We start from the raw sequence: 72,089 nt of genomic DNA, 5'->3' as shown, positions 1-72,089 counted from the left end.
TAACGTAGGCCCAAAGAGTCACTAGATAGAGGTAACAGAGGATGCCAGGAGCTAGCCATAGGAGTCACAGTGGTACTATCATGTTAAAAATGAGTTTTAAGTCGTATTGAACGGTAAAACCGTTGTCGTTCTTGTTCTAGTTGATAAACTTTAAGAAATATAAAAAACAAAAAAAACTTTGCAAGTCTTCAGTAGGTGATACCTTTTTTAATGGCTAACTCATAATGATGACAGAATATGACGTTTCGAAGCTTTCCTCTGAGCTTCTTCTTCAGATATAACTAAAAAACACTCTGTAGAGGCTGCATATTTATAACTGGACACAGGGCTAGAATTACCTGTCCAGTTATAAATATGCAGCCTCTACAGAGTGTTTTTTAGTTATATCTGAAGAAGAAGCTCAGAGGAAAGCTTCGAAACGTCATATTCTGTCATCATTATGAGTTAGCCATTAAAAAAGGTATCACCTACTGAAGACTTGCAAAGTTTTTTTTGTTTTTTATATTTTATAACCACTGGCTAACACGGTACCAAAACAAACATTTTCCTTTTACCAAACTTTAAGAAGTGATACAGGACATAAAGATAAACCTTTTTGTAACACAAGAAGTTCAGCTGGAGAAAGATTCATAGAAGAAATGTTAATCTTCAGGCTTTCCTGATCTTGTTTGTATTCTCGAGCCTTGGTGACCACCTATGGCCCCTCTTCTAGTGGGTCTTTTCTGTTGAGGACTTATCTGGTATCGGGGAACCAACAGCCGGTCCCCGCTGTGCTACCGCCTTCGACAGCATATCTTCAAGCCAAGCAACACCATGCAAGGCGTCTGCCATCTTGGGTGTGGGTTCCTCTCACCATGCTTCCCTATGGTAGACGGTGAGCCCACCTACATGTCCCCATATCTCCTTAGCTCCACTGCCCATTTAGGAAAGAACAAGGTTCCCAAGTTCAGATATTGCCTGCATATACATATACCATGCAGTCCCTAGCCCCCTCCCTATTCACTTCAGGGCTAACCTAGGACATTTCTGTTTTTTTCAGCGCCCTGAATAAAATAATCGTACGTCAATAACAAAAAAAATAAAAGCGTACGCCTTTGTCTTCCATTGAAATCAATGGGAGTCAGATTCTGGTTGGAATTTGCAGCTGATTTTGAGGCAGAATCCGCCTCTCCCTGCTTGTCCCTACTCCTACACATTGTGTTATATGGACGCACAGCTATGGAGCTGTCATTTGCTTCTTCCTGACATTCCCCGCAGCTGCAGTAATGACCGCCATCCACGTGAAAGCCAGATGTTTCTCTCCTGATTCCAGATATCCATGACAACTCTTGGGTGGATCTAAAACAAAGCAGTTGCTTTAGTGCAAGGAATTTTCTCAATTACTCAAGAATTCTCCCTTTTATAGGCTGCAGTTACAGTCACTACTTATCACGGTGTCAATGGTGGCGAAACGTTCAATTGAGCAATCCTGATATTGGGCGATGATCACTCATTTTGTTTATGGTTGACAAGAGGACGTCCAGGATTCCAGGATTCGGAGCGTCTGTAGAAGATTCGTACAAGGTAAGGAGTTTTTTGTAGAAAACTAAAAGTTCAAATTTTTTGCAAATATAGATATTTAAAAATTTTGCAGAGTTTTAAATACCACCTTAGTGATGGCGGTCTGGCGGAACTTTTGACAATAAATATGACCATGAGTGCAGGAACTTTCTATGGTCTGAGATTTGTCAGCCATGGTGTCCTTCTTGTGACCAGGATCTTCTCATACATGTAGTGCCCCTGCCTGAAAACCTGTCCACTATTGGAAAATCATGGCTGGGTTTCTGACAAATACCAGACCATAGAAGGTTCTTACATTCATGGTCATATCAACAGATCAAGACAACAGAGAAAATCTTTACAATTCTGCAAATTTTTCTTCATTTCTATATTGCTAGATATCTCTGTATCTTTCACACCTGCCCAGGTGGTTTGTTTGGTTGGTTCTATAGAATAGGATCAGTATGGTGGATAGGAGAAGACCAAATTGTGGGCAACTTGGTACTATATATTTTTGAGAGTGCCCTGTAATTCAGAATAGTTGGAATTCTATTCAAAATGTAACCCTGCCACCAAAACTGAGAGCTCTGGGGATAGATATAGATAATTTTCCTAAGAATTTTCAGAATCTACTGTCATATATTTCTCTCAACTCTTTCAGCTCTTGCTCAAAACTGGAAACCTGTAGCACCTATAAATTCCAATATCATAACATGAGGGAACAACAATTTCCACTATGAGTATGTTTGCTTGCCACCATACATTCATGGGAAAAGGGGAATGCTGGCAAACTTCACTTTAGCTTGTTAACCAGTTCTGGACTATATACTCAATGAGCGCTGCCTACACAGCGATAGGAGCCTTCATGATGTGGCTCCTCTTTGACCCGGCAGTGATGTCATCCACTGGGGACCAGAGATGGTAAGAGTTACTGGGTCCTAGGGGACCCAAATCAGCTCTGCAGGTCTAACCAGGCAACAGCATTCCTCCTTTAAACTGGGGCTGGCCACTGTGGAGCATATTATACTGTGTAGGGACCACTGTGGAACCTAATATATTGTGTAGGGACCATTGTGGAACATATAAAGCTGTGTGGGGGTCAGTGTGGAGCATATTATACTGTGTGGGGGCCACTGTGGAACCTAATATATTGTGTAGACACCATTGTGGAATATATAATACTGTGTGGGGGCCACTGTGGAGCATATTATACTATGTAGGGACCACTGTGGAACCTAATATATTGTGTAGGGACCATTGTGGAATATATAATACTGTGTGGGGGCCACTGTGGAGCATAGTATACTATGTAGGGACCACTGTGGAACCTATTATATTGTGTAGGGACCATTGTGGAACATATAATACTGTGTGGGGGCCACTGTGGAGCATATTCACTATTCACATCACACACCCCATAACCATCACTATCAAGAATACGCTGTAGGGAGGGGGCCCCGGACAAAGTTTGCACCAGGATCCACAAGAATTTGGTAACACCACTATAGTGCAGTATACATAATATAGTAGTTACCAGTTCTGTGCAGTATAGACATACAGTAGTGACCATCACACATATATGGCTTCAATAACTCAACCTAGTAGAATTTTTTCAGCAATTTTAGAGCTCAGGTTTATGTGCTTTACATCTGAGACACAGAAAAACATCAGGGAATCTCTTTTTGTTTAGGTGTCTTCACTCCTCCAGCAGATGGCAGTATTGTCTCCTACACAAACCTTACGATAAATCTAATAGTCATTGTTCACATCTGCTGAACAATCCCATGTGCATGTGAGGCCCTCCTCCTAACTAAGCTTAATAAAGTATATCACTTATAGGGGATGGCCAAGGTAAGCACTGACCTGAGAAACACAGACACAGACGCAGCTTTTTTTGTTGCAGATTTTGCTGCGATTTTTGAGCCAAAGCCAGGGATGGATTGAGTAGAAAGTAGAAGTGTAAGAACTTCCTATATATTTCCCATTCCTTTTGTAGCCATTCATTGCTTTGGCTCAAAAAAACCACAGCAAAATCTGCAATAAAAAAAGCTGTGGTTCTGCAACGTAGGGCCTTAGCCTTAAAGGGATTTTCCAGACAAATGATATTGTTGACCTATCCTCATAACACGTCATCAATATCAGATTGTCAGGGGTCTGACACTCGGGACCCCTACTGATCAGCTGTTCTCACCAGCAATACAGGAAACAGAGCAGGAAGTCAGATTGTGTCCATTCACTGACAGCAAACATAAACTGTGAAAAAATGGCAACAACAATTTAAACAAGGGATATTAGAAAATAGCAGACCTTTTATTATATGATGAATAAAGTCGCATCGCAGTGACTTTGAGCCACAATTCAGTTTTTTTTTCTCCAGTGTGTGACTGGGATTTGTTTATATTTCATCCACTACTATTGTACTTCATAATGGGTTAGTTGGAGACAGTTTCGCTGTGGCTAACCCTATGTGAGTACTCTGTGTGCCCAGCCTTAAAGGGACAAGCATATGAGACTATTTTGCACATGCACAAAATACATAAAAGTGTAAATTCTACCTCGAACCCTAAACTATTAAGAGAACGAGGTTTGTCAGCTGACAGAGTTTCCATGGAATTAAAGGAGTTGTCCATTTTCTACCAATTGTATTGTTTGCATAATGAAAAATTCTACAATTTTCCGATATATTTCTGTATCAATTCCTACCGGTTTTCTAGATCTCTGCTTGGTATCATTCAACCTGCTTACTACCAGTGGATAAAAAAATCAGTCCATGGTCATGTGATGTACAGAGGATGGTCATGTGATATACAGTCCATGGTCATGTGATATACAGTCCATGGTCATATGATGTACAGTCCATGGTCATGTGATATATAGTCCATGGTCATGCGATGTACAGTGGATGGTCATGTGATATACAGTCCATGGTCATGTGATGTACAGTGGATAGTCATGTGATATATAGTCCATGGTCATGCGATGTACAGTGGATGGTCATGTGATATACAGTCCATGGTCATGTGATGTACAGTGGATGGTCATGTGATATATAGTCCATGGTCATGCGATGTACAGTGGATGGTCATGTGATATATAGTCCATGGTCATATGATGTACAGTTATTGGTCATGTGATATACAGTCCATGGTCATGTGATGGACACACAGCTTGTTACCAGGCAGGTGACTGATTACTGTGCTGTGACTGTAACAAGCCGTGCACCTGTGTCCATCACATGACAATGGGCTGTTTATCACATGACCATCCACTGTAAATCACATGACCATGGACTGATTTTTATCCAGTGAAAGTAAGTATGAATGACAGCAAGCAGAGATCTAGAACACTGTGAGGAATTGATACAGAAAGTATATTGGAAAATTGTACAACTATTCATTATAAAAACCATAACATTTGTTTGCTGCACCTGGACAACCCCTTTAAGTGGAGAGGTGCTTGGATTTGCAGTTTATGGGAATTAGAGAAAGAGCTAATCACTGTCCGAAAGGGAGATCTGCAGCTTTAAGGCATTTATGGCATATATCCCTTTAAGCCTGATCCTCTGATTGTTTCCTTTAATTCTAGGATAGAACTCTGTGTAGTTACATTGTTTCAACTTAGAGGAAGTGTTACAGGTGGATATGCTAAGGACGCCCTTAAAGGCAGTGCACACGATATCAGAGTACCAGGGGTTAAGCTCCCAGGTTAGCACAAGGAGTCCTGTCATTGGTGGATCATTGTAGCTGACAGCAGCGTCTTCTCACCCTCCCTGCAATGCAGCGACATCCCTCACTGCAGCTCAGAGCTCCTACAGGAGAGCTCCAGGGAATTACAGCCCGGGAAGACCCTCCACATCACTATGGGGGCAGCACTGTCCCAAAGAAAGAAGGGTCAGCCTGAGGCACCCAAAGAGCCCAAACCTAGCAGTAGGTAAGTAAGAGCCTCTACTATATTCTCCATCCTAGCCTGGCTGCTCCCTGCTATATGCAGAGTCATGGACTTCTAGAAAAGTGACTACAAGCAGATTACGGAATAGTCTCTGCAAACTTATTATATCTTAGGTTCTATATTATCAGTCCTTTACATACAACTTATTGGCATTGGTTCCTGTGACGGAGGAGCTTAAAGTCTAAGTACCCCAGCACTGGACCTACAGGCTGAAGACACCCTGGTGGGATTGACTTTAATATACTGGGTAATAATGTTATCCCCTATAAGCGTACCATCCAATAACCACAATCTGACTTCTTATAAAAGTGTGATCGGTCAGATCTTCAGGGATAATACAGAGAACCAAACTTGGATCACTAAAGAGCCCTAGCTAAGGTGGGTTTTATAGAACCATAAGGGGCGGTTCATGTTAGTCAGTGCAGGGGGGCAAATACGTGCAGATTCATTATATATATAGACTAATTCTTTGGTCATCATGAGAACTCTTGGAGTAACGGTGGAGATTCGTGGTTGATCCTATATAAAAACTCTGATGTTGGGATATGTCAGTACTTTGAACCAAATGACAAACGCAGCTCTGCTACATTTGTATATGCTTTATTCTGCACAGCTTGCAAACTTAAAGTACAATAGTGGATCTTAAAAAAGATCTTTCACCAATTCTTGTAATACAGAGGGTCCCTATCTTATCAGATTCAGGACACCCCTGGAAAATAAAGTTTACTCCGAGCACCCCAGCTAAATAATTTTACCAAAACACAACAAATGGAAGGTTTTTTTTTAGTGCAGTTTGTGAATTTATTGCTTGAACATAAATTTGTTTGAGACTGTCCACATGTCTAATGAGGATGGGTGTTTATTCCGCAAATCTTCACCAGGCATTACTAGCAGATGCTTGAGTGATAGATCCTGCTCCACCGCTATCCTAAGGATGCCGATGTAGTTAAAAGAATGTGCAGCTCCTCCAGGTTGTCACAGCACCCCTAGGGGGGTCTTCATGGCACCCTGGTTGGTAATCGCTGTTTTAATAGTTGCCACTCCCCTGATTCCGGCTTCATTGGAATTTCATCTTTAACCCCGACTCTCCTTAAGCAACATTTCTGTTCATTTTGCTACACAAAATGCTAATTAGGCTCTCTAGTGTCATGTGGGCAGTCTCCAACTGGAGTAAACCAACAGGAACCACCCACTTGACAGTAGGGAGTCTTTTAAGCATATTGCATACCTCCCAACCGTCCCAATTTCCGCGAGACATTCACGATTTTGGTGACGTGTCCCACGGTCCCGATTGGAGGGAGGTATGTCCCGATTTCAACTCAGATCTGCGTCTGGAGGACGCAGATCTGAGTTGAATACATACGCGACTAAAGCAAGGAGCTGTCACAGTTCAGCTCCTTGCTTTGCTGCTGCACTCCGGCTAGTGGCTGTGTAGATGTGATGTGATGACGTCACATCGCACCTACAACTGTGTTAGCGAGACTGCGGAGAGAGCGGCGGGGGTGCGAGGAAAAGGTGAGTGTAAGTGGTTTTTGTGTGTAGACATTGAGGTGGAACATGAAACTGGGAGCAGATGAAGGAGGGGGCAGCATGACACTGGGGGCAGATGAAGGAGGGGACGGCATGACACTGGGGGCAGAGATGGGGGGACATGACACTGGGGGAAGAGATGGGGGGACATGAATCTGGGGGCAGAGATGGAGGGACATGAATCTGGGGGCAGAGATGGAGGGGGGACATGAATCTGGGGGCAGAGATGGGGGGACATGAATCTGGGGGCAGAGATGGGGGGACATGAATCTGGGGGCAGAGATGGGGGGACATGAATCTGGGGGCAGAGATGTGGGGACATGAATCTGGGGGCAGAGATGGAGGGACATGAATCTGGGGGGCAGAGATGGAGAGGACATGAATCTGGGGGCAGAGATGGGGGGACATGAATCTGGGGGCAGAGATGGGGGGACATGAATCTGGGGGCAGAGATGTGGGGACATGAATCTGGGGGCAGAGATGGGGGGACATGAATCTGGGGGCAGAGATGTGGGGACATGAATCTGGGGGCAGAGATGGAGGGACATGAATCTGGGGGGCAGAGATGGAGAGGACATGAATCTGGGGGCAGAGATGGGGGGACATGAATCTGGGGGCAGAGATGGGGGGACATGAATCTGGGGGCAGAGATGGGGGGACATGAATCTGGGGGCAGAGATGTGGGGACATGAATCTGGGGGCAGAGATGGAGGGACATGAATCTGGGGGGCAGAGATGGAGAGGACATGAATCTGGGGGAAGAGATGGAGGGGACATGAATCTGGGGGCAGAGATGGGGGGACATGAATCTGGGGCAGAGATGGAGGGGACATGAATCTGGGGGCAGAGATGGGGGACATGAAACTGGGCAGAGATGGGGGACATGAATCTGGGACAGAGATGGAGGGGACATGAAACTGGGGGCAGAGATGGAGGGGGGACATGAAACTGGGGGCAGATGAAGGGTGTATATGAAACTGGGCGAAAGATAGAGGGAGGCATATAATTTATGGGTAACTGTAGGAGGATTATACTGTGTGGGGGCACATGGAAAATGAACAAGAATGGGCGGAGTCACATAAAAGTGGGTGGAGCTAAATTTGCCGCAGCACGCTACGCGCGCCACACATTTTGTCCCTCTTTCAGTTCTTCAAAAGTTGGGAGGTATGGTATTAGGTGCTAAAACTAATTGCACTGATTGCTCAGGAATGGGGGGGGGGGGGCAGATTGGAAACTCCAACTGTGCAGGAATGATGGGAAGCGGCCACTATGAAATCATACTGGGAGTTGGTGAAGATGGTGAAATATCCTCTATAAAAGAGTTAATCCAGAAACCCACTAATTCTGAGTTAGTGTGAGAGCCCAGTTTATGAACCCAGCCCCACATATAACATCCAACGAGAGGCTAACCTGTCACTTTAGAGCTTCCTTTTATGATGGGAGGGTGTGTGAATATTGGTCATCTGACCCCACACACTTTTCTACTTACATATAAAGATGGCGGTCACTTTTTGGAGTAGGGAAGGAATTTGACACTGAGCTGAAGTGGCTACTTTCTGTTACACGTTATATATAGGGGTTATTTTGGGATCTGTGTAATTGTAGCTGCCCTTGAGGTCGGACAATGGCGCATTATAATCTGCAGTGAGGAACTAGCATAGTAATCTAATAAATATACAATCCCGTCTCTGATCACAGTCCGTCGTGGTGCCCTGTTCCCCTTAGGCGAGCGCCTCCATCATTGTACCATCATAAGCTGCGCTCCGGACTCCGACCTTTGAAATCCTCAATCTGGAAAAAGAAGAGAGGTTGCCTTTGTGTTTATTCATTCCTTTTTGGATCTTGGTGACAAAGAGAATGGGATAAGAGTGACAACATCATGGTGGCTTAAGCCACAGACTGAAGGCCTGCCGCTATCACTTATACGCAATCGCTAATTTAGGATGCATTCACACATGGCAGAACTGATGAAGGTTTTCAGTTCAGAATCGGCAATTAACACTACAATGCATGGATGGGGTAAAAATTACATCTACATGTAACAGAAAAATTTTGCAGTATGTGGACTCCAGAAGGAATTCTGGGAAAGTAATATGCAAATAAATTGATGGAATATCAGCTCTAGCGCCACCATTTAGAAGGTACTTCCCTATAGATCAATGTCTGGTTTTCTAAGAAACCTAACAACATTATCTGGGATTAAAGCCAAACCAGAACATCTCTGGAAGACTGTACACATCGTAAGAGAGTCTGCAAACATACAGTCTCCCGAAGGACTATTAGTACTTCTTCTGACCCAGGTCTTAGACGTCTTACCCAACCCAACCAGCACCCTGTTTCACACTGATAATAACCCCGAAACACCCGTCTACAGATGGGTCTTTTTAGAAGAGATGTTCTAGTTTGGCTTCCATCCAAGACAATATCACTAGGCTTCTCAGGTATTTATCTATAGGGAGCTACCTTCCCAAAGGTGGCGCTATAGCAAGTTTTCTTTCTTCTATCAAGGAGAACTTATTTGCATATTCCTTTCTCAGAATTCCTAGTAGAGTATACATGGTCTCTAAGACTACATACTAAGGAAACCTAGTACCCTTTCTGATTATGAGTCCGGTCCATTAGCCCTGATCTGAAGCGGTTATCTAGTTTAAAGGAGTTTTCCAATAATTATAAGTTATTCCCCATCTACAGGATATCTAACTGGTAGGAGTCAGGCAGTGGGATCCACACCCATCCCATGAATAGGGGTCCCATGTACCCTATATGAATGGAGCATGGGTAGATATGCTCACTGCCGTTCCATTCAATTCTATGGGATTGCTGGAGTTAGCTGAACATAATACATGTCGTCTTTTCAACTGTCCAAAACAGTTGCTCTTGGGGAGATCTTGCTGATGTGAATCTCTACTTATCCAGTACTTTCCAATGTATAGGAGAAGCAAAGGGAAAATGCAGTGCGACATGGAACCACCTACAGAACCAGATGGACTCTCATTTTATAAGCCTAATGGAAAGAATATTATTAGTTGTTGTTGATATCTACTTTACAGAGTCAACCATCTTCTGTACGCAGACTCATCCCACCCAAGCAAGAGCTACAAGTCACAGTCATGAACCACCTACAGTATCTGGTGAACTTTTTCCTCAATGTGTCATAGTAGATGAAGTTGGATGAAGACACAGTCCATTAAGTCCAACCTATAACCCTACATGGCTGATTCAGAGGAAGGCAAAAAAAAAAAACAAACCATGAGGCTCATGTCAATTGCCCCATTTCAGGGGAAAAAAAATTCCTTCCCAACTCCAATCTGACAGTCAGTATAAAAACCCTGGATCAACGTGTCCTTTACAAAATCTAGAATCCATAACCTATAATATTGTTCTCTTCGAGAAAGGCATCCAGGCCCTCTTTGAACTTGTACAATGAATCCGCCATCACCACTTTCAGGGGTAGAGGACATCCCCTTTTCACTGTCACCGGCCTAGGTGTAGAGGACGTCCCCTTGTCACTGTCACCGGCCTAGGTGTAGAGGATGTCCCCTTGTCACTGTCACCGGCCTAGGTGTAGAGGACGTCCCCTTGTCACTGTCACCGGCCTAGGTGTAGAGGATGTCCCCTTGTCACTGTCACCGGCCTAGGTGTAGAGGACGTCCCCTTGTCACTGTCACCGGCCTAGGTGTAGAGGACGTCCCCTTGTCACTGTCACCGGCCTAGGTGTAGAGGATGTCCCCTTGTCACTGTCACCGGCCTAGGTGTAGAGGACGTCCCCTTGTCACTGTCACCGGCCTAGGTGTAGAGGATGTCCCCTTGTCACTGTCACTGGCCTAGGTGTAGTGGATGTCCCCTTGTCACTGTCACCGGCCTAGGTGTAGAGGATGTCCCCTTGTCACTGTCACTGGCCTAGGTGTAGAGGATGTCCCCTTGTCACTGTCACTGGCCTAGGTGTAGTGGATGTCCCCTTGTCACTGTCACCGGCCTAGGTGTAGAGGTTGTCCCCTTGTCACTGGCCTAGGTGTAGAGGACGTCCCCTTGTCACTGTCACTGGCCTAGGTGTAGAGGATGTCCCCTTGTCACTGTCACCGGCCTAGGTGTAGAGGACGTCCCCTTGTCACTGTCACTGGCCTAGGTGTAGAGGACGTCTCCTTGTCACTGTCACCGGCCTAGGTGTAGAGGATGTCCCCTTGTCACTGTCACTGGCCTAGGTGTAGTGGATGTCCCCTTGTCACTGTCACCGGCCTAGGTGTAGAGGTTGTCCCCTTGTCACTGGCCTAGGTGTAGAGGATGTCCCCTTGTCACTGTCACCGGCCTAGGTGTAGAGGACGTCCCCTTGTCACTGTCACTGGCCTAGGTGTAGAGGACGTCTCCTTGTCACTGTCACCGGCCTAGGTGTAGAGGACGTCCCCTTGTCACTGTCACCGGTCTAGGTGTAGAGGATGTCCCTTTGTCACTGTCACCGGCCTAGGTGTAGAGGATGTCCCCTTGTCACTGTCACCGGCCTAGGTGTAGAGGATGTCCCCTTGTCACTGTCACTGGCCTAGGTGTAGTGGATGTCCCCTTGTCACTGTCACCGGCCTAGGTGTAGAGGACGTCTCCTTGTCACTGTCACCGGCCTAGGTGTAGAGGACGTCCCCTTGTCACTGTCACTGGCCTAGGTGTAGAGGACGTCTCCTTGTCACTGTCACCGGCCTAGGTGTACAGGACGTCCCCTTGTCACTGTCACTGGCCTAGGTGTAGAGGATGTCCCCTTGTCACTGTCACCGGCCTAGGTGTAGAGATGTCCCCTTGTCACTGTCACCGGCCTAGGTGTAGAGGATGTCCCCTTGTCACTGTCACCGGCCTAGGTGTAGAGGATGTCCCCTTGTCACTGTCACCGGCCTAGGTGTAGAGGACGTCCCCTTGTCACTGTCACCGGCCTAGGTGTAGAGGATGTCCCCTTGTCACTGTCACTGGCCTAGGTGTAGTGGATGTCCCCTTGTCACTGTCACCGGCCTAGGTGTAGAGGATGTCCCCTTGTCACTGTCACTGGCCTAGGTGTAGAGGATGTCCCCTTGTCACTGTCACTGGCCTAGGTGTAGTGGATGTCCCATTGTCACTGTCACCGGCCTAGGTGTAGAGGTTGTCCCCTTGTCACTGGCCTAGGTGTAGAGGACGTCCCCTTGTCACTGTCACTGGCCTAGGTGTAGAGGATGTCCCCTTGTCACTGTCACTGGCCTAGGTGTAGAGGATGTCCCCTTGTCACTGTCACCGGCCTAGGTGTAGAGGACGTCCCCTTGTCACTGTCACTGGCCTAGGTGTAGAGGACGTCTCCTTGTCACTGTCACCGGCCTAGGTGTAGAGGACGTCCCCTTGTCACTGTCACTGGCCTAGGTGTAGTGGATGTCCCCTTGTCACTGTCACCGGCCTAGGTGTAGAGGTTGTCCCCTTGTCACTGGCCTAGGTGTAGAGGATGTCCCCTTGTCACTGTCACCGGCCTAGGTGTAGAGGACGTCCCCTTGTCACTGTCACTGGCCTAGGTGTAGAGGACGTCCCCTTGTCACTGTCACCGGTCTAGGTGTAGAGGACGTCCCTTTGTCACTGTCACCGGCCTAGGTGTAGAGGATGTCCCATTGTCACTGTCACCGGCCTAGGTGTAGAGGATGTCCCCTTGTCACTGTCACCGGACTAGGTGTAGAGGATGTCCCCTTGTCACTGTCACTGGCCTAGGTGTAGAGGATGTCCCCTTGTCACTGTCACCGGCCTAGGTGTAGAGGACGTCTCCTTGTCACTGTCACCGGCCTAGGTGTAGAGGACGTCCCCTTGTCACTGTCACTGGCCTAGGTGTAGAGGACGTCTCCTTGTCACTGTCACCGGCCTAGGTGTAGAGGATGTCCCCTTGTCACTGTCACCGGCCTAGGTGTAGAGGTTGTCCCCTTGTCACTGTCACCGGCCTAGGTGTGAAGGATGTCCCCTTGTCACTTTCACCGGCCTAGGTGTAGAGGACGTCCCCTTGTCACTGTCACTGGCCTAGGTGTAGAGGACGTCCCCTTGTCACTGTCACCGATCTAGGTGTAGAGGACGTCCCTTTGTCACTGTCACCGGCCTAGGTGTAGAGGATGTCCCATTGTCACTGTCACCGGTCTAGGTGTAGAGGACGTCCCTTTGTCACTGTCACCGGCCTAGGTGTAGAGGATGTCCCATTGTCACTGTCACCGGCCTAGGTGTAGAGGATGTCCCCTTGTCACTGTCACCGGACTAGGTGTAGAGGATGTCCCCTTGTCACTGTCACTGGCCTAGGTGTAGTGGATGTCCCCTTGTCACTGTCACCGGCCTAGGTGTAGAGGACGTCTCCTTGTCACTGTCACCGGCCTAGGTGTAGAGGACGTCCCCTTGTCACTGTCACTGGCCTAGGTGTAGAGGACGTCTCCTTGTCACTGTCACCGGCCTAGGTGTAGAGGACGTCCCCTTGTCACTGTCACCGGCCTAGGTGTAGAGATGTCCCCTTGTCACTGTCACCGGCCTAGGTGTAAAGGATGTCCCCTTGTCACTGTCACCGGCCTAGGTGTAGAGGATGTCCCCTTGTCACTGTCACCGGCCTAGGTGTAGAGGATGTCCCCTTGTCACTGTCACTGGCCTAGGTGTAGTGGATGTCCCCTTGTCACTGTCACCGGCCTAGGTGTAGAGGTTGTCCCCTTGTCACTGGCCTAGGTGTAGAGGACGTCCCCTTGTCACTGTCACCGGCCTAGGTGTAGAGGACGTCCCCTTGTCACTGTCACCGGCCTAGGTGTAGAGGACGTCCCCTTGTCACTGTCACTGGCCTAGGTGTAGAGGACGTCTCCTTGTCACTGTCACCGGCCTAGGTGTAGAGGACGTCCCCTTGTCACTGTCACCGGCCTAGGTGTAGAGGATGTCCCCTTGTCACTGTCACCGGTCTAGGTGTAGAGGACGTCCCTTTGTCACTGTCACCGGCCTAGGTGTAGAGGATGTCCCATTGTCACTGTCACCGGCCTAGGTGTAGAGGATGTCCCCTTGTCACTGTCACCGGCCTAGGTGTAGAGGATGTCCCCTTGTCACTGTCACTGGCCTAGGTGTAGTGGATGTCCCCTTGTCACTGTCACTGGCCTAGGTGTAGAGGATGTCCCCTTGTCACTGTCACTGGCCTAGGTGTAGAGGATGTCCCCTTGTCACTGTCACTGGCCTAGGTGTAGAGGACGTCCCCTTGTCACTGTCACTGGCCTAGGTGTAGAGGACGTCCCCTTGTCACTGTCACCGGCCTAGGTGTAGAGATGTCCCCTTGTCACTGTCACCGGCCTAGGTGTAGAGGATGTCCCCTTGTCACTGTCACTGGCCTAGGTGTAGAGGACGTCCCCTTGTCACTGTCACTGGCCTAGGTGTAGAGGACGTCCCCTTGTCACTGTCACCGGTCTAGGTGTAGAGGACGTCACTTTGTCACTGTCACCGGCCTAGGTGTAGAGGATGTCCCATTGTCACTGTCACCGGCCTAGGTGTAGAGGATGTCCCCTTGTCACTGTCACTGGCCTAGGTGTAGAGGTTGTCCCCTTGTCACTGGCCTAGGTGTAGAGGATGTCCCCTTGTCACTGTCACCGGACTAGGTGTAGAGGATGTCCCCTTGTCACTGTCACTGGCCTAGGTGTAGTGGATGTCCCCTTGTCACTGTCACCGGCCTAGGTGTAGAGGACGTCTCCTTGTCACTGTCACCGGCCTAGGTGTAGAGGACGTCCCCTTGTCACTGTCACTGGCCTAGGTGTAGAGGACGTCCCCTTGTCACTGTCACCGGCCTAGGTGTAGAGATGTCCCCTTGTCACTGTCACCGGCCTAGGTGTAGAGGATGTCCCCTTGTCACTGTCACTGGCCTAGGTGTAGTGGATGTCCCCTTGTCACTGTCACCGGCCTAGGTGTAGAGGTTGTCCCCTTGTCACTGGCCTAGGTGTAGAGGATGTCCCCTTGTCACTGTCATTGGCCTAGGTGTAGAGGACGTCCCCTTGTCACTGTCACCGGCCTAGGTGTAGAGGACGTCCCCTTGTCACTGTCACCGGCCTAGGAGTAAAAAGATCTTTAGAAAGTTCTATGTATTGTCCCTTCATGTATTTGTATGCTGTTATTAGATCTCCCCGGAGACATCTTTTCTCTAAACTGAATAACCCCAAGTTTATTGTGTCATATCATTCATTGTAAGCTTCACAGTTACGCAGAATAAATCTCCTTCTTGATGTTTTCAAATGTATGAAGAAGATTTCTGACAACAAGAGTAATGGTGAGGTGGAGAATTGTGTCTTGAGATATTTCAAGTCTGCATGGACATAACCATTCTTTTTACCAAAACTGATCCAACCTCCCGAACTTCTTATACCTGAAATAAAACATGTTACAACTTCATGTGGCTTCTATGGGGTTGGCCACAGCTTTCATTTAACATGTACCGAACCACAAAATCCACCAAAACCTTCCATTCCCATCTCCACAGTTCAGTGGTTCGCCCAATAGCCAAGTGGCTGCGGCAGCGGCAGGTGAGGCCATCTTGTAACCTGTGTGGAATCCTCTGCCATGCTGTGACGTCTGATAAAAAAAAAAAAAGAGACCAGGGCCCAGCAAGGCCAAAATACAGTAAGAAACAAGGTAAAAAAAAACAGAGATAACATCCCAACATTCAGCCAAGGCGCAGGGTGGATGGGATGTTTTTGTCACGGTCCAGACATGAACTGCAGTCTAAAGGGTCAGGTCTGTTTCTTTGGCCTAGATAGAACATTTAGAGGCCCTTAGGATTGTATAAAGTCGTCATAATGAAAGTATTCTCGTCTATGCGGTCAATGGCGTCATCTAATTTGCTGGGGTCTTCAGAATGCTGGAAAACCAACATTATGGTAGTGCCATAAGAACTTGTGCGAGATCCTGATCCTGCAATAGCATTTTCCTCTCTCCCCGAATTAACCTCCACTGGTCAGACGATAATTTGTAATTACTGGACTACCCCTTTAAGATACAGAACCACTCTTATCACATCCGCACCTTCACAGTAGCTCAAGACTAGTCTCAAGATATCCAGTCTCTGAAGGGTTCAGACACTCAACCGAGCAAACACTTCAATGTTAGAACATTCTTACTGACAATGACAGGCTGGAAACCATTCATGTCCATTTGACATAGATACAGGGCTTGTTACAGTATATTAGCCTAACATTATACACATAGACACACTGCATGGTATAGTGTAACAGAGACATCCACCATTAACACATTATATCACCAAACAGCACCAAATCCATTTATAAATGAATGCAGGTTTCCGTCCGTGTAGTAATGGTGGAGCTCTACAACACCATACCGCCTATCATACCTACCAGCTCTCTCCAAGTAACCAGGAGATTTCCACAAAAAGTTGAGACCTTTCAGACTGTGTGCACGTGCCGGGTCTGTTGTAGAACGACACGGACGGCACATGGATGATATCCAGATGTAGCCAGTGCCTCCACGTCCCCATTCATTTTCACCAGTGAACCCAGGCTGCAAAATGGACAGGAATAGGACCTGTCCTGAGTTTTGTCCTGGGCTCACGAGTACACGGGGGTGTATGGGGCCATAGAAACAATGGACCAGTGGGCTACCCATGAAAACACAGCTAGTGCACTGACAATGTACACATAATAAAGAGGATGGGGTCCAGCAGAAGACCAATCCATTGGGTACTGACAGCACACTGGATCACCTGCTGCCCGGGTTACACCTATTTTCAGACTGTACTGGTGTTATGACCTGTGTGTACAATGATAATGCAGCTAAAGTGGGTATGGGCTTCTCTGGTAGATCCAAGTTCATACTTGCCTACTATGAGAGGTTACATTAGGTCAGCTTCATGAAGCAATCTGTTAAGTGATGTGCAAAGTTTTGTTATACTCCTTGTCCTGCCCTTTCATGTAGGGCATGTTCCAGACAGAACCCCTAAACAAATACAGACTCCAATAGACTGCCTTAAATAATACAACCCCCCCCCCCAAAAAAAAAAAAACAAAACAAAAAACAAATACATATCCCAGATAAGACCCTTTTAACTATTACAGACTTCAGATCACTGCCTTAACTAAAATAGACCCCAAACCAAACCCACTAAATTAATACAGATCCCCTAAACTAATACGAACCATGGACCAATCCCACTAAACTAATACAGACCCAACACAAGACCCCCTAAACTAATACAGACCCTGGGCCTCATGTGCTAAACTAATACAGACTTTGGTCCAAACCCACTAAACTAATGCAGACCCTGCACCAGATCACCTAAACTAATTCAGACCCTGCACCAGATCACCTAAACTAATTCAGACCCTGCACCAGATCACCTAAACTAATACAGACCCTGGCCCAAACCCACTAAACTAATACAGATCCTGGTCCAATCTGACTAAACTAAATACAGATCCTGGCCCAAACCCACTAAACTAATACAGATCCTGGCCCAAACCCACTAAACTAATACAGATCCTGGACCAAACCCACTAAACTAATAGAGATGGGCCCTGGACCAATCCTGCTAAAGTAATGCAGACCCTGGATCAATCCCATTAAACTAATAATACAGACCCTGGACCAATCCAACTAAACTAATGCAGAACCTGGACCAATCCAACTAAACTAATACAGACCCTGGACCAATCCAACTAAACTAATACAGACCCTGGACCAATCCAACTAAACTAATAATACAGACCCTGGCCCAATCTGACTAAACTAATAATACAGACCCTGGACCAATTCTGCTAAACTAATACAAATCCTGCACCAATCCCACTAAACTAATGCAGACCCTGGATCAATCCCACTAAACTAAAAATATAGACCCTGGACCAATCCAACTAAACTAATGCAGACCCTGGACCAATCCTGCTAAACTAATACAGACCCTGCACCAATCCCACTAAACTAAAAATACAGACCCTGGCCCAATCCAACTAAACTAATACAGACCCTGGACCAATCCTGCTAAACTAATACAGACCCTGCACCAATCCCACTAAACTAATACAGACTCTGGACCAATCCTGTTAATCTAATGCAGACTATGGACCAATCCCACTAAACTAAACTAATACAGACCTTGGACTAAACCCACTAAACTAATATAGCCCTCAGAGCAGACTCAACAGATACAAAGTTTTCCTCATCCCTGCAGCTTGCCGTCTACTTCACTCCCTGACACTGTCACAATGTCCTGATAAAGTGGGGAGAACTGTTGGAAGAAGGATAAATCCTAGGATCGGACATGTCTATTATTTCCTGTATAGTAAAGGGTTACAGTACACACTGGTGTTTGCAAAGCAGCTGCTGTGACTTTCCATGTGTCACCGCACCCAGCAGGATGTGCACCTGTCCCCGCACCTTGTGTGCTCTTATATTGACAGTTGCTGACAGTCCCAGTGTGCAGGGTGTGGTCCCTCTCCTGGTGAGGTGTTCCCACACATTCACTTAATACAGGATATAGATATATAATAGGTATGGGCTATCTGATAATCCACAAACATGTCCAGCAAGTCCTGAACCTCTCATACACACAGATCTGACAGAGTGAGTGAATGGCTGTATTCTCTATGTGAATAATGGGGATCACAGACTGTGTAACTGTAGAAGAAGGCAGGAGACTTTCATGGTGCTATAGCCTGATCATGCTCAATACATTATTGGCATGGACTGGACATGTTAGGAAGCTATCAGTGCCCTTAATGCGACCTGATGGAGACTATGATACAGAAACAAACAGAAACTGGTGGAGAGAAAAGTCCGACATGGAGGTGGACACTCAATGGACCCCATTATAGTCTATGGGATCACGGGTGTCTGCGGGTAACTGCTGTTTAAGTGGTCCAACTCTCTGATATTTGGTATTTTGATATGATATGATATTTGATTGATATGATTTGATTTGATATGATATTTGGTATTTTGCCCCTTTTTGTCTACCTACACAATGCCCAAATGCAATGCAAGACTAGCCTTAGGGGGTTGTAGGGTTTCCCCATCATCCAGTTTATAAGGACATTTGGGAGGAGCATTGTAAGCTGCTATCTGACCATCCGCACCACTAGGAGTATTCGTGAGATCTGAGCTATGTTTATTGTGTAGCAGACTTTCACTCAGTCACGTGGCCGTGCTCCATGTAGGTGACATCATCCATTTGGTAATGTTGACTCAAAACATGACTTATAGCCTGTGACCATATGGAGGCGAGACACAGCTCATTGCTGCAAAAGCGTCTACTTACTTACACAACATTGTGCTGTTCTGCAGTGTCCCTCCCCCCCCCCCCCCACCACCACCACCACCACTCCAAAAAAATGTTCACAAGTACATGGAGGAGAAGGCAAGAGAAGGAGAGCTACATTTTCAGCAAGATTCTCTTTTCCTAAGGGTGTCGAATGTGACGAGGGATTTCTACATTCTACAAAGCACAACCGCTTTCCTGGGCTGATGTAGTGCTAAAGTGGCGCCAAGCTTTTAGGCAAGAATATAGGCACTGTAATATAGTGGACAAGGCTTCATGACTAGCCCGAGGGGTCTAAAGGGGGGCACCATAGGTGGCCTAGCATCAGCAGCCTTGTTATCTGTATAGCGGTATTATTTAGACATTACATATCATTCTAATTACGGTAGATTATTATATGTATGGAGTTGTAGTATTATTTGTGCAAAGTGTGGTGGTATTATTTGAGTACTATATGGTGGTATTATTGAAGTACAGTATGGTGGTATTATTTCAGGACTATTTGGTGGTTTTATTTGAGCAATATTTTGTGATATCATTGAAGTACTGTATGGTGGTTTTATTTGAGCACTATTTGTTAATATTATTGAAGTACTGTATGGTGGTATTATTTAATATATGGTGGTATTATTTGAGCACTTATTGGTGTTTTATTTGAAGGTTGTATAGTAGTACTATATGAGTACTGTATAGTGATATTATTTAGTCATTATATATCACACTTATTAGATTATTTTATGCATGGAGTTGTGGTATTATTTGAGCACTATATGGTGATATTATTGAAGTACAGTATGGTGGGATTATTTCAGTACTATTTGGTGGTTTTGTTTGAGCACTATTTTGCGATATCATTGAAGTACAGTATGGTGGTATTATTTTTGTACTATATAGTGGTTTTATTTGAGCACTATTTGGTAATATTGAAGTATTGTATGGTGGTATTATTTGAGTACTCTGGTTTTATTTGAGCACTATATTGTAATATTATTGAAATACTGTATGGTGGTATTATTTCAGTACTATTTGGTGGTTTTATTTGAGCACTATTTGGTGATATTATTGAAGTACTGTATGGTGGTATTATTTGAGCACTATATAGTGTTTTATTTGACCGCTTTAAGGTAGTACTTTTTGAGCACTGTATACTGATATTGTTTGAGCCCTGTATGGTAGGATTGACTGTGCACAGTACTGATATTTAGACAATATACAGAATATTTTTTGCAGGGTTTGGCGATGGCAGCATTGTACAGTATTGTTATTTAGGCGACTGAATGGAAGTGTTATTAGTCCAATGTACGGCGCTATTATTTAGGAACCATATAATGCTTCCAATTAGGTCCTGTGTAGTCTGGTTATTTACACTCTGAATGGTTGCACTACAGTATATAGGAGTGCCAACGCAGGGCACCATCCAACACAAGGTTGGCCTTATAATGGCAAATGGCAGAGAGGTCAGTGCCTGAGGGTGCTGCAGCTGTAATGTAGATGCAAGGCTCAGTACTGGCCCCCTCCCCCCCACTCACATATAGTCAGTATATAACTAATATATATTATCCTTATTCCCCACCTTGAAAGCAATATAGGAAGGCAATGACCATAAACGCCAAAGTAATCATGGCATAATGGCGGCTTCTAGCACATGGCAGGGACACCGCCATCATCTAGCTGTAGCATTATGTGATGCAATTCTCCTGCAGCTCTGTAATAGTTAAATTGGTAAAATGATACAAGAAATACCCAATGCTGGGAAATGTGACTAATGCGAGAGGAATAAATGGCCCTTTATGGTATACTGGCCGGGTGCCATTTGTCATCAGAGTGGAATATGGATTATCCGAGGTCAATGGTAATGCCACTCCTGACCACTAGATGGTGTATAAGACAATGTGATTTCTATCTGCGATGACTTCCTTAGTACTGTATATGGATAACATGGTCGGGCTTTACATTGGACTTGTTTCATTTCCTAGACTCATAATTGTAGTATATAGCATACATCAATAGGAGTATATAGGAGAAATGGAGCGTGTGTGAATGGTTTCCACATCAATTAGTTTTCGGAGGGAATTACGTATAACATTGGCTTGCCCGGGTATGAAGCCTTCAAAAAAACCAAATCGACAGATCTTGTTCCAAGTCCCCAAAACTTTCACCAATCCCCACCAGGCCTCACTCATGGTTATAGACATGGGTAAATGTTGGGGTCCACATTTCCTAAAGGAGCAAAGCATTTCCCCAAATCTACTATATATTGCAGTTTGGGGGTTAATTGTAGTATTCCTATAATATCCCTGGTGGTTCCTGCTTCACCGGCCGTGTGATGTCACGTTCATTGGTCACATGGCCTGATCGCAGCTCAGTCCCATTCAAATGAATGGGCTGAACTGCAATACCAAGCACAGCCACTACAAATGTATGGCGCTGTGCTTGGTTAGTACTGAAGAGGCTGAATCAAATCAAATCAAATAGGCTTTATTGGCACATCCGAATGGATATTTGGCATTGCCAAAGCTAGTAAAGTGTGTGTGTGTGTGTGGGGAGTTGGAGTCGAGGGGGAGAGTATGGGGGTGGGTGGGGGTGTGTGGTTGATTTGGAATATAACAGTCCATGGAGTCTCATCTTCCTCTTAGTTGATGACCGCTATATGGGGAGGTGGGGTGGGGCTGTATCACTCATGACGTGGCAGTGCTCTGTGAGCAGTTATTACACGTATCCCGACGAAATAATCTCCAATGAACATTATTTTGTGCTTACTGCCATTCTCTTCCAGTTTTGTCTACACCACTCTACGTCCCCCCCCCCCCCCCTTGCCAGCAGCCCCCTATCTGCCTCAGCAGGTCCCGAGAAGAGTCTAATCTTGTTATAGATTTCAGTTAATGGGAATGTTGACGAATGACCAAGAGACAGCTGGAGGGGCAGTAAGGGAGCGGACAAGGATGGCCAGGGCTCTGGATGACACATTCGGCAGCAGGGCAGCTGTTGTTGGTTCTTCAAGTGGAATTTCTCATCTATTTAACATTCGGTCTTGGGTTTCCATAACTTCACAATGTTCAAGAGGGACATTAATACATTATTACTCAGGATAGATGATGTCATGTCAATGGAGTCAATAGGATTCCAGCAAGGTTTGGGGTACGCCTGACCCAACAAGCTTGGGAATATACCTATATCGAAAATGGTGGCCAACTCTTCAACTAATGAGAAGTTTGTTGGGTAGACTCAATGAAGTGTCCATTGACATGTCATGCTCTTGACTCTTAGGCTAAGGTCCCACGGGACATCCCGCAGCAAAAAAAGCGCTGTGGCAGCAACGCATCGTGGTTCTTCCCGCAGCGCTTTCCAGTTTGCAGAGTTTTCCTCCACGGACTTTGATTCAATCATACCTATGGGGAAGCTGCCGATGTTTCCATAGGTATAATTGACATGCTGTGATTTCCAAAAACGTGGTGCGTTTTGGAAATCGTGTCATGTCCACACTACGGGTTTTACCACAAAGTGGGCATGGGATTTGCTAGAATCCCATCCACTTTTCCCTGACTGTAAAAAGCCGTCATTTTTCCTGCGGCATTTCCTCCGCGGACAAGTCACAATGTATACGTCCTGTGGGGCCCCGGCCTTACGTTGGCTTCCTCTACACTCCTTTTTTACTACCTTTAGAACGTCAGATTGTTAGAATTAATAGATGACAGTATTGGTGGATTTGGCTTTGGCGGTATTGGTGACATAGTGCTGAGGTGGCGGCTCTGAGATCACTATGTCTTTCCTTCAAACACTTTGGCCATGGATTGGTCTTGACTAGAGATGAGCGAGTACTGTTCGGATCAGCCGATCCGAACAGCACGCTCGCATAGAAATGAATGGACGTAGCCGGCACGCGGGGGGTTAAGCGGCCGGCCGCCGTCAAAGCGGAAGTACCAGGTGCATCCATTCATTTCTATGGAGCGTGCTGTTCGGATCGGCTGATCCGAACAGTACTTGCTCATCTCTAGTCTTGACGTCAGGGACTGGAGTTTCAGTAGCAGGATATAGGGGTCACAATTGTAACAAACTCTGCATCATATACTTTCCCCTTGTTGTCTCTTGCTGAGCTATCACTGTTTTTGTGAACATGCAAGTGAGCTATTTGGAGCAATGAGGGTATTGCCCAGTGGCTTACGTGCCACCATAGCGGCTGCCACAGGGCCCGCAACCTTAGGGAGCCCAGTGGACCCTTGCTGCTTTTTTTTATATATATATGATATTAGTTGCTAGATTAACCCCTTCCACTTCCCCTTCTGCCCTCCAGGGAGCCCTGGGCATCCCACATCATGTTGCTGGGACACCCTGGAGAAAAGAAGGGAAATCGGACAGCAGACGGCTTGCGAGCGGTTGGCTTTAAAAAGCATTCATTTGAGTGGGTTTTCAAAGGTGACCGCCCATGAGCGTTTTCAGCCTCTCCACCTGGTATCCGTTTTTTTTCCGTGGACACAAAGTGTCCTCATCACAAAATGTGGCATGGGCTCGTCAGACATATCATCATTTACACAAGTTTTTTGATGTGATTCCTGAAATCCAGGGGTGTAACTTTAGGGGGGTTGCAGTGGTAGCAGTCACTACAGGGCCCTAGAACCCGGGGGGCCCTCCTCCTAAATGCCACAAGGTTAGGTAGGCAAATTCTACACATTGGCCCGCAATGACTATTGTGGTTACGAGTAGACACTAACGAAAACGTGGCGAATCTTTGGTGCATTGTTTGGGCTGCAGTTTTTGACTTGCTAGATATTTGGGTGCGGCTTCTCAGATAAAGGTCTGTGGCTTAAAATAAAGTAAAATTTTTTGTAATAAAATCCTGATTCAAAGAAAATAAGCAAGCAAAAAGTGGTATAAACGCAGGATAAACATAAAAAAAACAGTTACCCCTCATGGACTACCGAACGCACTGGCAAGCGGTGTGCAGTGAAAGCACACGGACCCCATAGACCAGGGGTAGGGAACGTACGGCTCTCCAGCTGTTGCAAAACTACAACTCCCAGCATGCATACTTACTCTGCTCTTCTTGGAACTCCCATGGAGGTGAATGGAGCATGCTGGGAGTTGTAGTTTCACAGCAGCTGGAGAGCCGAAGGTTCCCTACCCCTGCCATAGACTATAATGAGGTCCAAGTGCTTTTCGCGCACTGCCCGCACAAGTCATGTGGACATGAAAGTAGATCACCAAGTACTTTTCTGTCTGCATGTTCTGTGCGGACACCATGCGGAGAGCACACAGACCCCATTATAGTCAATGGGGTCCATGTGATTTCACTGCGCACCACTTGGCAATGCGTTCGGTATTCATGTTCGCCCGGGGGGGGGGGGGGGGGGTTGCTTTCCATGCAGACTCCCCGAATGGATTATCAAACACAGATGTGAACGAGGGGTTACTCGCCACTCTGACGTGACTCCCTGTTGTCTTCAGCACTTCTGTCTGATGTCACATGATGTTGCGACACTGAGGCCCAATCAGTGGTGCCTGATGTCAGTCAGAAGTGCTATGAAGACAGCAGGGAGTTGCGCTGGAGAGGGGAGTAACTGTTTAAATTTCCTCCCCTCCCCTGTCCCTCCACTTATTATATTCTGGAGTCCACCAGCACTCGCTCTATGTTCGGGGTTTTAGTCCCTGATTCCGCTACCAGGCATACCCCAGAGACTATAATAGGGTAACCACTTTTTAAGCGGATTGGGTTTCGATTTTTCAGCAACTCAAATACAAAAACCCAAACACAGATGTGACCCTAAAGTAACAAGTGCACAATATTTAACAAGGAGGTGCCTACATCCAAAACAAAAAGAGGCGCTTCTGCAAAAAATATGGCAGATTATAAATAACTCCCATTGTCACTAGCAGATTATTTGGGGACGATCATTGTATGGGGTCCACCTGAGGATCCTCTGCTACTCTGGTGGGCCAGACTGACTCCTAGAGCGTAGTCCAAAAGCCAAGTGATTGCTGGAGGGCGGATTTGGGATTTGGGCCCACTCCGTAGCCTTCCCTCTAAGAACAATGAGACTTTTCCAGCCTGTGCTCCCTGGCGCTTCACATTCCCAGGATTCTCAATATTTCTCATTGTGTTGCAAATCAAAAAGAAAGGAAATAACAAAGACTCCTCCAAAGAAAAAAACACAAAAGCACACAATGTATCCTCGCGCCCATCTGACCAGGGAGCCACAGCTGGGCGACTTCCCCTGCCTGTGCCCAGGAGCTGTGTGGGCAGGAAGCGCAGTCTGAACAGCTGCAACATACACTTTACTTTGCAGGTTTCCCATCACTTTTTTTTTGTTCTTCTAATTCCCCTACAATTTGGGACTGAACCATTCCACTCTAAGGGGAGGGGTGGATGCAATTCTGTCCTGGATTTCTGTAATCTGCTATTTCGGCTCAGTGCTGGCTTCCCCCTGGTTATTAGTACATACCGCAGAGGGGGTGGATGTGGTGCAGCGATTTTATTTTTATATAGATTCTTGTATACAGAGTGACTGATACAATGTAGCAGTATATAGAGCAGGCAGGAATGAAACCTGTTGAGTGGTTACAGTTGCAATAACAGGGTAATAAATAACCAGATGGCACCGATATAGGGTAAGAGTGGCACATGCATTGGTTATAGGATTGCCAGGCAGATGCACTATAGATGGGATGTTGCATTTGCAGATCTGTGCGGGTTTTGATCCTCCCTGCGATGTGCAGTAGTACAGTCTGTTAGGGGGGAGGGATAGCACAGACATGCCAGACAGCTGATTCCCAGCTACACAGGCAGAACAGGGGAGAGGCATCCTCCTTGTAGGATCACAGGGGCGAAGGTCCTCATAGGGCAGGATTTGGGATATCTAGCATGAACACCCAGCAGTGAGCGGTGCTGCCAGGACACGGGTATATTGGGTTACTGTTGAGTCTGGACCGGCTGCAGGATGGCATTCAGTCCTTGGCAGATGTTATCACCAGTCCAATGGGCAAAATGGACCTGGTCAGCGGTGAGAGGTTCTGGAGGGGAGACGGCGGACGATGAGGAGGAACAGGATTCCGGGTGAGTAGATGAAGACATAGATGATGGCGAAATTGATGGTTCTCATGATGAGTTAGATGGCACATTCATCTCTGCTATGTCTGTGTATGCTGCATGGCACAGCGGTACTCAGTAACGTGCCAGCCTCTTGTCCTGGTACATTGTAAATAGCATCAGAGGACTATGATGTCATATTATATACCACTTACTGTTTACATAGTGCCCTCATACCATGCTATACAGTTCTACCTGTGTATGAATGGGTTAACACCATCCATCGAGGTTATCCTAGATAATCTGGCTTCGTTATTTGCAAAATCTTGGACATTTGATCTCCACTAAAACTTGCCTGCGTGTCCATTTGTTTCCATAAATGGGATATTAAAGGAGTTTAATGGTTTAGTCCTCCAGAGAGCTGCCTAACACTGGGGGTGCTGCTGCTGCATGGGTGTCCCCGTGATCATGGCTGCTATAGTGGTACCGGCTAGGATACCTATTGGTTTTATGGCTACCTGTGGTCCTCGAAACCTGGGACCTGTACCGTACACTGGAGGGGAAAACCAGGTCAGGGAACCCTCCTCTGTTAGGTTAGCATGTCTTAAAGGGGTTGTAATAATTGACTAGTCTATATTAATGCTGCAGAATGTCCATGGCATAAGGTGTCTATATTGGGTCATGTGATTCCATGGACGGGGTCCATATAACTGACCTGCACCCAGGGTTGTATTTGCAACCCATCCCAGGGACTGAATGAATATGTATTTATATCAGTAGGTTCCTGAGTTTGCTCTGGTCTGCTAACAGGACAGACTACGGCCCTTACATTGCCACGAGGTAGGACATCGATTAGTTTCAATAAAACCAATGGTCGCCCACTCATTTAAATGGATACGACCTTTCCCCTGCCAGGACTTGGGAGGCTGCATGTAGCTTTCCTTGGCGGTAATTCCCAGGTAGTGTTGTTCTATGTTTGAATAAAACATGGCTGCGTCCTTCTCACCTGTCCATGAGCATAACATGACGTTCCAATGCAAAATCTGTACCAAGCCTCCATGATAATAATGGTCTCCTCATATCGGGAAGAGACATCTTATGGGCTCCAAAGTTATATAGTTACTGCATTAATTAAAAGGATGAGTATTGATGACCTAGCCTTATAATAAGTCATTGATACCAGATTGTTCGGGGTCTTACACCTAGATCCCCCGCTGATCAGCAATGTATTGGATGTAGCACAGCACCATACACTGTTTAGTGGCTAGAGAAGGTACTGCAAGCTTGGCAGCTTTCAAGTGAATGTGACTATGTATTCAAGTAATTGCGACTAAGCTTGCAGTCTCATTTATGGCCATTACATAGTGTGTGGCGCTGTGCTAGTTTTGGTATACCATAACTGATCAACAGGGGTGCTGGCATTTGGATCACCACCAGTCTGATTCTGTTGATCTAACCTAAGGTTGTCAATATCATAGTCTTGGAATATCTCTTTAATTTCTGTCCTGGCTGGTATATATATATATATATATATATATATATATATATATATATATATATATATATATATATATATTATAATCTGTAGATACAGAGATGAGAGTGGCTGCAATGTATTTGCGAGCCAAAGCCGTGCCGCTGATCTCCATTATTATTCTCACAATGTCCCCATCACCGCTACATAGAGAGAGAGAATTTGCAGCTCTTGCAGAAAGGCCGAGACGTACTGAAGAAAATAGGAAGGAAATGTCACTAACCACCAACGGCTCCGGTGTAAAACCTTAAAGCTGTAGAGCTGCTTTACTGTAAATGCCGTCATGGAGGATCGCCCCGATGTGCCTATCATTTGCAGATTGTCATCAGATCATTCAATAGGTCCCTTCTTAGTGTTAAATAAAGTTAATTGAATTGAGCACTTTTCACACTTATCACAAGGATCGCTGCTGTTAAGATTGTGACCTCCTACGATCATCATGATCACTGACTTGGAATTTATTTATAGAAATCCAGAATATTCCTATACGTTGTACGTTCCTGTAGAAGGTCCATGATATGTCCCTGTTATATTGTGGCATGCTTCATTAGATGGTGTAGCATAGGCCAATTCTACAGGAGAAAATGTTGATCTAATACAGTGTCATACTAGACACAATATGGTCCCCCACACAGTACAATTTGCTCCACAGTGGTCCCCACACAGTATAATATGCTTCACAGATGGGTGCCCACATGGAGGGCTCTGAGTGCTACAGGTTTGCCACCACCGTCCTAGGACATGCAATGACTATATGATCCATGTGGTTCTGCTCATTTATGATTCCGTTCGATCCTGAGAGTGAATGGGCTACATCACTGATTTGCCCTTCACAGTCTTTTTCTGCAAAGTGGCGCCCCCCACTGTACAGGGAGTTGCAGCACAGTCAGGGAGGCAGGAGCGGCATGATTCAGTGCTGCAGCTCCTTGTTCTCTGGCATGATAGGGTTTCAGATTTCGGACTCTTACTTTTCATAAAGTGATGCCGTGTCCTACAAATGATAAGAACCATTAAAGGGGTTTTCCAGGTTTAATAATTGACCTACCTTTAGGTCATATGAAACTTGGAACCCCTGCCGATCAGCTCTTTGAAGAAGTCACAGCATTCGGGTGAGGGCAGCAGCCTCTTCACTACCTATCAAGCACATCACTGTACATGTGCTTTGTGACTGTGTTTGGTATCGCAGCTCAGCCCATTCTCTTGAGTGGGACTGAGCTGCATACAAGTAGACGTGGTGTTTAGAGAGTGGCACTGCCAATTTAAGCACCTGATCTGTTGGGGTCCAGGTGTTGGACCCTCCTGATGACCTATCCTAAGGATAAATTAATAAACCCCTTTAAGCAGGATGGGAGTATAGGTGTCAATAATAGGATCTGGTGATCCATATTTCCCAATTCCATATCTAGCACAAGACTCTGCCATATAAACAGGGAATCTTGTCTAAAGGCCGTCATACTACAAAAAGGTTGTGTAGCCTTGAATTGATCTCTTGCTAAAATGGCATCATGTTCGGCCATGGCCGGGTGTGGGCGTACACACGAAGGGCTTCTTTCCACTGTCATATTTGTGGTCCGCATTCCCTCCATATGTGATTTTTCTGCCAAGATCTGTTCTTGTTTTTGGCAAAATGTATAGAGAACGGAAACTGACCACAAATATGTGTATAGGAGAGCTCCTGCCCGTAAAGTAACATGGAGGAGGAACTGCGCCCCTCCCTACTGCCTCAACCTGGGGTCCCCGCTAAGTGCTCATGGGGTGCATAAGGCCCCCAATTGGGCACAACTGGCATTAACTCTATATTAGATCAGCGAAACGTTATGTAACTAAAAGATTCTCCTCCTGCAACCGCAACTTTATAAAATACAATCCCTATATGGCAGAAAACTGCCTGGGGACAAAGTTGGACATGCAGGACTTTGTCATTTAGACTCCGAGTCGGATGGACGCCCAGCACAGATGTGAGCGTAGCCTCAGAAAACGCTGACGTCCGCATGGGTTTGCGGCCACTAGAACGTTCCCATTCACGGACAGCAAACAGATGTATTGAAAATGGCGGCGAATTGATGCACAAAGTTTATTAGCAAGTGCAGTATTTCTCTTTCCATGATGGTAATGGAGACTGCCGGCACTTGTGCTTCCATGTCGGTGCCCCGGGGCGTGCGGGGTCATTAGTTGTGTAGTCACCTGCTGACAATAGTGCGAGGTCAGGTCAGACAACAGCTGCCATACCAGAGCCATGGATGGCTTCATATATCCTGCTAATCCACATCGCTTTAATACATGATACCTCGGGGTCTCCTCCGTAATGTGATGCACGATGTGCAGACCGTGGGTTATGGTGTATCGTGCTCTATTACTAGGACCATATGGTTCTCAAATAACTGCCAGGACCTGAGGGCACAAGGGAAATAATTCCATGCCGGAACGTATATTCATCTCTGTGCAAGCCAGGTGTCAAGGCTAACAATCGGGCTGCCATTACAGGACCCATGTGACCTAACTTTATCTGGTACCTGCATGTCCTGTCCCTAGTTATGCAGTATCACATGTGAAAAATCCTGTCCTTGTCATATAGAACTCTAGAAAAGCTGGGTGACGACCTATGTGGGAATAGTACTAGCGGTTACACAACCTATGTGGGAATAGTACTAGCGGCTACACACTAGTACACATTCTTATGAAGCAGGTACAGTTCTCACGTGCGTTGTTACCCAACTTTCCTATGCACTGAATGGAAAATTAACCAATAAATGTGATCAATGAATAACTATTCATCCCTATACAGTGTGCCTCACGCCCTGAAAAAGATCCACTTGACATACTCTCATCTTTCCATTCGGTCCTCTTGGAAAGCTAGGTGGCACCCCTGTGTGAGCTGTAAAGACAGTGTTATTATTTGATACCCAACTTTCCCAGAGACAGATATGAGTAAGAAAAGTTGAATTTTAACCACTTGACAGAAGAGGATGACTTAAGGACTTCCATATACTGGTTCTATTATATTCTCAGCTGCTTTTGGGGACACATCTCAGACAGCTTCTTAGACAAAAGATGTTTATCTTATAAGGAACAATGCCAAGAATCTAACAGAACTGGTTTCCTGTCTTCCGCAGCTCAGATTCGGAGGGAAACTTTGACACGCCTGAAGCCGAAACTCCAATCCCATCACCTGTCAAAGAGCAAACTCGAGGTAATCGGCCATACGGATGTCATTCTGATACACGGCCTCAATGTGCAGGTTCTCTGTCCTAAATCTGGATTGTCTTCTTGGTCCTTGTGAATGCCGCTTTTACTCATTCATCTGAATGGCCACCATGTAGTACCCCATCTCACCTGCAGTGGCTACTGCAGAGAAAATACCAGACTGGCTGAGTATCTTAAAGGGGTTGTCTTATTAGATACACTTTCAAAATGTGGGCCCCTGGGTGATAAACTCCTGACACAGGGTCCCCAGAGTAGACAACCAATATGGACAAGGGTTAATTGGAATAGGAATTGGGGTGATCAGCTGATCAGGACTCTGATTTTAGACGGACTCTATGCCGGATGGGCTCTGGTGCACGTGTGAATGTAGTCCTATATGGACAGAGGGGTCTTTCAGCCCCAGATGTGAATGTGCCCCTATAGTTGTGCCTCTGGCGGCCCTTACTATATGATAAAGGCTTCTCTTAGTATATTCTTGCAGAGCATCTCTATACAGTGGCACCCACGTATCCGCCCCCGCTGTACGCATCAAAGCCTGTGAGTTCCCATGTTCATGCTCCATTCCCTGTATCATGTGACTGATCGGCTCATCTCCAGCATATAAAGGCTTTCACGCATCCTGACACATTATTTTCCTTGCTTTATGATTCAGATTTACAGTATGTGGGGGATGACTCAAAGGAAGGAGGAATCTAAATATATTCACCGTCCTGCACAATGGCCTCCGCCTAACACTCATGTCCTTATATCTCTTGCTAGTACTCCATATATACTCCACTATATCTGCTATTAGTACTCCATATATACTCCACTATATCTGCTATTAGTACTCCATATATACTCTACTATATCTCCTATTAGCACTCCATATATACTCTACTATATCTGCTATTAGTACTCCATATATACTCCACTATATCTGCTATTAGTACTCCATATATACTCCACTATATCTGCTATTAGTACTCCATATATACTCCACTATATCTGCTATTAGCACTCCATATATACTCTACTATATCTGCTATTAGTACTCCATATATACTCCACTATATCTGCTATTAGTACTCCATATATACTCCACTATATCTGCTATTAGCACTCCATATATACTCTACTATATCTCCTATTAGCACTCCATATATACTCTACTATATCTGCTGTTAGTACTCCATATATACTCCACTATATCTGTTATTAGTACTCCATATATACTCCACTATATCTCCTCCTATTATTCCATATCTCTCTCCCTCTATTTCTAGTACTCCATATATACTCCACTATATCTTCTATTAATACTCCATATATACTCCCCTATATCTGCTTCTAGTGGGCCATATAATCTCTCCATATACTTTTTCCAAGTACTCCATGTATCCCCCTATATATCCTCCTATTACTCCATAGATCCTCTCCCTATATATCCTCCTAGTACTCCGTATAACCTCCCCCTATATCTCCTTCTCATACTCTATATGTCTTTTCTATATAGTCTATGTCTATATCTAGTCTTATTACTCCATATATCCTCCCCTTCATATCTCTTCTTATTACTCTATATTTCCTCCTATTACTCAATATAACCCCTCCATATAGCTCTTCTTATTACTACATATATTGCCCTCCCTATATCTCATCCTATTACTCTATATATCCCCCTATTACTCTATATATCCCCTATATCTCATCTTATTACTCTCTACAGCCTCTCTTTATATGCCTTCCTGCTACTCTATATATCCCCCTATATTTCCTCCTACTCCAACATGTAACCCCTCTCTATATCTGCTCTTACTACATATATCCCCCTCCCTATATCTCATCATATTACTCCATATATCCCGCCTATATCTCATCCTATTATTCTATATATCCCCCCTATATATCTTCCTATCACTCTATATACCCCTCCTATAGATCCTTCTGTTACTCTCTATATCCTCTCTCTATCCCTCCTCCTATTACCCCACTACAGGTATAGCACCACCATCATCGGGTTCCTGTGCGGTTCTGGCCTCGGTTCCTTTATGATGGGGCCTATGTCTTGTTTACATTGAGTATTCGCTTTGTCCTCAGACTACATACCAGCCGGCACTGGAAACAAATGTCAGGAACATTCTCCACTGGAGGATTCCTGGCATTTTTCTATGGCGGCCTCACAAGGCATCCGACTATTTAACCCTTCAGAGGTCAGCTATGTGTGATATCTCTATAGACCTGGCGCCTGCACCGCCGTATGACCTGTACGGAGCTGTAGTCACTGACAATAAGGGCTTCATGCAAAGTCCTTGTAGCCCATAGGCCAGTGATGAGGATGATCAGTTTTGATGTTCTAAATTGTTGATATTATATGATCAATGGGCATTATTTGAGGGGTTTATACAGATTATTGGGATAAAATGTCCACTGTGTTCTAGAAACAGCGCCACGCCTGCCCACAGGTTATGTCTGATATTGCTTCTATTCACTTTAGTAAAGTTGGGTTGTGTCTGGTATTTCACCCCAACGTCATTGAAATGAACAGAACCTAACTGCAATACCAGACACAACCTGTAGAGAGGTGTGGTGCTGTTTCCAGAAGTTGTCATGTTTTCCTAATAATGTACATTTTCCTTTCTACTTATGTTCTAATATGTAAAAATAACATCATAAAATATAATCCATGGTGGGATCTGTCCTATACACAAAGTAACTGGTTAGCAGTTTTTCATTAAAGCTTCTTTAAATAAAAAAAATAAGTGAAAATCTATACAAAAAATACACAGAATTAGGTGAGGGATAAAGAAGTCTCTTTCTGTCTGGCACTATTCACACTACTGCCATTAATGGGTGGAGAAACTCTTGAGTGTTTTGTTTTTCTGCAGCACCCCCACAGGAAAAATTAGGCATTACACAGTTCACATTTAAAGGGATCCTATCATTCAATCACAATTTTTTCTGATTAACACGTCAGAGTAGCCTTAAGAAAGGCTATTCTTCTCCTACCTTTCGTTGTCTTGTCCGCACCGTGTTGTCTTCTACAGCAAGCCGACTGTGCATGCCCGCTGGCCACAAGAAAATGGCCACTTACAATACTGTGCAAGCAGCCATTTTTCTTGTGGCTGCGGGCATGCACAGTCGGCTTTGCCCTAGGCCCGAGGCCTAGAAGTTAGAAGCCACCGCCGGAAGAAGACGCGGTGAAGGCCTCGTTCCAGAAGAAGATGGAGGCGGTGCTGGAGAGTTCTCTGGCAGCATTTGGGACGCCCCAGTGCTGCGAAAGAACTCTTTTACATACCGACAAAAAAAACGGATTTTCAAACGAACGGCAGCGCAGAGAAGACGATGAAAGGTAGGAGAGGAATAGCCTTTCTTAAGGCTATTCCGACGTGTTAATGAGAAAAAATTGTGATTGAATGATAGGATCCCTTTAAAGGGGTTATCTGAGTGTAGGTTCTGCAGCACTGTCCCATTGAATTCTATGCGGTAGGGCTGCAGTACCTACACTTGGCGCTAATACACCTTTAAGTTATTGTGCCTGTGAAAGACCCAATGTGTAGTCATTTTCACTGTGACTAATAGAGATCCTAAACAGGGATGCCCCCTCCCCCATTATGTTACAATAGGTTAGATGAAAATTAGCTTTCTAGACCAGGTGCTTCCTTTAAAGGCAATGCATCACCAGACATGAACAAGTTTTTATGTTAAACCTATGCTTTTAAGATATTTTTTTTTTTTATTTATTTAATTTTGCATGTTAGAAGCTATAGTTTAAAAAACTGCAATTTTAACTCTGGCCACAAAGCCTAATAATAGACAGTTGACAAGACACACATCATCACAATAGATCTATAGATAACACCACTGACCCATCACTACATCCACTACTGACAATTGATGATGTCACAGTTTATCTTCTTCCCCTCCCCCTACAGAGCATATCTAGAAAACTCTCCCATAGACCTCAGTGAGTCAGCTCCAGACTATTGCTGCATATGGCCATGAGACTGCTGTAAAGCAGATCACTAAGTGCTGTTAACAGAGCAGAGGAGAAGCCCAGGAAAGATGGCTGCTTCCATGGAAAGATGGCCACCAGGGTGAAAAATTATTCTAATTTCTATTACCAAAATGGATTCCTCTGTTCTTTGTCAAAGTGACAACGATGTCAAAAAGTTTTATATGGGTGTTAAAAAAAAAAAAAAAAGCCAAAAAACCAATTTCCATGGGCCGTGACTATTACATTACGTGTGACTGTAGGACAGGAGACCATTTCATAAAGGAAGTACAAACAATGTACGTAGTGTCTTAATAAAGAAAGACATAGGAGGGGAAATCCTTACTGAGGGCGACAAAGCCGTTACTGCAAACCACAGCTTTCTCCACCGCCCACCACCGAGGCGTCTCAGGAGAACTGCAGCAGAACTGCAGGAACTTTTCTATAAAGAGATGATGAGAAGACTTGGCTCTGGTGGCATGTTTGGTGGAGCTTGTCTTTTAGGAGTCACAACTTCATGTCAATGTCCGGGTTTATACAAATATGGCTGCTTTCCTATGAATATGGCACCATAGTGGTCCATTGTCTGTGTTAGTATTGCAGCTCAGCTCCTTAGAAGTGAGTGGGACTGAGATGTAATGTGGTAATGTTCTGGGTAATATGTATTCATGTTGCCCGCCTCACCATACACATATTCGTGTACTCATATTGCCCGCCTCACCATACACATACTCGTGTACTCATGTTGCCCGCCTCACATACATATACTCATGTACCCATGTTGCCCGCCTCACCATACACATACTCATGTACTCATGTTGCCCGCCTCACCATACACATATTCGTGTACTCATGTTGCCCGCCTCACATACATATACTCATGTACCCATGTTGCCCGCCTCACCATACACATACTCATGTACTCATGTTGCCCGCCTCACCATACACATATTCGTGTACTCATGTTGCCCGCCTCACCATACACATATTCGTGTACTCATGTTGCCCGCCTCACATACATATACTCATGTACCCATGTTGCCCGCCTCACCATACACATACTCATGTACTCATGTTGCCCGCCTCACCATACACATATTCGTGTACTCATGTTGCCCGCCTCACCATACACATACTCATGTACTCATGTTGCCCGCCTCACCATACACATATTCGTGTACTCATGTTGCCCGCCTCACATACATATACTCATGTACCCATGTTGCCCGCCTCACCATACACATACTCATGTACTCATGTTGCCTGCCTCACCATACACATATTTGTGTACTCATGTTGCCCGCCTCACCATACACATATTCGTGTACTCATGTTGCCCGCCTCACCATACACTTACTCGTGTACTCATGTTGCCCGCCTCACCATACACATATTCGTGTACTCATGTTGCCCGCCTCACCATACACATATTCGTGTACTCATGTTGCCCGCCTCACCATACACATACTCGTATACTCATGTTGCCCGCCTCACCATACACTTAATCGTATACTCATGTTGCCCGCCTCACCATACACTTAATCGTGTACTCATGTTGCCCGCCTCACCATACACTTAATCGTGTACTCATGTTGCCCGCCTCACCATACACTTAATCGTGTACTCATGTTGCCCGCCTCACCATACACTTAATCGTGTACTCATGTTGCCCGCCTCACCATACACTTAATCGTGTACTCATGTTGCCCGCCTCACCATACACTTACTCGTGTACTCATGTTGCCCGCCTCACCATACACATACTTGTGTACTCATGTTGCCCGCCTCACCATACACATACTTGTGTACTCATGTTGCCTGCCTCACCATACACATGCTCGTGTGCTCTTCTGTTTTCAATGTGGAGTGGGGGGTAATCTACTATCGTGTACCTCCAGCGGGAGCACCTTGTATTCTATAAAAACAAGAAGATTGCATATTGAAATTCAACATGTCCAATGCTCCTTTCCCCCCACATCCTCTGTTGGGGCACACTCGGTGGGTGGAGCTGATTTTAAATGGGTACTACATCTTACCAGTACATCCCCTGCATCGGATAAGGTTTATTACTAGTATACAGTTTGGTCCCCTGGGGCCCATTTATTACTAGTGTGTAGGGCATCTGGGGAGGACGGAACTTTCTTTCCTTTGTCTTCCCGACTGGCACCCTGACTCACATGACTGACTATCCTCTGCTCAATGGGCCTATAGACCAAAAAGAGTGAAGACTGTGATATCACTAAGAGTTGTAGTGGCTGCAGAGGAGACCAAGGAATCAGAGATTCGGCCTCCCCCGCTGCCCTCCACACAGATATCCAGTATCAGCAAATTTTATTGATAACTTCTCCATTGTATAGGTTATAGATGTCTAGTGAGAACAGCTGATCGGTGGGGGTCTTAAAGATAGGCCATCAATATATAAACCCCTTTTAATGTGTATGGCCACTTTTACCCCTTGGCATGATAAATGTGTACATGGCGCCCTTTCTTCACAGCCAAGCCAACGGTACTTACGAAAAGTGGGGATTGGCAGGGTCAAAGCTATAGAGAAGGTAGAGCTGTAGTATCACTTTCTGGTGTCCAAGGTGGCCCAGTAACCCCTCACTGCCCACTACCAAACAGACCCCAGTTATATAAAGGACACCTGGGGGCCGGGTAGAGATTTTGCGCTGGGGTTTAGTTTGGTGGATCCTTCAGGATTAAAGCTTTTTACGACGTCTTTCACATCTAATTGCTGTTCTTACGGCTTTTACATATAACAATCCCACTTTTTGGCTTGAGATGAAAGCCCTGTATTAGTAATGTAATTACCACTAATACTCCCCCGGAGTCCTGCAGGCAGGCGGCTTGTGTTGTGTGTTTGGAAGGAGAAGTTATTTTAATATTTTACAGATATGGGCAAAGATCTCCATAGTAAACATGAGTTATGATGCAAGTCTCTCTTCTTACCCCTGTTTTTTTTAGGATGATTACCTTTCTCATATGTTTTAGTATGGGATAATGTACTGATACCTGGGATGATTGATCCCTCGGGGTCTGCACAACATCTGTTCCCTTGGCACAATACCTAGATGGATTCATATTTATTTTTGGAAACCAGTGGTTTTACTTCTTGCGACCATATGAATACTATTTCTCTGGAATATCCTGCCTGCTGTTTTGATCTTTGAGTCTGGGCATGCAATGAATACCTTACAGGGGAAAGTCAAAGAAGCGGGTTCTCACGTACGGGTTTTTGCCAAACTGTGTGCAAGCAGATCTTAGATCATTCTGTAACTTCCATAGACTTCAATGGAGAGAGCCATGCGCAGTTCTCCATGCAGACTGCTATGAGATAGGCAACCCCTACTACTTAAAGAGGACCTTTCATGTCCTTGGGCACCGCTAGAAAGCCGACAGTGCACTGAATTCAGCACTCTGTCGGTTTTCCCGTTATGTGCCCTGGGCTGGAGATATGGGTGCCATTACCAATCTCTCCCCACTGTCAGAAAAGTGTTCCTGACAGTCAAGCTGGGCAGTGTGGAACGCCCCCCCCTGACTGTACTCATCTATAGACTAGTACCGGGGGGCGCTCTTCACAGCTCAGCGTCAGCATCTGACAGTACAGGGCTATGGATGAGTATTGTCAGGGGGGTGTTCCTCACAGACCAGCTAGACTGTCATGAACACTCTTCTGACAGTGGGGAGAGATCGGTAACGACACAGATATCTCCAGCCCCAGGACACATAATGGGAAAGCCGACACAGAATTTTTTCTTTAAGGGGTTTTCCACTGGGTAAAAATCTGCCACAAAAGTCTGAGTGGGTTAATAAATAATTGAGACAATACTGCCCTCACTGATTTATTTTATGCAACCTAACTCCCCCTTCCCAGCTGGTCCCCGGTCCCTTATCTATTGCCACTTCCTGCTCCTTCTGGACACTTAGGAAATGACCACTCAGCCAATCACTGGATGAGTCAGGACACAGGTCATTTCCTATGTGTCAAGAGGGAACAAGAAGAGACCAGCAGGGAATCTGTAAAACATTAGAACAGGAACAGAAGGGATGAAGTGAGGTGAGTATCTTTATTATTCAGCTCCTTCTGATCCCTATGTAAAGACATTTACCTGCTGGGCAACCCCTTAAAGATCATAAACCCCCATTAAATGGAAGATTAGAATTGATTTTCTCCAGGGGATGTCCATGTTGGGCCTCCAAAATTTCACCGATGATGATCTGGTCACCTGTTTCCCTGCTTCGAGAAACCCTACTGATCAGTTATAATCTTTGATGGAACATATCAGGAAATGTTCAGTTCCCCTACAACGCCACCACAGGGGAATGAAGCATGAATGTCATGGATGGATGGATGTACCTGGTCCTCCAGAACAGGAGATGTTTCTTGTAGACGTTCTGCTTTGACCTATTAGACAAGGTCTCTGAATTAGAGAATCACCATATGTGGCGGTTTACGTGAAAAGGGCCCAGATCGTCGATACTAATTATAGAGAAAATAGTCCAAAACATATTTGGGTAAAAAAATCACAATTTTGTTTTATGCAAAAATTTTATTTAAAAATATGTCAATTGTGCTTTCAATAAAAATTTTTTTGCTGTTTCGGACAATGTTACACCATAACCGTTACAATGATACCAAGAACTCCATATCGACAATGTGGGCCCTTTTCACATAAACAGCCACATATAGTCATTTAGAATGTCCAACCATGAATGGAAGCCTAAGACTTATGACCACGGTTTTGTTTTGTTTTTTCATCTAGCTTTTTGAATGTTTTTAAAAACTTTTTTTTCCTATTTTACAGATTTGACAGAAACAAAGAATGATGTCACCAATCTCCTATCTGAATTATCTCTTAATGAAAACAACAATGTATCAAGAAATGGAACCTCAGAACTAGACCTTGAGACCAAGGTGGACAGAGTTACAAGTGGACCTGATGCTAGCAATGATGGTTCTACCAACAAGACACCGAGTGATACAGTCCAAGAACCTATTCCCGCGAATAGTATGGTCCAGTCACCAGAAGATCCATCTATAGTTAAATGTCTTTTTCCATTGAATGACAACGATACTCCGCCAAAAATGGTAGATGGAGAAGACGATGTGATCAATAACAACAATGGCCTACAGACAGAAGATGGTTTAGCATTGGATTCTTCTGGGCAAGACGTTGACCACAACTCCTCGATGGAATCATCTAAAGATGTCAAAAAAGATTCCCCAAGAAAAGTTCGTAAATCTGTCAGTAAACTTCCATCAAAGATACCGAAAGAGAATTTGCAGAAGACAACAGCCAAGAAGGGAGATACCACTACCAACCCCGAGGATGTCCCTCTTTCTAAATCTTCCTATAATTTTGACCCCAACCAATGGGATGACCCCAACTTCAACCCATTTGGTGGAAAATCTGCCTTACCTCCTTCCCCAACTGTCACAAGGGCACCAACTGGATTCAACAAAAACTTCGATGATGACACCTTGGATCATCATAAACCATGCAAGACACTGTCCAGCTCTGAAACGGACCTGTCTGAGGAACCCAAACCAAGGAAAGGAACTGGAAGCGCCCGATCATCTCCGAAGATGGGAAGATCACGTCTGATCACGTATGTTTTAGAATACCTGTATACCTTTTTTCTTTCATGATCAAATTAGAGTTATTGTACTAAATTGAGCGACTAAAAGTATGTTTGTGTAACCTTGGGCCACTCCTTGGAGACCACAGGTCCACTGTTACATATGGAGATCATCTCTTATTTCTAGCTTTGTTCAGTGGAATATTTTAGGGTTGTCACTTGGCAATTTCATGAAGAATTCACATAAAGGTGTTTCTTGTGGTCTTTGTTAATTGAGGATAGGCTATCAATTGAAGATCAGTGGGGGGTTGACAGCAGGGACCCACACAGATCAGCCACTTAAAGCGGCCACGGCACTCCCTAAGCTCTGCTTCCGCTTCACAGGCCATGTCATACCACGTTCAGCGACCACATGACCTCTTCGCAGCTCAGTCCCATTGAAATGATGGGGCTAAGTTGCGATACCAAGTATAGCTGCTATACAATGTACCCCGCTGTGCTTGGTTTTCTATGAAGAGGCTGCAGCACTCAATCGAATGCTGCAGTCTCTTCAGGGAGCTGATCGGTGGTGGTCCTGGGTGTCTGGCCCCCAACATTGATAGGTCATCAATTAATAAGCCTGGAAAACACCTTTTAATGTGTTATGAATTCGTTTGGTACAAAAATCTCACAACGTTGTACAAAATTGGGTTAATGGGGTTGTAATGGATTAGAAAAACATGGCTGCTTTCTTTTTAAAACAACCCCGCACCTGAATATGGGAGTTGCCTGATATTACAACTTAGCCCTATTCTACGCTGAGCTGCAGTACCGCATGCCACCTGTGGACTGGTTTGGCGCTGTTTCTAGAAGAAACCCCCCTTTAATGGTCTACATTGTAGGACTATTTCAGTTCCATAGTCCTAGTCCCTGTATGGGTTTATACAGAATCATTTGTATCCCTCATGGATTTTCCACTTTTGCTCCTTCCTGTTACTTCATATAACCTCTCTATAACACCATGTGGCTTTATAACTCCTCCTACTCCTTGTAAATTCTTCCTTTGCTCTCCATGTCTTCTCCTACTAAAATTTTTTCCTCCCTGTAACTTAAAATGTCGGTCAATAGTCAGCCATGTTGAAGGTTGAGGATTTATGGTAAGGAATGTAAATTTGGTCTACCGGCATCATGTTATAGAGCAGGGCGAGCTGAGAAGATTCAGCTCTTTCTATGCTTAGGAGTCCAGTGGGTGGTCCTGCTCGCTAGTCTGCATGGGAAAGACTGCCAGTCATTGGGTAGGACCACCGGACTCCTAAGACTGGTCCCCAATAGAGAAAACCAACTCTCAGCCAGTTCCATGAAGTTCAATGGCCAACAGAAAAGTTTATTTGGGTCAAGTAGGGGATCGGCCAAAGCTTTATTAAAACATATGAAGGTTTTTGTTCTTAAAATACATGGTGGACATGTTCTTGTTCTACCAGGTGACATGTTTGCTTCTATTCCATGCCATTTGAAAGGGAATAATGTCCTGCCATATGCCAGCAGTGACACCTACATAAAGGAACGACATTGTACCACAAGACCCGAAAAAACCAGTTACGTCCATGGGCCTTCCATGCACAACACCAAATAGGTGGATGGGTTGCTCGGTCCTTGGCCATCAGCGTAACCAGAGAAGATAATCCCACTCACTCCACAAAGCATATTGTTGGTTAAGACCAAACTACTGGCGGCCTAAGCCAATGAGAGGGCATGTTGGGAGGACAAAAGAAGTTTCACGTGAAGGACCATGGTGGCCACCAGTCATGGCAACCTTGAATTGCACCATCTCATCCCACAAAACTATGTATCTCCTCTGTTCCTCCTTCTCTATACCAGATGTCGGTAGATTGGACAGGTTCCTGCAGAAAGCTAAGGGCAGTGAATGGATAGGTTGATGTCCTCTTCCATTTTGTGTATTTTCTAGGGGTGCATTTTAGGGTCTTCCGTTTATGGATCCCATTGCTCAACAAACCATGTAACTGTGTCCACTATGACTACATCTACTAATAATATCACCCGCCATATCTAAGACACCAAGCCAGTGATTATATTTAGTGGGTCGCCCTTCTTCAGTCTCCACTGGCTCAACTGTCCTCTCCTTTCTTTTCTTCCTTTGCCTCAGGACTTCTGAGCAAGTGAAATTTCTCTGTTTTCTGTTGTAAGTATTCTCTGTATGTTATCATGAGATTGGAGTATTTTATAGATTAATATGCTAAGCATGTTCCGTGTAGACATGGACCAGAAAAGAGCCGTATCGGTGGCACAGGAGAAGGTAATCCGGTGCCAGAGGAGTATGGTTGGAAGAGGTTGTATGAAGTAGCAGAGAGGAATTAAAGGGGTCGTGCCATTAGAGAGACACATTGCCTATCCAAAAGGTTAGGGGCTGATTCACATCGCTGGTGATCTGGAGTTCCCCAGCAATCAGGAGAAGGGGGGACCCTGAAACCTTCCTGTGAATGAAGCACCACCCCTTTAAGAGTCATGTTATACAAATTAAAGGAGTCTCCCAGGCTTGTTAATCGATGACCTTTGCTTAGGATAGGTCATCCACTGAAGATCAGTAAGGGTTTAGAAGAGTGCTGTGACCTCTTCACACCAAACCAAGTGTAGCGCTATCCATTTTATAGCCACTTTTTTTGGCTCTATTCACTTGAATGGGACTGAGCTGTCAGGCCATGTGACTGATGAATATGACATTACATGGCCTGTGGTGAAGAAGTAAAGTAGCGCTTAAGACAGCTGATCGGCAGGGGTCCTGGGTGTTGGACCACCACCGATTTTCAATTGATGGTCTAGTCTAAAGGATAGGTTATCAATTAACAAAGTCTGGATAGACTCCTTTGTTAGGTGGATTTATATGGAGGTTTGTGTCCTCATAGGAGGAGAGACGGGATCCTATGATATAGTATTAGCAAGCTGTTCTATGGGTTAATACAGTGTACTCTGTAGGCAGCATGTTATGAAACAGGAGGAGCCGTAGGAAAAGATTCAGTATAACTTCTAGTATATTGATCTTAATCCCTGCTCATTCTGGGTTTAAGAGTCCAGGGGGCGGTCCTACTGAGTGATTCATAGTCATTTTTGTATGTACGTTCCTACAGGGATGACTGCCACTCACTGAGTAGGCCCGCCCACTGGACTCCTAAGCTCATTCTTATAGAATATAGCTGTCAGTTACTGCGTAGCCCCACCCACTGGACTCCTAAGCTCATTCTTATAGGGATAGCTGTCAGTTACTGAATAGTTCCACCCACTGGACTCCTAAGCTTATTTTTATAGGGCAGGGGTGCTCACACTTTTTCAGCATGTGAGCTACTTTATTAGCTGACCAGTGCAAAAGATCTACTACCCACTTTGTGGGCGGGACCGGGGCGGGCTTGTCTGTGGGCGGGGCCGGGATGTGCGAGGGGCCGGGTGGATCGTGACAGCAGGAGACAGCAGTGTTCTGTGGCCGCCCAGGGATCCCTGATGTCTATTTGTTCACAGCGCAGGTTGAGAGTTATCTCTGGACACTGGCAGGCTGGGGCTGCGGTAGCCCCGCCTGCCAGTGTCCGGAGATGACTCTCAGTCTGCACTGTGAACAAGCAGACACCGGGGATCCCTGCATCCCGCGATCGACCAGTAGATCGCGATCGACATATTGGGCACCCCTGTTATAGGGATAGCTGTCAGTTACTGAGTAGCCCCACCCACTGGACTCCTAAGCTCATTCTTATAGGGATAGCGGTCAGTCACTGAGTAGCCCCACCCACTGGACTCCTAAGCTCATTCTCATAGGGATAGCTGTCAGTCACTTGGTAGCCCCGCCCATTGGACTCCTAAGCTCATTCTTATAGGGATAGCTGTCAGTCACTTGGTAGCCCCACCCACTGGACTCCTAAGCCCAACAGATCTTCAAATAAATAAATGACAAGTTGCGCTGAATCTTTTCCCACAATCCCATATATCAATCTGCTCGGCTCCTCCTGCCCTATAACATACTGCTTCCAGATTGTATTGTATTGTCATTGTGTCACGTTCCCTATAAAGAAAGCGTTATAGGGAGAAGATACAAAGCTGTATAGAGTAATAGGAGGATTTCTATAGGACTGTATGTAGTGGTTATATAGGAAGGGATGTGTAATAATGGGAAACTATATAGGGCCAGGTAAATTTCCCCGTATTCACATGGAGGGCTGCCATTACTTTATAGTGTATAGCGGCCATCTTCTCCGGCTCTAGGAGATCGCTTTTCAGCGCCGTTTTGGGTTATGGTCGGAGAGGCTTCGCCGCCTCTTACTTGCAATATGTTACAGAAATTCAAGAAACTGAAATCCTCCTCCATATGGCACAAAATTATGTTTCTCAATCATCATGGAAACCGAGCTTCTGACTGTATCGATGGTTACGGATTCCTCTTCTGAAACGTGTTTTATACGCCATCTGCTGATTGTTATATACTGTAGATACCTATAGGACATGGCAGTATGGCTACCTATATCTGCAGCCTTCTATAGCTTTACTAAACCAAACGCAGGTCAGCGTAGACGTTCATGGCGATCGCGGTCGCGTCCGCGTCTATGGCTCCATTCACATTGAATAATTTGTCTGAATTCTAATTTACCAGGTCGTCCCCTCGGTGACTATATAGTCATTACAGGGAACAAGATGACTGCCACTTCCTTTTTATTGCTCAAGAAGCCGCTCCGAGCGTGCCAAGCAGTTCCCCTTGCCAGCCCCATAAACCGCGCCAGCCCTTCCTCCTGGCAGGCAGCACAAATACGGAAGTAGAGGACATATTAGCATGCTGACCAGGCGGTATTATATGGCAGGCTGCACGCATTACTAAGCCTTATTAGCATGCGAAGGGTAAAAGCCACAAAGTTTCTTCCGGCTTTTACATTTATTATGTTCCTTAGAATATAGCTATGCCACTGTTATAGCCTGCGGGATATTGCCCCTATGGATGGAGCCTGTGGATGAAGAGCTAATGCACAACAGCGCCACCTAATGGTTACAATATCGTTAACCCAAGGGAGCTGTCAATTGTATCTTTAGTACCAATATACAGTTGGAATCCTATAGCCCAAAGCTAAAGTTGGACAAACCTGACCATTATCTAATGTGCATGAGTGCCCCCAGATGGCAGATGGCAAAGGATCGGACCTGTTAGATTTTAGCATACTAAATCCCTTTGTTCTAGAAGGAACCAAGTGTCTGGCAGCAACTTTCTTCCATGTTTCCATCTGAGCTTAGATGTGTGACCTGCTGTATAAAGGGTATTGGTAGCCTAAGCCCACATACACATGACTGAGTCCAGTCTGTGGAAAACTATGATACAGGGACTCCTATGCACATGGCCAAGTTCATTCTGGATACTATGGTCCCCACACGGACTGTTTTCCATGGGCTGGACTTGGTCGGTGGATGCGGCCTTAAACCTTACTCGCACGTTTGCATTTTGCAGATGTGTAATGTCCCCAAGAACCAAGGACTGTATGCGGACCCACTTATTATAATGGCTGCACGTAGATGTCCACCAATCAATGGACCGTGGAAAAAGAATGGAGAATTGCCCCATTATAGTCTATGTGGCCTATTTATGAAGACTTGCAGAAATAATCCTCATTGTGTCCTGATCATGGTGGTCATGGACATCCCACATCCACAAAATGCATCCAAGTAGATAAGGCCTTAGGCTCTGTTCACATTAGCGTCTTGCTGATCCACTGCAAATCAATTTTTTAGGCATCTCTGAATAAATCCTAAAAAATTATTTCAAAAAGGGATTTTCTTTTAAGAATATAGGATCGGTCATCGATGAGGTTCCCGGGGGTTGAACTTCCAGTTTATGGGGATTTTTCAAAAATAAAACTTAAAGGGATCCTATCATTCACACACTATTTTTTTCTTGAGTCTATTCCGACGTGGTACCTAGAAAATGGTATGTGGTACAAGAAAATGGTACGTGGTACGAGAAAATGGCCGCTTGCACAGTATTGCAAGTGGCCATTTTCTGGTGGCCTGTGGGTGTGCGCAGTCTGCTCTGCCCGAGGCCTAGAAGTTACAAGCCACCGCCGTAAGAAGAGGCTAAAGATGACGCTGCTGACGAAGATGGAGGCGTCGCTGGAGAGAGTTCTCTCGCAGCATTGGGGACGCCCCAGTGTTGTCTGAGCACTGCAGCCTGCCCCCAGTGCTGCGAGAGAGCTAATTTGCATACCAACAAAAACCGGGATGATAGGTGAACGGCGGCACGGAGAAGACGGCGAAAGGTAGGAGACGAATAGCCTCTCTTAAGGCTATTCCGACGTGGTACCTAGATAAAATAGTGTGTGAGTGATAGGATGCCTTTAAAAAGGGGCTTAAAAGGAGGTAACTTGTCCCACATTCCTCAAACAAATGTAACTCCTGAAGTTTTTCACATTTTTTTTTTTTATATAAAAAATTGAGTCTTCAGTCGTTGATACCTTTTTTTAATGGCTAACTAAAATGATGACAGATTGCAAGCTTTCCAGGCTCTAGGCCTCTTCCTCAGGCATAGTTGCTGCAATCTGTCATCATTATTAGTTAGCCATTAAAAAAAGGGATCAACTACTGAAGACTCATTTTATATTTCGTATCCACTGGCTAACATGGTACAAAGATGTTTTCACATTTTTTTTGGAATAGCACGGTGCAATGTATAGGTCTCTAGGAGACTTGGCCTTGTTGCCTGTGACATTTCAGATTTCCCTAGGGAGGCTCATGTGATTAAAATACCAGACATTCCAGCCATTTGTTTGGTATATTCATCCCACATCAAAGTCCTCCTCGTCCTATCAGATATAATATGGGCGTAGCACGGTGAACAATCCATATCTACAGAAGTGATCCCGTGTGTGGGAACTAAAAACAGTAACAGGACTGTACTGCCGTGTGCTTCAAGGGCTTCTCTTTGGACGATCCTTATTAGACATGTCCATTACCAATAGACTGATGACAGAGCACAGCAGAAACCCAAAGTGATCGACTGTAAACTGTGGAAAAGCTCAGTGTCTCTGCAGCGCCACCACTGGGGAAACTAAGCATTACACAGTGTCCATTCACATCAAGATAAGATAATTCTTTAATAGTCCCACATTGGGGAAATTTCAATGGGTTGTCTTCGTAATACAGGACAGGTCCTCCAGAACAAGAGGCATGATGATCTGAAGAAGACACCTTCTATAAACTCTGAATTCCCTAGTAGGGTTTATGGATGGATTCCTGTATACTAGACAATGTATTCCCTAGTAGGGTATACGAGGATGGATTTCTGTATACTAGACAATGTATACTAAACAAAAGTACCATGAAAAGTTTTGTGACCTGATATACTTTGTGTTTCAATTCTTATCAATCTGCTTGCTGTAAATGATCAATCAACATCTCTAAACCCGCCATCATATGTTGTACTTTGATATTATAAGCCTACTTGGCGTGAAGATCCACTACATTTTTGGGAAAGCTCTTGAGGCTACTGTATAATTTATGCCAACCTTCTTTGTAGGCCTAGTTTTAAGCACGGCGAGGTGTTTTATGGTGTACTGTGGCCGTATACAGTATATCCCTACAGCCCACCACCTTGAGGATAAGGAAAAGCTGTAGTTTAGGTCAACGTACAACCTCACCGTGATCTCTTTTCAATTTCTGTTCTTGCTCATGTTGATGGATACTAGAACTTCAGACCAAGTATGTGGGGGGGGGGGGGGGGTGTAACAGTTCGTGGGGTCTCATCTTCCTCTTGCTTGGTGGCAGGTGGACACATATTGGGCAGTGATCTCCACAGTGGCTTCTTCTTCTCCCAGTAGGATGTAGAGTTTCCTCTTCTCGTCTGCAGATGTGAAGTCTGGGATGTGGGCAGAGAGTCTTTGGTAGTAGACGGCCCTCACAGTTGAGTATTTGGTGCAGTGTAGCAGGAAGTGGGTCTCGTCCTCTAGGGCCCCCTGGTCACAGTGCTGGCACAGTCTATTCTCCCGTGGCTTGTACGTCTGCCTGTGTCGCCCCGTCTCCATCTCCAGGTTGTAGGCACTCAATCTGTACCGGCTCAGGGTCTGTCTGTGTTTGGGGTGGTGTATTCTCTCCAGGTAGGTGGCCATGGTGTAGTCTCTTTGCAGTGACTGGTACACGGTGAGTTTCTTGGAGTTATTTATTGCGCTTCTCCATTCCTCGATGTACCGCTCTTTGTCTCTCTCAATGGCTCCTTTTATTTGAGCCTTGTTCAGGGCATGTTGGGGGTTTTGGCTTGGCAGATGGCTGATGCTTGGTTGGGGGGTGTTGGGTTTGCTCAGGGCCCTGTGGTTTAGCCAGGCTTGGTGGTGGTAAGAGCCAGGACTGCTGCCCTGTATGTGTGTTCAGAATGATAGCGCCCTCTTCTGCATGGTGAGCCATAGGGGGAGTCTTCCTAGCTCTGCCCGGCATCCCATGTTGGAGGTGTTGCGGTGGACATGGAGGAGGTACTTGCAGAACTCAGGTGGAAGTTCTCAGTTGGGCTGGAATCCCACTTTGACTGGTCTGGGTAGGTCGCTGGGCCCCAAACCTCACTGCCATAGAGAAGGATCGGAGCGATGACTGGGTCAAATATCTTTAGCCAGACCCTCACTGGTGGTTTGAGGTGGTACAGTTGTCTTCTGATGGCGTAGAAGGTTCTGCAGGCTTTTACTTTCAGGGTTTCTATTGCTGCTTTGCAGATTCCTGATTGGCTGAGCTCCAGCCCCAGGTAGGTGTAGCTGTTGGTTTTCTCCAGTGTGGAGCCGTTCAGTGTGAATTGTGGGGTGGAGTCTTTATTGTGGCCCTTCTTCTGAAATACCATGACTTTGGTCTTCTTCTGGTTGATGGGTAGGGCCCATGTGGTGCTGAATTTTTCCAGCACTGACAGGCGTTCTTGGAGGTCTTTCTCGGTGGGGGCCAGGAGTAGGAGGTCGTCGGTGTATAGCAGGAACTTCACCTCTCGGTTGTTCTGGGTGAGGCCTGGGGTTGTTGAGGCCTCCAGGGCTGTAGCCAGTTCATTGATATAGATGTTGAAGAGTGTTGGGCTCAGGCTACAGCCTTGTCTGACCCCTCGGGCCTGTTGGAAGTATGCTGTCCTTTTCCTATTCACCTTCACACTGCATTGGTTTCCGGGGGAAGGAGCTCTTGATGACGTCGTACGTTCTTCCTCCTATTCCACTCTCTAGGAGTTTGAGGAGTAGGCCTGGGTGCCATATTGAATCAAACGCCTTCTTAAAGTCTACGAAGCAGGCGAATATCTTGCCTCTTCTGGTGTTGTGGACGTGCGTCTTGATGAGGCTGTGCAGGGTGTAGATATGGTCTGTGGTGCGGTGGTTTGGCATGAACCCTGCTTGGCTCTTGCTGAGGGCCCCATGTTGTGTGAGGAAGGTGAGGATTCTGTTATTGATGATGCTGTTGAACAGTTTCCCCAGCGTGCTGCTGACACAGATCCCTCTGTAGTTGTTGGGGTCGTATTGGTCTCCATTCTTGTAGATGGGGTTTATGAGGCCTTTGTTCCAGTCTTGGGGGAAGTGTCCAGCATTGAGCACGAGGGTGAATAGCTTTGCCAGTGCCGCGTGTATTGCTGGAGAGCTGTGTTTGATCATCTCTGGTAGGATGCCGTCAGGGCCACTGGCCTTTTTGCCTTTCAGCAGGGCAATTCTTTCTTGTATGTCTTTTATGGGGATTGGTGAGTCCAGAGGGTTCTGGTATTCTTTGATGACTTTCTCCATATCCCTCAGTTTGGTGGTTATCTTTTGCTGTTCTGGGGTTAAGTCTTCTTCACGGATGTGTTTGTAGAGACCTCTGAAGTAGTTGAGCCAGATGTTGCCATACAATACTTGGGAAAATGCTTAGACCCAGTTATGTAAAGTGGAGAGAAGACTGATAAAGGAGTTTTGGGCGTGATTGGGATTACATGCATGCAAGTCAGGTCAGAGGGGACCGGCTTGCCCATCTTTGGTAATATTGGGTTTGGTGGGCAGAGAGTAGCTTGGATGTCGGCAGATGAGGAATGATGGAAGAAGTGGGAAGGTGAATTGGAGGAGAGTAAGAACATTAGATAGGAGGCCACAGAGAAGGACGTTGCAGTAGTCCTGGCGGGAGATGGTGAGGTCATGGACTAGTATTTTCGTTGAAAAAAATAACAGATTCAAGAAATGTATTTGAGGTGGAGGCAGCAGGAGATAAGTGTTTGGATGTGTGGCTTAAAAGACAAGGTAGAATCAAAGGTTTCTCTGAGACAGCCGTCTTGTAAGACTGGGGAAAGTGAGAGGCCAGAGGGCTGGGGGAAAGATTATAAATTCTGTTTTATCCATTTTTAGTTTTAGGAACTAGGAGGATCTAGTGGATAGACATTCTGGAGAGCAGACGGTTGTATACGCTGACACTGACTCGTAAGCCAGATGTGTTTCCATTGTAATAGTTTTCTGTAGGCCTTGTGTCGGCAAGTTGCGTTCTCATGGAGGAAGGTCTTGGACCTATTCTCTTTTTACTTGCTCTCACAGTGAATGAATTTGTCGTCTTCCATCTTCTGCTCTTCACTTTTGAGGAAAGCATAAACCTAGAAGTCAGAGTGTGGAGGATCTACCTAATGGGTTTCTTATCTCTCACAGATAATGAATTCCTCCGGCCATCTACACCTAATCTTCTAACCTTCTCCAGGGAAGCCTTTAATCTCTTAAAAGTGAAAGTTCTTTTAGAAACCCAAATCTTGATTGGCGTCTCCTAAATCCCTGTTCTTTGAAGAAACTCACTTCGTTCTTCTTCAGATCTATGAATCCTTTAGATGTTTTTTTTTTCTTTTACCTTTTCTCCATTTTTTTTTTTTTTTGTACGTGATTGAAATGTGGATTATGTATCGTTTGCCTCCATAACCTCTTGTCCTAGCGGATGACATTGTTAAGCTTTCTAGCTGCTGCCTGACATTGAGCTGTTTTCCTTAGTGAATATCCAATAATCCAGATGTTGAAAGGCTTGGCTATATTTTGCTGCTCTCACACGTCTCCCATGTGGCTTCTGTTTGATTCCTGTAGTGGCAGACGAATGTTCAGCTTAAACATGGAGGAAATATGAGACGGCAACACAATAAGGGTCTAAAGACAGAGGCTACTAGAGCAGTTCTGGGACTATGGGGGCAAGTCAGGGAGTGCATGAGCTCTAAAACAGACCAGCATGAAACCCCTGGCCCTGCAATACAATAATTCCATCAGATATGAAGACGCTTCTTGTATGTGCCGCCCCTATGACCTTATGTACTATTACCTAACCCTCTTGTATTTTTTTTTCCATACTGGTGTACAAAGCTTTCTTCTATAAATCTCTCATTGTTTTCCCAGTGGTACTGAACCTTTTATCTCCAAGCATGGCAGGATGTCTATAAGTACATGCATGGGCCTAGCTGGGTCAACCAGGTCACCTAATGTTTCCTCCAGACCCTTCTTTGTAACTCAGGACACCATTTTTTGTAGTAAAATTCTTTCCTCTTTTTGTTTGTAGGAACAGCTGTAAAGTGCAGAGTTATGAAGGCTCCAGTCTGGTGTTAGATGTTTGTACTCAGGTGGGTAGACCTGGTGGTAAGATCTCAATAACGTAATGTACAACTTTCCATTATGGAATCCTGGGCAACTCTTTGACATATTTTGACTTAATGGGGTTTTCTGGGACTTGCTGTACTCATGGATATACTAACCTGAGGATAGATGATCAATGTGATCACCTCTCTAATGGAGAGTCTTGGAACCAGACAAGGACAAGGGTATACTGGTTACCAGTGTGATCGGCAATACTCAATGCCAAGTAGATAATAATAATCATCGTAATACATTATATTTATATAGCACCAACATATTCCACACCACTGTACAAATCGTAGGGTTAAAGAACAGACAAAAAGAGACATTACAGAGTAATAAAGCAAGTCACACAATGGGAGCGACGACCCTGCTCACAAGAGCTTACAATCTAGAAAAACCCAAGATGGGAGTGTAATATTGTCCCATAGAACTGTTACATACTAAGACTTTGCTTTTACCTGCAGCAAGAAGATGACTCTCCGAGCATTGAGAAGAGAGAAGGTCATGCAACAGATGAGGAGAAGCTGGCGTCTGCTCCAGCACCTAAAGCCGTGGACAGTGGGGTCAAAAGTCAGCAAGACGAGGACCAGGAGTTTTTCGAGTGCCCCAATGACGCTACTTCAGGTATATACAATAGTCTTACCTGTCATGTAGTCGTACTAGTGCTCTATTTGCACATAAGTAACGGCCACCTCAATGTTTTCTTTCAGGAAAGCAGTCATCTCAGGAGGGGTCTGAGCCTTCACCTCAAGTGAGTATCTGTGGGGAACATGATATTATGTAATGTATTTACTATACGGCTTTGGAATATATAGTGCTGAGGATGAATGTATGGACATAGTGTAAATGCTGCTGCTGTAGAATTGTATGTGTGTAATATAATAATATCCTATTAATATTATAAAGGTGAAAGTTTGTGTGTTTGGATGTTTGTGGGTTTGTGTGTTTGGATGTTTGTTACTCAATCACGCAAAACCCACTCGACCAATTTGGCTGAAATTTTCCACAAACATAGTCACTACACTCGATTGCGCAATAGGCTACTTTTCGTCACAATAGCGCACATACGTTTTTCCCAGGACCCCCACAAAACCCAAACTCACATCACTATCTCTGCAATCTCACACACTTTGGACCATAGCAAGCCACAAAATTCATATTACCCTCTACAGCAGAGGTCAGCAACCCCTGGCACACGTGCCAAGAGTGGCACTCCTGCCATATTTCACAGGCATGCCAGCAGCACAGGACCTGCAAGAGTTATATGAAGTCCGAGTCTCTTCAGTGGGCTGCTAGAGCTGAGGCATAAGGACACTCCCCTTTGAGAGGGTGCAGGAAACTCAGGGGGGTGGAGCTTAATCACTCAGGTCTCTGCCTCCTATAGTGGTCTGCATCCTGCTAACATTCCCCGAGGAGAAGAGGAAGCTGCTAGCAAAGTGAAACTGAAAAACACACAGGTACATAGGATTACTGTTCTCATTAATGTCCGGCATTTGGGGTTATTAGTTTAGTGTTAGTAACTCCATTTGCCTCACATTAATAGGAATAAACCCCATCATGTCCCCCATATTAACCCCTGTGTGCCTCATATTAATAGGAATAAACCCCATCATGTCCCTCATATTAACCCCTGTGTGCCTCACATTATTAGGAATAAACCCCATCATGTCCCTCATATTAACCCCTGTGTGCCTCACATTATTAGGAATAACCCCCATCATGTCCCTCATATTAACCCCTGTGGGCCTCATATAAAGGTTACTAATATGTGAGACATATGGAGGTAATAATAAAAGACCTCAATAATGAAGATACTTAATTATTACCTCCAAGTCTCTCACATATCAGTAACTCTTACCCAAGGGTTAATGTGAGGGACATGATGGGGTTAATTGCTATTAATAAGAGGCGCATGGAGTTACTAAACTGTCATGCACAGGGACAGACTTTATGTTGCTTGCTCAAGAGTATCCTGTGCCCAAAATCTACATGTACTGGCGGAAAATGACAAATCATACAATGTCGTATATCGAAGTATATTCACTTGAAATACCTCTATCCCAAAGACACTATGTACAGTTTATACCAACACCGTATAGCGGCTGAAATACAAATTACATTCAACAGAAAAGTCTCACGTATTCTCAGAATTACAGCAAAAACAAGATACAAAGTTACATTTTGTATCCCATACCTTATACACAGTACGAAAACCTTACCCGCGCCTATATATACCCACTTTCACAATCACCGCAGACGAAGTCGCGGGTACCAGCTAGTATAGGTATAAAATCTCCTACTAATTTGTTCCTCAATCGCAGCAAAACGGCCGCATGGATTTGGCTGGAATTTTACACACAAATACATTGGGTCCTGGTTTCAAACATAGGCTACATAGTAGTCCCGTGCACGCCCACTCTCTGCCACCGCTAACGAAAATTTCCCAGTCGGGCTACACTCAAGGACCTGAGATGACATCATCCCGGAGCTTTGCGCCGTTCCCCGATGGGCTGGGCTGACTGTGTGGGTGCGTGTGTGTATATGTATATGTATATATATATATATATATATATATATATATATATATATATATATATATATATATATATATATATATATATCTGTCATATGGCTTGTATTTCTATGTATCTACGTTGTGAGTTATTAGTAATTGGTAGAAACAATGTAAACAATTCCAGGTTCTTATCAGTTCTCAGGGTCTCAGGTCAGTGATTTCTGTAAGATGCCATAAACCCATGTGACAGATTTAACCCCTTCTCTAATGTTTGAAGCAGGGTCATAAGTTTATACTCATAAATCCGTCGCTCTTTCCTTGATTTAAAATTCCCTCTTAAAACCAAAATTTTCATGTGATCGGTGATATTATGATCCTCATTGCAGAAATCTTTTGACATGGGAAGGTCCATTCTTCGTTCTCTAATTGTATGGCGTTGTGAATTCATACGCATTCTAAGTTGCTGTCCAGTCTCTCCAACATACAGATTTTCAGTGGGACATTTGGTGCAAATGATCAAATACACTACATTAGGTGTGTTATAGGTGAACGTACCTGGGATTTGATATTCCCTGTTAGAGTTTGATATCTCTATCTTGTCGGTGGTCAGTATGTGGGGGCAGGTTTTGCACCTCTTATTTCCACATGGGAATGTTCCTGTGTTAGTTGGAGGTGACAGTGAGCTTCTAACCACCATATTCCTGAGGTTTGGTGGCTGTCTGTCGCACAGGAGAGGGGGGTCTGGAAATATGGATGTTAGACGGTTGTCTTTTTTGCAGTAGTGGATGTAGTTTGTGTGTGATTCCTCTCAGCGTCTCCAGGTGGGGGTTATATGTGACGACCAGGGGCACCCGATTGTTTTCCTGTTTTGTATTGTATTTTAATAACTCTGATCTTGGTATTCTGGTGGCCCTGGTGATTTGGTTATCAATTGTTCTTGGATGGTAACCCTGCCTCAAGAATGTGTTTTTGAAGCCTCCAAGGTGTTCGTCTCTATCCGCAGGGTTTGAACATATGCGATGATATCTGATAGCCTGGCTAAATGGTTTTTCAATTTACTTGAGAAAGGAGCCTAGAGTTCCGAAATGTTATAATCTGTCATCATTATTAGTTAGCCATTAAAATGGTATCAACTACTGAAGACTATCAAGGTGTTTTTTTTTTTGTTTTTTTTTTATATTTCCAAACAATACTAGGTAAAAAAATATGCAAATCTGTTCTCCAGGAGGTAATTAGGAGAACAGTGCCTCTGTATGCTGCCCTCTAGGGGCAGCTCCCTTAACATCATGCATGACTCAGTTATAAAGTCTTTTTAATCATAATGTGGATTTAATTGCCAAATCAGTATTTCTGTCCCAAAAGGAACAGATTCCCAGAAATACTGATTTGGCAATTAAATCCACTTTATGATTAAAAAGACTTTATAACTGAGTCGTTCATGATGTTAAGGATGCCGCCCTCTATAGGGTGGCGTACAGAGTGCACTGTTCTCCTAATTACATCCTGGAGAATAGATTTGCATATTTTTTACCCAGAATCCCTAGCGGAGCAGGAATGACTTGTAAGTCTCCGTACTGCCTATGTAGGCGAACACTCTCCCTAATGTGTACGATTGTCCCCAAACAATACTAGGGAGTCAAATGTGTGTAACGCTGCCCCCTAGTGGAAACTTTGTATTGCATTTGCTCTTTTTATTTACTAGTCCTTCTTCTGACATGTTGCAGTGGATGTAACAATTTACTTCACCTTGTTAATAACGTTATATTATGTATTATTTATGTATTAAGCTTATTAATATAGCGACATCACATTCTGCAGCGCTTTGTGTATCTGGGATTTTTTTTTCTTTGTTTTGTTTAAAGGGGATATCTGGCCACAAAAGAATTTTACCTTTAACCTGTGGATAAGTCATCAGTATGTGATCTGTAAGGGTCCGGCACCTGGACCTCACACAGATCAGCTATTGCAGCAGCCTCCTGATGCTAGAAGCCTCTAATGGATAGGGAGTGGGTGCTACACCGCCTCCATACAAGTAATAGGAGCGACACTGCAGACCCATCCACGGTGACACACCTGGAGGCTGCTAGAACAGCTGATCAGTGCTGGATCCAGGCAGGTGTGTAACTAAAGACTCATGGGCCCTAGTGCAAAAGCTCAGATTGAAGCCCCGCCATGTACATCGATCCATTTACACAGGTGACTGGAGACCCCCATTCTTGTGATTAGTGGGGGTCCCAGCGGTCAGATACTTGTTCTCTATCCACAGCATGAGCTATGGTTGCCGGAAAATGTTTAGTTTTCCATATTGTAGTGTTATTCTGTGATGTAACAGTAGGTGGCAGCAGTTACATGTATTATTAAGTGAAGTCACTTAGTGCACTTGGTATTGCAGTGGATTTTACCCTTATAGGCTCCATTATAGTTGGATCCACCAGTGTCCATGTGTAACCACTGAAACAGCAGTCCAGCTCTGCGTCGTTCAGGTCCCCGACAGAACCCAGTGACTGAGCGTACAACGCTAGTGTGAACCTAGCGCCACATATTATACTATATTGTAATGCAGATTTTTGGTCAGGGAGAGACAAGTGTAAAAAAGATGCAAAGGACAGAGATAATGGGGGGGGGGGGGGGGCAAAGTGATAACTGTTCTATTATCTGTGGACCCACCATTATGTCTATGGTACTAGAATAAGCCACATGTATGTAACATTTATTATAGGGGTATTCCCACCTTATAAGTGTGTGGATATGTCTAAAACATGATGTTAAAGGGGGGGTTCCGGGACGTATTAATTGAAGACATATGTGTGTAATAGGGGGGTCTGACATCTTGGACTTGTGTGGATTAGCAGTCTGAAGCTGTATGAGTTTTCTGAGCGCTGCTTCTGATTCACAGACCAAGAGAATGGAATGAGCTGCAATACCAAGCACAGCCACTATACCAATGTTTGGCGCTGTGCACAGTAAGTCATGAAGAGGTCACAGAGTTCACCCGAATGCTGTGGTCCCTTCAAAATGCTGATTGTCCGGGGGTGCAGCTGTAGATATTGATTGATGTTCTATCCTAAGGATAGGTCATCAATTGATAAGCCCAGGCCTTTCATACCATGTAATAGGTTGTCTACTTTGGGCAACGCAATGTCTATTTACGGGTCACACAAGAAGCTGCTCAGTTCGTGTCTCCTATGGTCAGATACTATTACCGGGGAAAAGTTTGGCCACTCTCATTTCTACTGTATTGACACGGCAGGAGAAATGTGTGCTACTTTAGGGTGCGTTCACATGTTCAGGTTTTCAGATGCTGTTTTTGCAGCCAAAACCAAGTGTGGATCATGAATTGAGTAAAATATATATACAGATAGATAGATAGATAGATAGATAGGTGATAGATAGATAGATATGTGATAGATCTATCTATCTATCTATCTATCACATATCTATCTATCTATCTATCTATCTATCTATCTATCTATCTATCTATCTATCTATCTATCTATCTATCATCTATCTCCTATCTATCTATCTATCTATCTATCTATCACATATCTATCTATCATCTATCTATCTATCTATCACATATCTATCTATCTATCACCTATCTATCTATCTATCTATCTATCTATCTATCTATCTATCTATCTATCTATCATCTATCTATCTATCTATCTATCACATATCTATCTATCATCTATCTATCTATCTATCTATCATCTATCTCCTATCTATCTATCACATATCTATCTATCTATCATCTATCTATCATCTATCATCTATCTATCTATCACATATCTATCTATCAGATACATAGATATGTGATAGATATGACATGGATGGATGGATAGATAGATAGATATGTGATAGATATGTGATAGATAGATTGATAGATATGTGATAGATAGATAGATATTTCATAGATAGATAGACACACGCACTGTAAGCTTCAGCATCAGATAGCATTACAACACCCATGGGATCAGGAGACTTCTTCTGTATACCGCTCCTATATATACTATAGGCTTCTTAGGGCTGCAGATTAGGACAAATTAGAAGACTCAGCATTGTCAGGGACACATCTAAACAGGATGATCCCTTCAAGGTCACAAGGAGCCGCAGATAATCCCGCTGTCGGAGTGTCACCGTCATGTAGTATATTTTGTATCTGAGTCACTTGTCTAAGCTGCTATTTTTTTGCTGTAATTTTTTTTAATTTATTTTTATTTTTCTACTTTTTTCTTTTAATGACTTGTGTACAGCTTTCCAGCTCAGGTCCGTGGTCTGTAAAACGTGTCTTTCTATCTGTTACAAAACTACAAGTCCCAGCATTCCCTACAAGCCCTGCTTCCGTGCAGATGTTATACTGAGATTACAATACCGCGCTCGCACATCCGCACCGACACATGGCAGCAAACAGTGATCTGTGCTGGGATGGTAAAACATTACAGCAAAACGGATATTGCAAATGGCAGAATGTTTGATGAGGTTTTAGCTATTGTGCATGAAACTAGACAATCCCATAAAGTCTTGATAAGAGGAGGGAGTGAACTGGGGTCTTCTGTCTCTGCAGTGCAGCAGCTCGCTCAGTTTAGGGAGTCAAAACCCCATGGACGCTTTCTACCTGAGTGACAGAGCTGCGGTGCTTACTCTCATCCGAGAGGAGGTAACGGTCATCTAGGTCTACATGGACCCATCTCTGTCATCACCCGACGACCATCTTTACACCCCATAGACCTATCATTACTGTAGTTACTATTGCTTCATCACCAGCGTACCATCCTGCTATGATGTAGAGACGTAGTCGTGTCATGGTCATGTGGTCACTGCTAGATTTGCTTCATTGTTGTCCAGGGATCATTTATGCTGTACGTGAGCATGTGCCGCAACGCCGCACGTCCCAGGAAAGTCGCAGTGATAACGCAATATTGTAAAAAGTTGCACATTTTTATGCAAAAGCCCAGTTTGAGGCAATTTTTTTGTACATCAGAAAATGGGTGCACAAGGCATGATAAATCTCTGCTAATGTGCACTGAGCCCAAAAACCCATTGGGCCAATATTCCTATATGCCCTCCATACAACAAAATATGCTTCCCCTATCCTGCCCTATAGGTGATAATGAGTGACGCTCCGTAATAAATTCACGTAACAATTGATAGTTGCAGCCATTGATCATCTCCTGTATCGTGTGTCTGTGCTCATGTGCTTACCATGCTAGAGGTTTATATGTCCCTTACATGATGATGTTCCCAAAACAGCAATTCCACCAGAAAAACAGGTAGAGACCCCCAAAGCCTTATTGCTGGTCACATGACCCGGCTGAGGACTGGTAGGGAATGGATAACTCACAAATACAGACACCAGAAAAAAAAAATTGTGGGCATGTTACTTTATTTTTTATTTCTTTTGGAGGGGCAATTTTCGACAACAAGGCTTATCCTGTATAGGACACGGATACGTGGAATTGCTGTTTAGTTCACTCCACGCCAGGTGTATATTTTTGTATATATGTGACCTGTGATGACTCTCCCATCTCTCTATCTAAAGATCATTATGAAAGAGATTGAAGTCAAGGACTGGCAGGTGAAGTATGAGCAGAGCCATGCTGAGGTGCTGGAGATGAGGTAATGTCCTGTCCACGTGTATGATGGTGACCGGTGATCTATATCGTTGGGTTTATTTGTGTCCTTGTGTCTTATAGGAAAATCGTTTCTGAATATGAGAAAACCATTGCCCAGATGATTGGTGAGTTATATAATATTATCTGTGCCTACAGGATGCCCGTGTGACCTACACTATGTGATCAAAAGTATCCTGGCTGAGAATGACTTACAAGTTGGTGGCGCCCTCCATCGGTAATACTGGATACAATATGGTGTTGGCCCACCCTTAGCCTTGATGACAGCTTCCACTCTGGCAGGCATACGTTCAATCAGGTGCTGGAAGGTTTCTTGGGGAATGGCAGCCCATTCTTCACGGAGTGCTGCACTGAGGAGAGGTATCGATTGTAGGTCGGTGAGGCCTGGCACCAAGTCGGCGTTCCAAAACATCCCAAAGGTGTTCTATAGGATTCACGTCAGGACTCTGTGCAGGCCAGTCCATTACAGAGATGTTATTGTCGTGTCACCACTCCGCCACAGGCCGTGCAGTATGAACAGGTGCTCCATCGTGTTGAAAGATGCAATCGCCATCCCCGAATTGCTCTTCAACAGTGGGAAGTAAGAAGGTGTTTAATACATCAATGTAGGCCTGTGCTGTGATAGTGCCACGCAAAACAACAAGGGGTGCAAGCCCCCTCCATGAAAAACACCACCACACCATAACACCACCGCCTCCGAATTTTACTGTTGGCACTACATACGCTGGCAGATGACATTCACCAGGCATTCGCCATACCCACACCCTGCCATCAGATCGCCACATTGTGTACCGTGATTCATCAGTCCGCACAACGTTTTTCCACTGTTCAATCGTCCAATGTTTACGCTCCTTACACCAAGCAAGGCGTTGTTTGGCATTGACCTGCGTGATGTGTGGCACCCAATCACCTGACCACGTTCGAAGTCCGTGAGTTCTGCGGAGCGCCCCATTCTGCTCTCTCACGATGTCTAATGTCTACTGAGGTCGCTGATATGGAGTACCTGGCAGTAGGGGGCAGCACAATGCACCTAATATGAAAAACGTATGTTTTTGGGGGTGTCTGGATACTTTTGATCACATAGTGTACTTTATCTTACCAATATCATGGTGACGTGAAGGTTTATGGTGGTCATCTCTATCCAGCACCTAGACGTGACTCGAAATGTTGAATGGTGCCCATAACGTTTATAACTGGTTCTTTAGAACACCATTTTTAGGTGGTTGGGGAAGGATTACCATACAACCATAAAGACTGGACCTAAAACCCATGGTGACGATAAGATACTACTTTAGTGCCTAAGTTGTCACCACAAACGCAAACATTTTTGGATAAATGTGGAGCCAAATACCTAAAAACTGCAGTGACAATGTCTCCGCCATGGTTTTAATGGTCCTTGGGGTCAGGCTGTGGAACACCATGAGAAGAATGCCACCAAATATATGATGTGGTTGTCTAACACAGCTCTCAGTCCCTCCTAGACTCTGGATCTGCAACCTGTATTTTGATACCCTTAGGGTTGACCTGTTATGTTCTAGTATAAATGCCTCTGCCATATACTTTCTGTAATGTTTGCTTTTGTAAAAATCTTGTCTGTAGAGGATGAGCAGAAGAGTAAGATGACCTCCCAGAAGAGTCTACAGCAGGTCACCCTAGAGAAGGAACAAGCCCTCGCAGACCTCAACTCTGTAGAACGATCCCTATCTGACCTCTTCAGGAGATACGAGAACCTCAAAGGTGTCCTAGAAGGCTTCAAGAAGGTGACCTGGCTTGACTTACATCATATTTAGTTTTGATATATCACTAGACTTTAGTTGATAACAAGCATCGTTTCATTTTATTGCTCCAGAATGAAGAAGCTCTGAAGAAATGTGCACAAGATTACTTAGCAAGAGTGAAGCAAGAGGAGCAGAGGTACCAGGCCCTGAAAGTCCACGCAGAGGAGAAACTGAACAAGTGAGTGATCACACAACCCTCTATGGGGTTTAACAACTAAATGCCAAAATGCTGGGAAACTGAAGACTGTACCAGTCAAGGAACCTACTTCTCAAATATCCTCCAATGGTCCAAGATGTCAGTTTTACAGTCCCTGACCCTTCTCTTAAGTATAATCAGGTCCACAAGTCCCCCTCTTTCTCACAAACTTGTGTGTTTCTAAGTCACCTGAAGAAGGAACCATATGCACCATTACGGCAAATGAATGTCTTAGAATGTTGTCTCCTTCTATGAGCCAGGAATAGTAGCTTCTTCTCAGGTGATCTTCTACATGAATATCCGACCTTCCCCGAGGATAGGTGATGACTTCCAAATAGTGGGGACCTGACTGCTGGGAACTCCATCGATCATGAGAGCATGGGTCTTGTTTTTCCCATCTGAATGGAGTGATGGGTCTTATGGCCAATCTCGTTTCTTCTCCTTTATAGATTCTCCTCTGAAATATCGGAATCTTTATGCATTTTTGTCATCAGAGACCCTGTTTTTAGTGAGATGATTTAGGAAATAAAATTGGACCATATTTGCCCAGCTTTCATGGCATTATCCTGGTGACAAATTAGTCCCCATATTCTATATAGTCCGGATTCCCCTATTAGAAGACTTTGAGGTTGTCGCTTGTATGACTGGAGAACCATACTTTGGTGGGATTGCGTGAACCCCAGCCTTCTTCATGGTGGTAGTAGTAGCTGAATGAATGATGACTCTCTATAACCTAAACATCCCCCTGACCACCACCACAGTAAAGGTATGGGGGACTGGAGATGACTCCCACCAGATGATACGTTTTTTATGGTTTAGTATTGTGATTTGTAAGATCCTGGTGAATGATTTTGTTCTGATATCTTTACCCAGAACTAATTTGGATGATGTTTGTTCTTTCAGAGCCAATGAGGAGATCGCACAGGTTCGCACCAAGGCCAAAGCAGAGAGCGCAGCGTTGACGGCAGGACTAAGGAAAGAGCAGATGAAAGTGGAGTCATTGGAGAGAGCGCTGCAACAGAAGGTGCTGAGTTTATGTCCAATGTATACTTTAAAGGGAATGTCTAGTATAACCTGTTTTTAGTAAGAAGGCCAGGGAAGGTATAAAATCCCCCCCCACCAGAACCCTTACTCACCTGGCCCATGTGCTCCAGTACCTCCGGCCCTCTACTATTGGGATCTTGTATTGGCCGAAGTGAATTTGATATCCCGGTTCCAGTGGCGTAACTAGGAATGGCGGGGCCCCGTGGCAAACTTTTGACATGGGGCCCCCCCTCAACCGACACCGACGCTGAAGACATCGACCGACCCCCTCCTCCGCACTGTATTATGTCCCTTAGTAAGCCCTGCACACAGTATTATGCCCCTTAGTGGCCCCTGCACACAGTATTCTGCCCCATAGTGGCCCCTGCACACAGTATTATAGTCCATAGTGGTACCTGCACACAGTATTATCCCCATAGTGGCCCCTGCACACAATATTATGTCCATTAGTGGTCCCTGCACACAGTATTATGCCCCATAGTGGCCCCTGCACACAGTATTATCCCCCATAGCCATCCCTCAGCTATTTCTTTCTTCTTTTTTTTTTTGTATTTACCTTCTCCGGCCTATTTATCAAACACGAGTTCAATTCCTTTAAATATTTAACACTGTAGTCACACTGGTCCCTCATAAAACAGAATAATATGGCTGCATGTTACTGCACTGCACAGTAGATAAAATGAGCCCCCTCATCTGACATCACTTACTGTAGGCGATATTGAGAAATCGCTGCCCCATTGTAGCCGCTTCCTCTTGCATTTATATCAGAAAGCAGGTAGAGATAGACAACATGCAGGGGGCGGATAGAACAGGAAGTCTCTGAGGTGCAGCTTCAGCCAATAGCTGCAGAGCAGGAAGTGATGTCAGGAAGGATGAGCGTTCTGAACCACTGCTCAATGTAACTGCAGAAGTTGTCCTTTGCTGTAGAGGACCTGTACTGTACTGACCTGTATAGAAACTTGCATTTCAGGGACCAGACTGGAAGAATCAGTGGCCCATATATGTTACTGACCCTCGTAACTCCATTATGAAACATTTTGTAAAGTTTCATAGTGTTTGTAGATCTCACTATTGTTTAAAAGAAGGGAAATACCGCTCTCTCCCCATTAAATTTTGCCGCTTTTCCATCCTTGCTGCTCAGACCATGTGAATTTTGTACATGGTAAAATGGAAACCTGGACTGAACTTTTTTTTTTTATCCATTTTTCAGAACCAAGAAATCGAAGAGCTGACGAAGATCTGTGACGAGCTAATCGCCAAGATGGGAAAGAGTGACTGATGACCCTCTCCCCTTCTCATGATGACCCTCCTCTCCCACTACTTGTCACCTGGCTCCAAAACTGCATGAGCCCTGTACCTTTAAGAGACTGTGCACTCTCTTTCTAGCTACAAGACATGTACTGAATACCCCTGGCTCCCGATACCAGATGGAAGAGCACACTTGATGTATATTTCTTTAATAACTAATGGACCCTTCTTGTTTCGGTGCTGAACATGTGTTGCCTATGTACCAGGCTTTACCACTATTGTCATATGATAGGTGCTGCTGGAACCGTGCTTGTCAATAACCAAGGTACAATTGCTGTGTGGCCCTAGCATGGAGCCCAATAGATGCCCCTCTTCTGAGACGTACTGGTGTCCAGCTGATGGAGACGTAAGATTTTATAAGCCTCTTAAGCAGCAGTGTTAACAAGGCTCTTACTATGCAGTACATGATATCTGCAATGTTACCGGGGACCCGATCTTATACATTTACAGGAGTCCATGTACAGGAATCTTTTTTAATTTTTTGGGTCCATGAATCATCAAGGGGTTAATGTAAATTTGACCATCTCGGTACACTTTTCACCCCGCATCATCTGAACGTCTCCTAAGAGGATCAGGCAGGGTTTAGCTGTGCTGACGGTGATAATCATACAATATTGGCTGGTCCAATAGACGACTTGAAGAATAGTCTTGAAGTGCTGTTGAGGGTTCATTGAAGACCATAGAAAGTACAGTCTTTGAACTTGAAGACAAACTATATAATCTTTATTGAAAGGGACCCAAGACCTGTAGATTTAGAATGATGGAGCAGTGTGGTTGGGGCACCTTGAGGACCTACCGAAGGTCCTTCTTACCATTACACCACCTACTGCTAAGGAGGTGCTGAGTCTAGTAGTGGGTTGTCAGTCCAACACCAAAGGGAGAAGGGGTGACTTTTAGATTAGTAGGACCAGAATGGACGTCACGTGTAGCTACTTGGATTGGTGAGAGTTTTCATCTAGTTACTGGTTCCATTGAGTGGATACCTACATAGCCAAGCATCTGAACTTCCGAAATGCATTGGCTGTACTCTCTGTACTAGTGAAGGCAAGTGGTGGCCAATTTCGTTGGCCCATACTGAGGGGATCCAATTGTACCTCCGCTTTGTTGAATGGTATGGACAATGAAGAGACAACTACGCAGTTGTAGTGTAAGAGGCCTTTTTGCACAGAATGAAGCCAAACGTCACATGGTCTCCATGAGTCTTACAATTTATTTTTTCTCTATCGTTGGGCTTGATTTTTTTTATTTTTTCCCCTCCTCCAATTTTTGGGATTTCTTAACTAGCTTTCTCTCAATCACAACATCAGAGGGCCCGCCATGGAGTGTTGATACTGACCTCTATGAGAAAATTCCTTCTCTTACATAGGGTGGATTGAGATCAGGACACCAGTCATAGGTTGTCTTGAATTAGTGGAAGTAGGCCAGAGGAACCTCCAAAAATGTCTGACTCATGGGGCTGTATGGGTTGTCTCGTGAAGATGAACCACTTTTTAGATCAATCCGCTGATGGCTGCAGGTCCAGCATCAGAAGCCCCCAGTGATTATCTGTTATAGGGGGGAAGCTATGGTTGTACTTATATTACTCCGACAACTGCCACTGTCGGGGAAATGTACACAGCCAAATGAATGGCCAACAATCTAATACATGGACAGGCCGGTTCCACCAGGGGGATAGAGGCTCCATTTGAGGGCTCTGCACAGTGAGTAGTAGAGGGGGTCCTGAGTGGTGGATCCCCATCATGATGTCCATGTGACAAAGTAAAGGGGTTGTCGAGATGAGACATTCCCTTTAAGTGAGATTTGGGGATTGAATATTGGGAATTTACATTTCTTTTGCCCAATGTTCCTCTTTCATTTCCCATTTCTCCGAAGTTACTAAGGGTCTATTCACACTGCATTTGTAGTGTACGTTTGGTTTGGATTGTACCTGTGCCAAAAGATTGTCCTTATGATCTCCGTTGGACTGATTTAGTTGTATGGTATAGTGTAGTCTGCTCTATAGTGGTGTATGTTTCTTTTAACATTGAAGTCTATGGAGATGTATAGCCTTGATGTACACTCCAGACACAGTGTGAATAGACCCCACGTTTTAATGACTTTTCTTAATATTTCAATCTTCCATCTCAACTTTGCCTTTGTAGCTTAGCCAATAGCATGTGTTTTTTTTAAACTTTTCATTACAGCATATTAAAGAGGTTGTCTAGAATTAGAAAGGCAGAAGCATCTAATTATTTCCCCAGAAACAGCGCCACTCGTGCACAGGTAATGCCCGGTATTGCAGCTCAATCCTTTTTTAAGTAATTGAGGACGAACTGCAATACCAGACGCGTCCTATGCACAAAAGTGGTGCTATTTCTAGGAAAACTAAAATTAGATCCTTTTTTCTGGACATCTCCTTTAAGCCCCTCCCTCCTACTGGCCTTACTTCAAGAATGACGGTGACCTTTAAGGGTCAGGAACTTTTTGCTGCTAGCCTTGTTTGCAGAAATGAATATATATTAAAGGATATATTTTTCCAGATGTGGAAGCCAAATAAGCATTCTGTTTTTGCAAGGTCCGGCCTGTACTGAGATAACTCATCCTGGCTTCATATACGTATATATTTAACCGCAGTATATTTTATATACAGCAAATCTTTTTTATATGTGCAGATAATTGACTATTCTCACACAGACAAGAAGCATTGACTAATATATGAAGACATATATATATTTTTCCTTGTTTGTTGTGTATGTATAAATGGTGTTTCCGATCTGACTCTGGGTCTTTATTTTTGTCTTCTGGGGGTAGATTTTTGGATTTAGTAAGTAAAATGTCCCTAAGGATCCTTGCACATGTAGTACACGTGTGCTAGCTGCCATATAGACTTACCGTATATACTTGAGTATAAGCCGAATTTTTCAGCCCAGTTTTTGTGCTGACAAAGCCCCCCTTGGCTTATACTCGAGTTGGCAAAAAAATAAATAAAATAGAGGGGGGGAAAAAAAAGAAGCTTGAGAAAAAAAATAAAAGTTGTAAATCCCTCCTTTCCCTAGAATACGTACAAAAGTAGAAAATGACTGTGAAACACAAACACATTAGGTATCCCTGTGTCTGACAGTGCCCGGTCTACTGAGTATAGGGGATCTGCAGTGCTCCTGTTCCATCAGGAAGGGGTTAATAGGAGCACTGCAGATACCCTATAGTCATCCAGGCTGAATTCCAAGTGGGGGAGGGGGGGGGAACCCAGTCCTCAAGCTCAGGGCAGGGAAGGGGCAGACAGACAACCAAAACACCCCCTCCCCTTCCCCAGCAACTACTGCACCCAAAAACTCCCACCATTTTAATTTTTGAAATTTTCCAGTAGCTGCTGCATTTCCCCCCCTCGGCTTATACTCGAGTCAATAAGTTTTCCCAGTTTTTTGTGGTAAAATTAGGGCCTCGGCTTATATTCGGGTCAGCTTATACTCGAGTATATATGGTATATAGGGTCCATATCTGAAAGTATGTGAATCACAAAATACTAAATCATGGAGATCCCTCTGCATTATATCTGGAGACCTTGGGACCTCTGGCGAAGACTCTGCCCCTCTTATCTCACAGATGGCGGCAGCTCCAGCCTTCTCTTACTGCGGGTATTAATCGTGTAATCGTGTCATGGTCAGATGTCTAATCCTATAACAAGACATTAACACCAGGACTCCGGCTTCCAGCTCCTCTCCTAGAACGTCCTGCAGCAGCCAGCGGACACCATGAAGGCCCTACTCCTCTTCACCCTGGTCCTCTCGCTACCTCTGGGCAGTAAGTGCAGTCTTTATATTGTTTTATTTGGTGGGGGGATAGTCCTAGTAGTGGAGCTGTAATGTCTGCGGTCACCAAGGAACTGACTTCATGTAGGACTACCCTTCTACAAGGATTCTATGACTTCCTATGGAAACCTGTAGCCTACATTCACATAACGGTGGGCGAAAACACCTTGTAGGTACTGTAAGCAGCAAATGTTTACCCCTCGGCGATACCTGGGGCCTCACCCTAAAAGCGGCTTCAACAGAGATTGGAAATATTGCTGTCACTGACTATAAAGGGATGGGAGGATCTAACAGTAATAATGTAGTACGTTTATCTATAGTCCTATAGGAAATCACATGATGCGGCATCACGCTGCACAAAGTGACAAACTCGATACTGCTACATTGGAAAGGTGGCCATAGACGGAGCATTTATGTACATCAATTAGCCATAACATTAAAACCACTGACAGGTGAGATAATATAGAATAGCTGGTGACAATGGCTTCTGTCAAGGGGTGGGATATCAGAAGAAAGTGAACAGTCAGTTCTTGAAGTTGATGTGTTGGAAGAAGGAAAAAGGGGAAAATGTAAAGATAAGAACCAAATTGTCACGGCTTCATAACTGGGTCAGAGCATCTCCAAATAGCAGGTCTTGTTAGGTGTCCCTGATATGTAGCGGGACACTAACAGAGGATCAAGGAAGGGCAACCAGTGAACCAGCAACAAGGTCAACCCCTGATGTGGAGCGGCTTACCTATGTGGTCAGATCCTACAGAACAGTTACTAAAGGACAAAAATCCTGAGAATGTTCCTACTGGCGATGATAGAAAAGTGTCCGTACACACAGGACATCACAGTTTCCTGGATATGGGGCTGCGTAGCCTGAGACCAGAGTACCTGTGGGCATATAAGCATCAGAAATGGACCACGGAGCAATGGACGAAGGCGGCCTGATATGACAGATAACATTTTATTGTATATGGATGGCCTGCTACGTGTGCATCGCTTACCTGGAGAAGACAAGCTGGTGGAGGCAATGTGATGTTCTGGTCTGTGTTCTGCTGGGAAGTGTTGGCCTCTGTTGGTAGTGGCTTCGTTCAGTAGGATAATGCTCCTTCCACACTGAAAAAACCCCAAAAAGTAATGGTTGAGAAAGTGTTTTTAACTTCTGGGAGTTTTTCTGATCAATGGAAGTCATACCTCACAATTTACAGGACTTAAAGAGGACGTGTCACCAATTAGGACATGCCTAATTAAAGATATCATTTGATTCTTGCGGATCTCCTGATCAATTCACAGTTTTTCTTTTTAAAATCCGTCCACCCGTTCAAAAGATATGATCCCTGGAAGATTAGCTATAAAAAAGCTCTGAATCACCATGGGGGCGGGAACCTTATGAAAATAAAAGGTTCCCGCCCAACTAGAGAATCAGAGCTTCTTTACAGCTAATCTTCCAGGGGCCGTATCTTTTGAACAGGTGGATGGATTTTAAAAAGAAAAACACCAAATTGATCAGGAGATCGGCAAGAATCAAATGTTATATGTTATTAAGCTTGTTTTACCTGGTGACAGGTCCTCTTAAAAGGGAGAGGGCTGTGGATTAGAGTATGTTGTATTCATGGTCAAGCCTACTAATAAAGTTTTGGTGCTAGATACCACAATAGAGCTTCAGAGCTCTTATGGAGTGCATGTCATGACGGTTCAGGAGTGGTTTGGTGGCACAATGTGGATCTCCACAATATTAAGCAGGTGGTTTTAATGTTTAGGTTAGTGGTCTGCAAATAGTTGTTGTGAAACTACAGCTCCTAGCATGCACCGACACTGTTTGCTGAAAAACTAGGGTCAATCTGACTACTAAAAAAAATTAAATAAATTAAAAATCTAATGTAGGATGATATGATGTTACAATGTTGTAATCTGGATCCTGGACAATACTGTGTATGGCTATTTCTGGGACAATATTGTGCATTGGAAACCATATGGTGGCATCATTGTGGGCTGAAGGGGGAATTACACCTACTGAGCTGTGTATTACGCACACCTACTGAGCTGTCGTCTCCATCCAAAGGAATTCCAAATTAAATATTATATAGAAAAAAAGTGGGAACATTTTACACACATTGATATTTCCCCTGGTAATGCTATTTTTTTTAACATGCCCTCCACCTACACACCACTCATCACCTCTTAGGACTACATGGCGACTGCTGTTGCACGACCAAAGATTGGCGCATAAACGTATCCTAAATAAGAATACGGTGCCATTGTCCTTGTTGCCACCAGAGGGAGCTATACACATAAAAAGCAGAATTGTAAACTGGGTTTTAGCTTTCCGTATACTAAAGCAAGGTGTTACTACGTGAGGCATTGATCACTTCTATCATACACTATGTGGTCAAACATATCCGGACACCTGGCTGAGAATGACTTACAGGTTGGTGGCGCCCTCCATCGGTAATGCTGGATACAATATGGTGTTGGCCCACCCTTAGCCTTGATGACAGCTTCCACTCTGGCAGGCATACGTTCAATCAGGTGCTGGAAGGTTTCTTGGGGAATGGCAGCCCCTTCTTCATGGAGTGCTGCACTGAGGAGAGGTATCCATGTAGGTCGGTGAGGCCTGGCACGAAGTCGGCGTTCCAAAACATCCCAACGGTGTTCTATAGGATTCAAGTCAGGACTGTGTGCAGGCCAGTCCATTACAGAGATGTTATTATCGTGTCACCACTCCGCCACAGGCCGTGCAGTATGAACAGGTGCTCCATCGTGTTGAAAGATGCAATCGCCATCCCCGAATTGCTCTTCAAGAAGGTGTTTAAAACATCAATGTAGGCCTGTCATGTGAAAGTGCCATGCAAAACAACAAGGGGTGCAAGCCCCCTCCATGAAAAACCCCACCACACCATAACACCACCGCCTCCGAATTTTACAGTTGGCACTACACACACTGGCAGATGACGTTCACCGGGCATTCGCCATACCCACACCCTGCCATCGGATCGCCACATTGTGCACCGTGATTCGTCACTCCACACAACGTTTTTCCACTGTTCAATCGTCCAATGTTTACGCTCCTTACACCAAGCGAGGCGTCGTTTAGCATTGACCTGCGTGATGTGCGGCACCCAATCACCTGACCACGTTCAAAGTCCGTGAGTTCCGCGGAGCGCCCCATTCTGCTCTCTCACGATGTCTAATGTCTACTGAGGTCGCTGATATGGAGTACCTGGCAGTAGGGGGCAGCACAATGCACCTAATATGAAAAACGTAGGTTTTGGGGGTGTCTGGATACTTTTGATCACATAGTGTATATCCAGAAATAAAGGATATGTTCATTTAAAGACCCCGGATAGAAATAAGCACAATATTCCAGAAACGCTGAAATATATACCAGTGTGTATTCAGCCATATTTACGGTCATTTTCCATCGTAGATGTCTTGTAGATGTCAGTCCAACTTCTAGGAGTCTAAGAATTTATGATTTGTTTTTGTACATTTCAATGATCATTTTGAGGCTTGGAAATAATTCAGAAATGGTTCTATCATGCGGTGAGGACTATACAAGGTTTACATAGTGGACATGGAGAAGAAGTCACAGGTCACCTCATGGTAGGATAGTCACTAATAGTAGATGAGGTTGGATGAAGACACAGATCCATCAAGTCCAAACTATAACTCCTCCAGACA

General features: G+C 44.7%; 1 protein-coding gene across 3 annotated transcripts; it reads left to right on the top strand.

Moving 5' to 3' along the window:
* Positions 1-26,011: 26,011 nt before the first annotated feature.
* TACC1 (transforming acidic coiled-coil containing protein 1) lies at positions 26,012-67,389 on the top strand. Of its 3 annotated transcripts, XM_075272845.1 has the most exons (14): positions 26,012-26,315; positions 30,936-31,012; positions 39,805-40,609; positions 42,723-42,758; positions 52,085-52,145; positions 52,626-52,785; positions 52,872-52,912; positions 59,241-59,333; positions 60,216-60,292; positions 60,370-60,413; positions 61,906-62,066; positions 62,156-62,262; positions 63,184-63,304; positions 64,535-67,389. In XM_075272845.1, exons 1-14 carry the CDS (start codon positions 26,200-26,202, stop codon positions 64,601-64,603), a joined length of 1,968 nt encoding a protein of 655 aa, XP_075128946.1. In that variant the 5' UTR covers positions 26,012-26,199; the 3' UTR covers positions 64,604-67,389. The 3 variants fall into 3 exon arrangements, with proteins under 3 accessions (XP_075128946.1, XP_075128948.1, XP_075128949.1); XM_075272847.1 differs by lacking the exon at positions 42,723-42,758; XM_075272848.1 differs by lacking the exon at positions 59,241-59,333.
* The last annotated feature ends 4,700 nt before the right edge of the window (positions 67,390-72,089 follow it).

The sequence above is a fragment of the Leptodactylus fuscus genome, chromosome 5, assembly GCF_031893055.1.
Source record: "Leptodactylus fuscus isolate aLepFus1 chromosome 5, aLepFus1.hap2, whole genome shotgun sequence".
In the NCBI taxonomy this organism is placed as follows: Eukaryota; Metazoa; Chordata; class Amphibia; order Anura; family Leptodactylidae; genus Leptodactylus; species Leptodactylus fuscus.
Note: the sequence above shows the minus strand (reverse complement) of the source record. Positions and strands in the feature narration are given on the sequence as shown.

What these genes read in the sequence shown, in the direction of transcription:
- TACC1 (XM_075272845.1), top strand. Translation starts at nt 26,200, where the DNA reads ATGGCATTCAGTCCTTGGCAGATGTTATCACCAGTCCAATGGGCAAAA. An exon ending in CCCCAATGACGCTACTTCAG is followed by an intron (nt 52,786 to 52,871) that starts GTATATACAATA and finishes GTTTTCTTTCAG; the next exon opens with GAAAGCAGTCATCTCAGGAG. An exon ending in GCAGAGGAGAAACTGAACAA is followed by an intron (nt 62,263 to 63,183) that starts GTGAGTGATCAC and finishes TTGTTCTTTCAG; the next exon opens with AGCCAATGAGGAGATCGCAC.